General features: G+C 42.5%; 1 protein-coding gene across 5 annotated transcripts; it reads right to left on the bottom strand.

The window, feature by feature from the left end:
• Positions 1–34,188: 34,188 nt before the first annotated feature.
• LOC138779826 (coiled-coil domain-containing protein 34-like) lies at positions 34,189–57,297 on the bottom strand. Of its 5 annotated transcripts, none has more exons than XM_069956645.1 (7): positions 57,134–57,297; positions 55,917–56,161; positions 52,710–52,839; positions 51,767–51,874; positions 40,875–41,033; positions 38,479–38,620; positions 34,189–34,565 (listed from the first exon to the last, which is right to left on the bottom strand). In XM_069956645.1, the coding sequence occupies exons 2-7, from the start codon at positions 56,156–56,158 to the stop codon at positions 34,348–34,350; spliced, it is 999 nt and encodes a 332-aa protein (XP_069812746.1). In that variant the 5' UTR covers positions 56,159–56,161; positions 57,134–57,297; the 3' UTR covers positions 34,189–34,347. The 5 variants fall into 5 exon arrangements, with proteins under 5 accessions (XP_069812746.1, XP_069812747.1, XP_069812745.1 ...); XM_069956646.1 differs by lacking the exon at positions 57,134–57,297 and adding an exon at positions 57,028–57,101; XM_069956644.1 differs by lacking the exon at positions 57,134–57,297 and adding an exon at positions 57,003–57,085.
• Positions 57,298–72,089: the final 14,792 nt, after the last annotated feature.

The raw sequence follows: 72,089 nt of genomic DNA, 5'->3' as shown, positions 1-72,089 counted from the left end.
AGAGGACACATTTATATTATTTCGATACTACTAAAGAAATACACTATCTATGGAGTTATATACTATAGAGGGCTGAATAACTCTATTACACCTGAAACATAAGGTATTTGTATATACAGATAAAACTCCCCAAAGACCATCTCTTTAAGAGGACCACCTCGAATAAAGACCCGAATCGATTTGTTACTACATTATAGCTCAAAGAATGGCCATATTTTGGTTACTGAGTTCTCTTGAACTTAAAGCGACTCTGTACCACAATCTGCCCCCCCCCCACCACTTGTACCGTCGGATAGCCGCTTTTAATCCAAGATCTGTTTTGGGGTCCGTTCGGCAGGTGAGGCAGTTATTGTCCTAAAGAACAACTTTTAAACTTGCAGCCCTGTGTCAAATTGGCCAGACCTAGAGTGTCTGTGCCCTAGACTTGCACCGCCCCTCCACCCTTCTTATTGTTAGGAATGCCCCAGGCAGGATTTCTCCTTTTCATCACTTGTCTAAACACTGCAAATGGGTATTAACGATTCAGCACATGTGCAGTGTTCAGACAAGTGATGAATAGGAGAAATCCTGCCTGTGGGTGTTCCTAATGGTGAAGAGGGCGGGGAGGAAGGACGGAAAGGCAGTGCAGGCCTAGGGTCATTACTGATAGACGACCATCATTTGGCATTAAATACTAGCTGTCCAGAAAGACAGGCGTCATATTTACGTAGTGGGAAACATAGCCTATTATGAGCTGTCCTAATTTTATGAGAAAGTGAAAACTGACATTAAAAGCAATACTACAAGCCCTTAAGAATGTATGCCAATATATAGGGTGCTGATCCCCTATTTTTTAATATCTATACACGTAAGCATACTGTGCATTTACTAACTTGCATTACCCCTATTCAGTCAGGGCCTGTTCTTGTCTATGACATTATACATACCATTATCTTATACTAAGCACTGATGAGGGCAAATAAGGTTGAAGCAGCTGCATGCAAATTGGACATATGGCTCCAGTATTCTGCATATTTGGCTGTTCCTTGGCTATAAACTGGTGGTTCTGGATGCATTACAAGCCTATGGGGACACATAAGAAATGATTTGTATGTCCTTGTCTGTACTTTCCCCAAAGTAAATTTCTCTTTTTTTAGGTTTTATAAAAGTGATGACCGAATAAGCAATTTATTTAACAAGCCATCATTTGTGTAATTCTCCAGTAAAGGTTCTCATCCCCTTTCAGCCAAACCCAAACCTAAAGTGACAGTAAGGCTGAAGTTGCTTTTATATATATAGAGGTTGTACAGTTAAATGCAACCTCATTTTCTCTGTTATCAATTATTTCGGGCTGGGGAGGATCAATGTGAAGTTGTCAGGGGGATTACTTAGTGACAGGAAGTTCGCAAAAAATGTCTACCCCATGATCAGCATTTTATCTCCCAGATCTCCGGTTCTGAGGACTTCCAGAAACAGTTACATAAATATCTGAGAATGATATGAATGGCTCTTTCATAAGCTTCACTTTGAGCATTGTAGTTTAGTACTCCATTAAATGGTTGTCCTGTCTGGAGAACAGTGAAATATACCAGTTGTTCAAAGAAAATAAATGTAATACAGGTTTAATCAATGATTGAAATGCGCATAGCGGTCATAGCACATGTGAGACCCCCAGATTTGCTGATCACAGCCTAGCTTTGGGTGGCCCTGGTTTTCTACCAGAGTGACAACCAAGCAGGGCCCCAATGTTCTGTAACAAATTAGCCATAACAACACTCCAGACCAGAGCTATCGTATGCCCGGTGCAGGGCCAGAGAGACCAGAGCATTACTTATGTCTTTAAAAATACACCCAGTGCTTTAGTTACAGCAAAAAAGGATCTTTTAAACTTGCAGCATTGTGTCATACTGGTCTAGAGTGTCTGTGCCCCAGGTCTGCGACACCTTTTCTTTTCTTCCTCCCCACCCTCCTCATCATTAGGAACGCCCCCAGGCAGGATTTCTATTCATCAACTGTCTAAACAGTGCACAGTGCGACACAGGTGCACTGTTTAGATAAGCAATGAAAAGAAATACTGCCTGGGGGCATTACTTATGATGAGGAGGGTATGGGGGAAGACATAAGAAGCGTTGCAGACCTGGGGCACAGACACTATAGGCCACACCAGTATGACACAGTGTTGCAAGTTTAAAAGACAATCGGTAAGGATTAATGTTATTACTAGTTTGGTGGATAAAGGATCCCTATGTTATGCTCAGTCCCCACAGGCCCTGCACTGGGTAAAACTAAATGTATTTGGTTTACTTAGAATGTTCCTTTAAAATGACTGAATGTCATTTCTCTTCATTTATGGTAACAAAACAATCAGTAATACATCCTATTAGGAAAAAAGTATGCAATTTTGTACCCCTTTGTACTGATGATGGGCAAGAACCCTAAAATAGCTGTCTATAGATGGATGATAATGCCCCTTCCTCCCTCCCTATAATCATCCCTGCTAAGGAGCTGGTATAGATTTCCGCATCAGGCATAAATCATGATAAATTGGGTCTAGACACAGGCCAGGCCTCCTTGTACACTGGCTACGCGGGGCACAGGATTGATAAATTCCCCCCTATAGGGTATAAACATTTTTTTCTGAGAATCTCTCAGCACCACATAAATCCTACTAGCACTAGTAATGAATAGCTTCCATTATTGGAAGCCGTATGATTCTTCTTGGGAGATCCATGCAATTAATTAATAACACATCTATTAACCAGCCCTGGAAGTGAATGAAAAGATGGATGTCACCGCTTTCCCACAGAACAATGTTAACACGCTACTTACAATACCATTAGATTGTAGTATATTTGCATTGTTTAACCACATTCCACATGCACATTTTGAGCACGCTCCAAAAAAGCTGATGCACATTAATATGATGGCTGCACATTGTGAGCCGGGGAAAGGAACACAATGAGGCATTCTTCAGCTGTTCCCTGTCCCCTAAACCAGTGGAAATCTATTGTGTCAGCAGTGAGTTATCACTCTAACCATACAGGAAACAAATGCTTTCTTCACTGGGTTTTATATTGGTTTCAGTGCAGCAGAATAATTTGGACAAGTGTCAAAAAATTCATTTTGTGCTGACACCATTGGAAATGAACGTAATTTACTGTTCTGTCCTCCTCTAACACACAAGACAATGTTCGCTGTGTTTGGGGGGATTAATGGGAATCTTCTCATAGACAGACGTGTCATTTTGCTGGGTGTCTTACAATACATAATTTTTCCACTCTACGAATCATTGCTAAAAGGATATTATTTACCCCACTTACATTGGCCACCAAGCCATTTTATAGATAAGGTATAGAGGTCCCAGTTACACCTTGGTGGGTATGACGGACTAAAATGTCTCTCTGCCCTGACTCAGATTTTGCATGGGGGCCCAGAAGCTTTAAAATAAATATTCTGATAAGGACTACTGCATCTCATAGAACAAAGAAACGGAACTGTGCTCCATAGCACAGGTCAGATGGTAGAATAGGTGCGAGCACAATATTAGAAGCTATCACCTGTGTCAATTGTGCAAAAGGGAGGTACAACACTCACAATGGCTTGTAACAGAACCGCAGCCTCTCCCCCAGTAGATCCAACCAGGATCATGTACGATACAAAGAAACACCTCCTCTCCTAATAGGGGAGTTGCGGGGCGCAGGTCCAAAGAAGATCAATGTCAGGAAAAAAAATAGTTTATTAAAAATTTCCATAAAAATGGCTAAAAAGCGACACAACGCGTTTCTAAACCGGACTGGTTTATTTTCTGATTGACACTTGAGAAAGAAACCAGTCCGGTTTAGAAACGCGTTGTGTCACTTTTTAGCCATTTTTATGGGAATTTTTAATAAACTATTTTTTTTTCCTGACATTGATCTTCTTTGGACCTGCGCCCTGCAACTCCCCTATTAGGAGAGGAGGTGTTTCTTTGTACTGCATCTCATGGCCACTTTTTGCTAAATGGTACAATTTTTACACGTTTTGATCAGTAAAAGGACATTAGAGTGCAGAGAGAGTAAAAAAAAACAACAACTTTAAAGAAACTTAGCCTATAGGCTAACTCAATAATAATTCCCTCTCTTTGACTGAAAGACTAAAGATAACAGTGGATGTAATTTTAAAATTATATACTGTGGATTTACAGGAGGCATTTGTGTTGAGTTTTTTTGCCTAATGTTCAAAAAACAGGGGCCAAAAAACTGAAATAATATAATTTGGCCACAAAATTTGGTGTAAGTAAAACAATTGCCTAAAGGCACTTTTAGACTGTCTGATGGGATCCAGATAGCCAACACTGATCTTGTTGATCGACACTTCTTTCTTGAGCCTTCACAAGACTCGATACTTTAACATTGTTAACTGCACTATTCACTTTTTATGGGACTTCCAAAAATAGCTAAATATGTAACTACCACCAGGCAGGGCAGACACAAGGGTCACTGTGTTCTTGTCGTTCAAAACAATAAGCAGCTGAAATGTCACAGTGGCTGGAGTGGGCTCTCTGGCCAATGGTGTCAGTCACTACAATGTAGAGAGAGGCTTTACTGTAGATGTTAGTCTGGATAACAATGCTATGGTCAGTGACAATTTCGCCAACTATGGTAGTAAGTGTTCAGATAGAAACCACAACATCTGTACTCAAGAATAAGTCACTTTTCGGCAGGGTGCCAACATCTGGCACCCATGGTGATCAGCTGTTTGGCGCCCACACTACACTATGGGCGAGGTTTGTCTCCATTCACTGTGTAGCAGTGGCAATGTGTAACTACAGCTCAGCTCCTATTCATTTGAACAGGACCTAAGCGGCAATTACACCTCACCACCACTACACAGTGAAAAGAGACAAACCTTGTCCAGTGTGTGGGTGCCTAACAGCTGATTGGTGAGGGTGCCAGGTGTCAGAACCCCACAGATCAGTCTATTTTGGCCGGAAACCCTTCAACTCTAGTTGTACTCTACATTAAAGTTCATTAACTTTGTGAATATATTATATTACTCATCGTGTAATGATTATGAATTAAATGCCATGTTTTAATGAAGAGCTGCATTCACAATTCTGCATGCTTCATAGTTGAAGGGATCCCAACTTTCTCTGTTGGCTTAGGCTATGTTCACATGTTGTAAGAGATCGGCCGTTCGGTGACCCAGCCGGGTCACGGAACGTCCAGTCTCTGAAAAGATAATCCCGACCAGTACAGCAGTACCGATGGGATAATCTTTTCGGCCGCAGGGTTCTGATGCGGGCACATCTGTACGCGCCCGCATCAGAACTCCCCACAGCACACCACGGAGCGAGCGGCCGGAGGCGCTCGCTCTACAGTGAGCACTGACATGGTTCTCTACGGCCACTATTCACTGAATAGTGGCCGCAGAAAACTGACATGTCAGTTGTTTGCGGCGCCGCTAGGGATCCCGTCCGGAGTGTATACTATGTGTATATGCTCCGGTCGGGATCCCATAGACAGAAAGGCAACATATATTTTTGTAATAATCACAGCCGTTGTACAATGGCCGTTATTTTATGAAAATATACTGTGTGTACATAGCCTTAATGTGTGCACAAAATTTGCTAAATGTTACCATAATATTCTAGTGATGCAAATCCCAATACATCATGGAAGTTGAGTTATGTTCAATTACAATTTTGTATTTTGTATTTGTATAATCTACCAGTGATGAACTTGATCTGGTGGCAACATTGGTGGCAACTTCTGTTCTCGAACTGTTCCAGAACCAAGCAGATTTCTTTAACTGGTTCCCTAAGGGGAGTCCCAGCTTTAAATGAGTGTTCCCCGCAGCAGAGGCAGAGAGAGAAGCAGGTGCGGGTGGCTGTTTGAACTTGGGACTGGTGTATGCTCTGGCTGGCAGCTGCCGGGACAGTTAGCGGCAGCAGGGCTTGAGGAGGGTGGGCGGTGGCCTGGAGAAGGGTCCAGGGGCTGGAAGAGCTGTTCCATGCAGCAGGGAGAAGCAAGGACGGTGGCACAAGTTCAAATAGCCGCCTGCTCCTGCCTCTCTCTCTGCCTATCCCCGCTCCTGTAACCTTGGGGTTCCTGAACACCTCAATAAGGGCCCGTTCACACTACGGAATCAGCGCCAAAATTCAGTGCGCTCTCTGCGCCTCTCCGCTCAAAGAATTGACTAGTAAATTCTTTGAGCGGAGAGCCGCAGAGAGCGGAGACAAGCAAGCCCTCCCATTCAAACAGATTGAAGGCAGGATTTGGCACCGAGTCTGCACTGGTGGATTCCGCGCTGAATTTTGGGGCCGATTCCATAGTGTGAACAGCCCTTTCTGTCAACTGAACAGCTCTAGAGGGTACAAAGAATGCACAAATACCCCTCTGCCACATAAAAGGACCCCTGTCTTATAATTGGTACATGGTAGTTGGGGACCCTTGCAATGGGCTCAGCTTCCTCTAAATAAGGACTTCAGAAGACAGAATTTTGTGACTTTCGTCCAATTTTTAAAAGACAAGTACAGAGCTATAGGGTAGCAGTTGCTGCTAAGCCCCTGTGCTTGACTGGCCCTAATAAAATAAGTATCATAAATACAACAGGGTAGGTAGGGGGAACTGTTATTGCATATGGCCAATAAGCATACTGTACATGTAACTTGAAGCTCCAAGTCTCAATGTAAAATAAGTATCAGTTTTAGGAGCTTCAAGATACATGTACAGTATGCTTATTGGCCATATGCAATATGCAGTAACATACAGTAACATAACATGTATCTATGACATCATAAGTACATCAGTACTCACAACTGTGTTAATAATTTCATTATTCTACAAAATATTATTATTATTAGTAGTAGTAGTAGTAGTAGTAGTAGTAGTAGTATCATTATTAATGGATGCCTGTGTTGACAACATGGTTTAATATTATTTAATATTATTAATTATTTAATATTATTATTATGGTACTATATGAACATTATATTTTTCTACGTGCACTGGGTATTTGCTTTTTGCTATCATGGTTGGCACAGGCAGAGAAACACCTGAAATAACAGAGTAACCTGTAATTGTGGACTATATAGTTATAGAAACACGTATGAGGCTGAACAGTTGGTCTTGTACCATTCATTCCAGACAGGCAAGAACCTCCAATGTTATTTGTATTTAAGGGCAACTCATCAAGGGTGGTCTCACAGTCGAGGAAGACAGGGACAGAGCAATCTATAACTAAACAGAACGGAAATATTCTATAAAAATAGATGTGAATCATAGGACCCAGAATCCTGTCTGAATAAAAGTTCTGATGGGTAATGTGGCTCTTTGGGGAGACCACCAAGCTGGCACAGGGCAGGAGACGCTCCCTGTGAAAATGTATGCAAAGTAGCTCTAGCTGTCTACAGAAGGAATAGAGCTGACTAATAGTACTACTTACTTAAGGAAGGATAGTGTGTATATTGCTATAGTATCTAGTAGCAGAGTGGTGGTCAGTAACCTAGACAACAATGGGTGGAAAAGAGCGGCATATTAGGAGAAGGAGGCAAGTTTGCTAAATGATTGTTGATTGCTAAATATTTTACTTGACGAGCTCTACAAATTTAATTAAGTTAGTTCAGATGAGATTATCCATTTAAAGAACCTTAAACTATAACTAGAGATCTTTGGCCTAACCAGAATCTCCTCCAAAGGGAAGAGTACCCATCTATACAATTTTTAGGATTCACACATAACAGAATTGAAGCAGATTTCACACTGTGATTCCTGTACTGTTTGAATAGCATTACATACTTGCAGTGGATTTTTCATTCTCCTGCGAGTATGTAAACGCTGCACCCCCCCCCCCCCAACCTGCAGTGGCCTGGTTCTGGGGCTCCCTGGTATCCCGCTCAGCTAATCAGTGTGCTGTCCTGCCACAGGGACATTAGGATGTCCGGAGCCCCAGAAGCAAGCCAGATTGCGAAATGGAAAAGCATGCACCTGGCCATGCTGCGAGTATGTAATCCTATTCAACTGACAGGAATCGCAGCGGATTTTGCTGCAAACTCGTAGCATAAAAGCCAATGTGATTCCATTATGTATGAACCCACCCTAAAAGGGTTTTCTGGGAACTATAATAGTTAACCCTATGATTCTCTGTGTAATAAAACTTAAAAAACGGGGGCTCAGCAGAATTTGTCTACACAGGGAATACATAAGGTTAACAGTTATATTTGCCTGGAAAACCCACTTAAAATAGTTGTATCTAAGCCCTAACATGTCACATATATGTCATAGTGGGAGCACCCTTATTTGGGACCTCCTCTTAGCCATGGACACCCATTAAATTTAATGGGCATCATGAAAATATTGGAATGTTACTTCCATAATTTGAGTTTACTGTCAGGGTAGCTTTGTTGTCTTTATGGGACGTCCCCTTCAAGTGAAGACTGGGTTGGTTTTGGGTACACTTACGGTACAACAGATGGAAAATCCAACAACCACTTTTAAAGTGGAAATGTAATCACTTTTTGTACAAGATTTTAAGTAAATGTCAAAGTAATTCCGAGGTTGCATTCCCAATGTCATAGAGCAGCATTCTCAAGTTGTTATGATAAATAATGCAGGGACATTTCCCGTAGAATTGAGAAGGCAACTTGTCTCTGGTTCAAGAATCAACAGATGTTTTTCCTAAATTTAAACTAGCTTGGTTGCTTTTCCAGCAGCTAAATATGCTCTGGTATAGCATTCAATTTGAATTATTATACTAGGTGGAATTAAATTGATATTTTTACTCGCTTGTCACTAAACCGAAGGGAAAGTCACTGCATGCGACTGGTCATAAAACACACCAGGGACAGCTAAAACACACTGCATTGACTTAATGGAAGAACATTTTAGTCTGTGCATACATTGCTTTTCTTATAACTATGGAAAGAAGGGTTTCATAGCAAGATGTACATTTGGGGTCACATCCTTCTGTTGGTCCATACCATAACCTTGTACCTCGAAAATTAGGGCCTTCTTGCACACACAGCTATACCTTGAAGCTCCTCAGCTCCAATGCAAAAGTCAAACGTCAGTGCCAAAGTCAAACTCACCCTTACCAGAGTCCCCTGCAACTCCTGCTTTGAAGTCATCCAGTCCTCTTCTAGCCACTCCTCTTTCCACTTCTGAAAGAGACGTGTCCTGGCAGTGATGGCATTGAGACTAATTGGTTGAGTAGGCCATCATTACGAAGACGAGTCAATCTCAGAAATAGGAAGCAAACCAGCAAACAAGGGACTGGAAGATGTCATATTGGGAGCTGAAGGGGAACCGGATAAACATGACCTTTTTTATTTTTAGAGTTGCTCCAGCAACATAAAAAAATGTATGAGCCTAGAATACACCTTTTACTTAGCTATGGTCAAAATGCATGTGACATCGGCAGTGCAGTGGTTGCAGTTGATCCAGGTGCTGGAGCCTTGAGGGCTTATTCACATATCCCGTAAAGGCCATAACACTTGATCTATTATTTCTGCTCCCAGTGATCTAATCAACAATAGGGCCATGTAGACTGTTGGCCATGTCTTTATGAGTATACCTAGTAGTCATAGAGAAAAAAGAGAGACATTCAAGGGCAGTTCATTGGTTCAGCAACAGTAGATATCAATGAAACTCTCAGATCTTTCTGGGCAGTTTAAAGCAAATGTACCAGCAGTACATTTGCTTTAGGATTTTCCCATGAACAGACTAGCGTCGACATGGGAAAGCCGGTGCCACAGTCCTTTTTTTTGAACCGCGGCCCAGTTTCGGCGTATGGTGCTGCTGTATTCCCGGGCACCAGCCGGGGCTGAAGCGCTGGAGTCAGGCCGGTCCATCCCCAGTGGGAGGAAACCCCAGACCCTCTATGACGCTGCTCCATTAGAATCAATGGAGGACCACGGCAACGGCTTTTCCGTGCCGGTGCCATTCTATCCATTTGAAACTCTTACTGCTGCTACTTTCCCAAGAAACAATGAAGATTTGAAGAGAAATGTACTTGTTTATGTTGGTCTTAGGGACTGAGTGTCTCCTTGTACTCTGGCATAGGAAGTTTTATTTGCCTTGAAATGTCCCTTATAGAAAACTAGGTATAAAGCCAGCTTTCTAGTGATAACAATACCCTGTACATTGAGCTTTCTTATTAAGAAGAATATACGAAATCTCTTTATAAATACTTCCAAGTTATCTCTGAAATCCCTTTCATGTGCTGTAATGTTTTCATAAAAAAGAGGCTGAAATTTACACAGCATTAAAATAAATAAGCAGTAAAAGTGATGAATATGAGCTGGGCTCTGCTTTGTGTGAACCTATCTACATGGTCTTCTTGAGAATGAGTCCTCTATCAGCTGTTGTTATCACTACCTCTAAAGTAAACTTTTCACAGACTCTGTAAAACCTCATCATTTGATGTGTTGAGATGCAATAGAGCATTCACCAGAGGGCAAAGCGTCTTAATGGTTTTCTTTAGCTCGTGTTTATCTGCCTGGATTTGGTGAGCAGGCAGTGATGTATAGTGGGTCTTGTCTGAAACCGTTGAGAGATTTTGCCTGGCTAGTATCCAAGGCTGCTAACCCTCCCACCCCCAACCCCATTGCAGCCAGCATAAACAGCAATGGGACATGTTCCTCATATTCCATCACAGCAGGAATCCCATCAGCTGTAGAAATACTCCAGCTGCCATAAAGCTTTCCTTCAACATTTCATTTTTTTCAGCAAATACCATCCATACGTGGCTAAACAGAAGCCCCAATTGTGACTTATTTCCCACCACAATTGGTACAGAGGACAATTTCTTATACACAGCATATATAGAATCTTCCACCATTATATTGTCTGTAGAGATGAGTGAACCTCGAGCATGCTCGAGTCCATCCGAACCCGAACTTTTAGCATTTGATTAGCGGTGGCTGCTGAAGTTGGATAAACCCCTAAGGCTATGTGGAAAACATGGATATAGTCATTGGCTGTATCCATGTTTTCCAGACAACCTTAGAGCTTTATCCAAGTTCAGCAGCCCCCGCTAATCAAATGCCGATTGTTCGGGTTCGGATGGACTCGAACCCGGTTCGCTCATCTCTAATTGTCTGGTATCCAGTTTTTGGTGCCAGAGATCAGGACTAGAGGCATGGAGGGGCAGTACGTAAGACCATCTACTTATTTCCAGAGACTTTTTGTTAGAACCACTTTTTCTCTGGAGCTTAAACCGGTACTTAAAAACAAAACTTTTGACATGTCACACAGATATCGACCAAAAAAGAAAAAGGAGCATTATAGAGATGAGCAAATTTACAGTACAAAAGAAGCAAATCGCTTTGTTAGCTTTGCAATCTTCTTATCAGCCTGCTGCTTTTGAAGTCCATGCTGCTCTGTGCTGCTCCACCCCAGTTGCCTGAAAAAGCTGACTCCAGTCCTGGAAAACTTTTGTCAGGACTGGATCCAGCTTTTGCAGCCACCTGGGGCGGAGCAGCATGGACTTAAAAGGCAACCAGCTGATAAGCAGATTATTGAGCTAACAAAGCGATTTGCTTGTTTTGTACTGTAAATTCACTCATCTATGAATTTTATTGAATATAGACAATTAGAAGCAGAGCACGAATAACTGCTCACAATCAACAAAAATAAATGGCAAAAAATGTACATAGATTCCTGGTTTACAGTAGGTACAGAAAAGGACTACAAAATTAGCTAGTATGTATGGGGGAAACAAAAAGGGAACACTGTATAAATAGGTAAAATTTAAGTAACAATACGCAACCAATAAATAGCCCTCTAACAAGTAATCCCCCCCCCTCAAAAAAAAAAAACACACAGACAGATGGTATAAACATAATAATAGTGTAAAACAGAAGAATGGGAATGGCCTGGAGCCCTGTTCCTCAATGTGTGTTTCACTGCCAAGGAGAAGAAGCTGCCCCAGAAGAAGCCCTTCTCCTGGCTCTATCGAGGTGGGGGACTAAACACCCTGACCTCAACCAATCTTGTGACATGTCTGAGTGACGTGTCAATTTTTTTAAAAGTGGCAGTAATGCATTATAAATGTCAGCCTAACCTAGTGATTTTGGTGGGACTGGAAGACCATCTAATGTGTATCGAAGTCTCCAAACTCTCCCCTAACAGATGAAGATGAGGAGAGAAGGACCAGACATAACGAATTTCAATTGTCTAATTATTTTATTTTAGGGGAGAAAAGCCAACACCATAACTGTCTAGCAAAGTTTATTTAGAACATATGTAGTCCTGGTTAAGCCAAGCGTCTATATATATATGGAGGCATCGGGAGAGATGAATTTCAGCCAAGCACTTAGACAAAAGCTATCCTACGTGTTTGTTGCCCCTTGCTCATTATGTTGCCCTATCTATATTCCTGGGATCTAACAGTGATGACTTTAAATGTAAACCCACCACTACGCAAAACTGTTCCTGGACAAATCTTTTTGCCCAAGGGTCTCCAAGAACCTTCATTCGGCCCTGCCAGATATAAATAAGGTAATTTTCATTTAAGGTTTTCCATCAAGTCTGAGAGCCTCAGTATTCAGGAAACATCTGACTCTATGTCTTGTGTCTCCAGCAAGTCTAGTAATTTGCAGAGTTAGCCACCAAACTCCTTCTTTGCTCCTGGCAATACGTATTGAGGATGTCTAACATTTAGAAATGTTCTTTTCAAAGTTCTCCGGACTATGCCACACTGTCTACAGTTGCCCAGAGTTGTATGACTGAGTCTTTGTGAAGGTTTCTAATGTTTCAGTAAATTAATATTATTTACTCTGTAACCAAATGAACAGGATATTCCCTTCCATCTGTTGGAGTATTCATAATTGTTGGTGTATGTGTAGGACACAGTTCTGCTTAGAATGACTAGTCTGTAAATGGAGTTGTAATTTTCTGAGAACTCATTGCTGTCCTGGAAGCAATCTGCTTCTTTCATATGTCTAAACAAAAATTGGATTGTGGTGGAGGCCAAGCTAAGGACCAGCGGAACCGATGGAGTTTACTCAGAGCTGGGTGTTTACAGCTGAACTATGAGTAAACATTTATTACCCTGGAGGAATCTGATGATAATCGGCACTCATATTTAATGGTTTTATTACGGAATGTTAAAATTTATGGCCTTGCTGGCCCACAAGTTGGACACCCAAATGTGCTTAACAAATTATATCAATTCAGTAGATCTGGATATCTGCCGCATGCTGTATAAACTTACAATTAGCAGTCCATCTGTGTTTTTATGAGTTTCAATGGGTTAAAGGTATTGTAGAATTAGGTTCTGCAGCAAAGGAATAGAGCTGAGCTACAATACTAGGACAGCCTATAGACAACATGTCAGAAAACAGTAACGCATATCTTAAGATTTATCTATATATTTATGTGCATCACTTCCTCCTTGGATGCCATTGTGCAAAACATATTTTTTTAAAAAAGTCTGAAATAATACATCAGACTAAAACTGAGATGAATTTCGAGTACATTTGGGTTCATCCAAATCCAAGCATGTGGCCTTTTTATTAATGGTGCATCGAACTGCTTTAGCCACCAATAATCAAATGCCAGGTGAACCCGAATATACTTGAAGTTCACTCATCTAGCTAAAACCAAGCCTACTTCAGCCAATGGAGAGAATGGAGAGGAGCCATCTAGCAGAATATATAAGAAGCCTCTGTCGCAGTTGCCAATGGTTTTGACAGAAGAATGATGGACACCCCATAGACCCTATTGGCATCAGTTGACTACCGCCATTGTCCACTTGTGCAACAAGTATATTGTGATTAACAGCTCTGCTCTAAAGCTACCCAGTACTGTGCTGGGAGATCACTGCACACAGACATATATGATTTATGAAATGGTGACATGTAATAGGGCTCTTATAAGGCAATAAATGATCGAGTTGCCCATAAGAACCAAGCCAATTCAGAGACCTCTAAAAGTTGTAATTTGGTCCAGGGAAGCAGCACATTTCAATGGTTTTACTACCCTCAATGTAGGGTTTTATTATAGAAAAACAAAAATAAATGACCAATAACCCTATGTGTGTTTTGTACTTAATGAATTCAAAGCAGCTCTTTTCCAGAAGGAAAACAACCAGCTCTTATTGGAGATAGCTACCATGTAAGTGAATGATTTTAGGTGATTTTAAAGTAAATCTAGCACCAATCTTGAACATATGTTATTTTGGGTATGGCAAGTTCAGCAGGGGGATTCATTTTAAAATCTGTTGTATGATTCCCAATGTATGCCCACTTTTTCAAATATGCTAATTAGCTAGTCTGGTGCACAGGAGGTGGGCCCAGCATCCAACTTTCCCTTCCCACCCATGACACCATCAAATAAATATGCAACAGGATGAAGTGGGCTCAATCTCAGGGCCCTTAAAAGTCTGCCCAGCTGTCTCTTCCGAGTGCATAGACAACATTGCCCCAACTAGCCAGAATCCTGCTCCACACTGATGAGGGGCAAACACCCCGAAACAGTTGTCTGTGGAAGGATGCCTACCTTGGCAAGCCCTTGTCATGTCGTAATACTCGCACCTAGAGTTAGACTTTGACACAAAAGGGGCCACGCTGTTGTTTCCCTATTTATGTTTCAATACTTGCAACAGAGTGGGATTTAAGGGGCTACCTATCAGTGTGGTGTGGTGCTCACCATCTGTAGGCATCCCGTGGCAAGAGGCTAGGGATATCTGGCTATTCCAGTGTTTTGAGACTTGCAACCGAGGCTCCACAGACTCCTTGTTTGCATCTTCTGATTGCATAGAATGATGTGCATCTACAATCTACATAGTAGGGCGCATACCCCGCTCTGGCACTATTCCAACTACGACTGCGTGGAATTTTAAGAGGTTGGGATTGAGCGCATCCTATGACATAATTATTAGGAAAACTGAAAATGCAGAAAACTGTATGCATTGCACCCAATGTATTCCCTCCATAAGCTGAAATAGATCACTGTACTGCAATGCACTGTACCTATGGCTACTGCTCTTGGCCTGCCATATTAATGGATTGATAATACTGTGTGCATTATTTTTTTGATTGGCTAGATGGGCATGTGTGAGTATATTCCCTAAGTGAGTATATTCAATCTAAGTATAAAAGTAGTCACACCATGTCAGCAGAGTGGGTTAGATGCGTGCCATAACCATGCATGATGCAGTATGAGTGGTTAGGGCACCAAGAATAGGCAAGACAGCCCTACTGCCAGGACTGTGGGCTTTTCTGAAGACCCCACCAACTGGTCCTGTGGGAGGGAAATAGAGGGTCAAATCTCCAGCCAAAACTGAGCTTTTTGGGTTTTGGCTCAAGATTAACTTTAATATTCCATTTTAGCAGAGGATAAATAGACGCTGTATATTTAGAAAGTTTTCCTTTTTCCTTTCAAGACACTTGTCTGTAGGACTCTGTTCTTGTGGTTTACATATCCTGAAGGCACTCCCTTTGATTTTTATAGTATGTGTGCTTTTTATATGGATTTAGACGTCTGCGTTTGCTAGCAGCACTTTTCCATATGTACTTTGGTGTGGATTAGATCCATGCCGTGTTCCACTAAAGGTTTGATCTATAATTTTGGATGTAGCGCCTCTGCCCATTTTTATTCTGCGATTTATGACATGTTTTCAGAGATTTAGAGCTTTACATGGAACTTTCGTCCTCATGTAAGTCACGGTCATCTCTCGTCTGATCTACAGACAGGGGCTGTAAATTAGTCCTGTTAATGCAACGAAGACCAAACGTTATTGAAAACGAGGTGCACTGGACTTATTTATTATTCTTTCAGCTGTCCACATTTTGGCTTGGCTAAACTACTGTATAAAACAGTTAATCTGTACTTTTCAAGGGACTTCACCAAATGAGGAGCAGATGAGCTCAGTAGCTTAGGACTTGGCAGGCGCATCCAGGACATGTTCCAAAACACATTTTTCCATATTTGTATTTGCAGAATGATCTGTGAATATGTCCCTTCTGAAAAAATGAGCCACCACATTTATTTTTTATGAATTAGATGTATATTTGCAACAACATGTCATTATTATTAACGCTTTCTAGTCACTTTAAAGGGGGTTTAGAGGGATCCCTAGTTTAGGAAGCTCATCTATTAAGCAGGCTTGAGAACAGTTACTAGATATATTTTACTCTGGCTACAGTGCAATATATCTTTTTGCCTGTGGTGGTGCTGTAGGGAAATAAAGGTTCTTCACAGACTTCTGGCTGTAGGGTTTACTCTGGTCAGCTTATCCTTAGGCCTTATGCACACATTCCATATTTTCACGTTCAGTACATTCCTCTCGCTATCCACCTGTACAATCCGCAAAAATTACGGATGTAGTGTAGTGCATCCGTATATCTGTAAATCCTTTTTATTTATTTTTTTCATCGTCAATTTTAACTCATCTGTTCTTTTTTGTGTTTTTTTACGGAAATACGGATGCCAAACAGGTTACAATCTGTAAAAAATATAACAGGATCCATAAAAAAAAAACTAGGTCCGCACTAGGACATGTCCTTTTTTTCAGCATTAGTTTCCGTCCTTGTAATCTACTGATCATGTGAATAGCCCAATAGACAACAATGTGCACTAACTAGAATCTAGAAATATGTATCAGTAGATTACGGGACATCAAATATAATGTAGAAGCATTGTACACAATGAAACATCCTTTTAAAGTGGCATTCCCAATTTGAGAAGTTATCCCCTATCCACCAGTAGCCCCATAAATTAATGGAACATTTCATTCATTGGTGGGGCAATTTTTCTCTTCTTTACTCCAGCAGTTGTGCCTTCACCAATCAACTTGTTATCTCCTATCCTGGGATATCTTTTAAAACTAGGGATACCCCCTCTAAGTACATATGAAAGAGATTTATTAACACTTGCAGTCACTGTGTTCATTTGTCATAAAGTGTCATGCTGGAAAATTGTATGAAGCTCGCCAACTTTTTCAGACATATTTGTATGGATGCGAAAAGGAGGAAAGATTTGGGGGCTTTGTTAAGATGCAGATACATTGGTAAATGGGCTACATTTACAGTAAAGACCCTACAGAAGAGGTCCACTACCTATGATGTCTGGTAGCAATCCCTGTTTACCCCTTGTATGACTAATATAACACGGGGCTGGGATTCTAATTCATAAGAGTATCACTTCATTGACTGTGAGTCCAGTAAGTGTGCTTTATGTATATGACACTTAGTTAACTCTTTACCAAGTGTCACTGGTCCAGACAAGCAGCCATAAAGCCGTTATATTGTAAGCATGATGAAGTATTTATGATGTACAGGATCAGAGTTCATTGGAAGCTGCTACAGCTCTATTAATCTTGTTGTACACAGGTTACCCTCCAGCATGCAATGATTGGCTCGCTGCACTCTGCAAAACCAATGCTCCCAATGAAGGGATTCCAGATGCAAGCTGGGTAACAAAGGATATTTACTTTATCATTTACAAAAGCCCCCTGTAATGCCCCTATTCCACGAGTCGTTTGGAGGAGCAAACGAGCGCTCTCAGCGCTCGTTTGCTCCTTGTTCCCCTCTCACTGCCGCCGCTATTCAACGCGGCTGCAGCGAGCGGGTGAGTGCGGGAGGGGGCGGCGGGGAGCTGCAGGGGGGCTGCCCGGGGGATCGCTGATCGTCCGGGCAGCCCATAGGATATAGCAGTGTCTGCTGCCGATGCTCCTATTCAACGGAGCGACGGCAGCAGATCGCTGCTATATCAGTCGCTTGTTTTTCAACATGTTGGAAAACAAGCGACTGCAACGATCAGCCGACATGAACGATGTCGGCTGATCGTTGCACTCTATTCCACGGGACGAATATCGTTCGTAGCGGCCGATATCGGCCGAATACGAACGATATTGCTCCTCTAAACGACCCGTGGAATAGGGCCTTCAGTGTGTCATCCAGATGTCATTGTATCACCATGTCAGCTACAGATATCACTATAGCACTGTCAGCCACCAATGTCCCCGTAACAGTCAGCAAACGATAGCTCTGCAACATTATGTCAGCCACAGGTATCCCCATAAAAGTGTGTATTCCAACAGTATCCCCATAAAAGTGTGTATTTCACAGGTATCCCCATAACACTGTGTGTATTTCACAGTTATCCCCATAAGGCCGAGTTCACACACAGTAAGTGTCAGGGAAGTTCATCCCAGCTGGTACTGCAGTACCGGCTGGATGCACTTAATTTCTCTAGAATTAGGAGCTCACCATTATAGTGCCGGATACCAATGCCCCCCTCTTAAAACCTCTTTTACAGCAGGGTCCTCTTCACAACTAGTTGTACTTCCTATCATTGCCATGATATAAAGATTTAAAGCGACTCTGTACCCACAATCTGTCCCCCCTAAACCACTTGTACCTTCGGATAGCTGCTTTTAATCCAAGATCTGTCCTGGGGTCCGTTCGGCAGGGGATGCAGTTATTGTCCTAAAAACAACTTTTAATCCGGCAGCACTGTGTCTAACGGCCGGGGCTTACATTTGTATATGCATTAGGCTGGCACCACCTCTCTGTCCCTCCTCCCCACCTTCCTCATCATTAGGAATGCTCCAGGCAGATTGCTTCCTATTCCCCACCTGTGTGTATAATGAAAATGGTCTGGAACGTTAATACACCTGTGCAAAGCTCAAACTGCAGTAAATGTTCCTGGATCATTCCTAATGATGAGGAGGGTGGGGAGGAAGGACAGCCTAATGCATATATAAATGTAAGCCTTGGCCGTTAGACACAGCGCTGTAGGATTAAAAGTTGTTTTTATGACAATAACTGCATCACCTGCCGAATGGACCCCAGGACAGATCTTGGATTAAAAGCAGCTACTGTATCTGAAGGTGCAAGTGGTTTGGGGGGTCAGATTGTGGGTACAGAGTCGCATTAAGGAGGAGTTTTGCCAACCGGTCATTATAATAGACTCTTCAACTCTTTGCCAACAGCCGATAGACATCAACTACTGTATATGACACCCCTGTATTACAGGTTGTACAGAATAAGCCAGTGTAGGATTCTATACAATATCTTAACATTCTAGAGAAAACAACAATATTACTTTAATATTTTTTCTGCAAAATCTGAACAAAGCAGCAGTTTACATTAGAGCAATATCATGCTAATAATATGTCATGACGCTCTCCACGCTGTGTATATAACCTTTCACCACTACAAAGACAAAGATTATGGGCAAATTTACCAAATGTGCAATTTTGTAGTTTCCTACTCTGGCTTGGATTGCCATGTAACAAAGCCAGAGTGTATGATGAATGTGTACACCGAGCACATTGTCCGCTGTAATGACTCTTACATCATCTTTATGTATTTACTAATGTGAATGTAATTGTTCAGATGTCATGTGAATGAAGTTAACAAATGCTTAGAATAAACTAAAATGTCAGCCCCCCAAAAAAATCAGCATACTACATAAAATAACTATAAGAAATGACTTATGTGTTGTCATCAGCTCAGTTGTTCCTACAGTAACCCACTAATATAGCCAAACTTCCACTATGACCTCAGACATTTCACACTTTATATTTACTGCAGGCAATGACTAACACATCTATTGAATGGAGTCTGTGTTTTTTCTAGTCCATCTATTGTACCATTGTAATAGCAGACCATCCTCCTCATCATTGAGTATTGTCTGTAGCAGGGCCGCCATCAGGAATTTCGGGGCCCCATACAACCAAAGTGTCTGGGCCCCCCACATTAATAAAAAAAAAAAAATTGTGTGTTCGCCCCACGCCTTGCTGGGAGGTATAATTTGGTTCAGATCAATTCTAGAGAACTGGCTCATATACCCCATTTTCCCCAGTGGCTTAAAATGTAACCTCTGTTATACAGTTATAAAATTGTAGAAACTAAATGTGAACAAGGTGCAATGTAAATGTCACCATACAGACACTTACTTGTATAGCTGCCTCTTGTGCTCTGTATGCAGTGCGTTATACTCACCCCTGCAACGTACAATTTATAGCGTGTCTACAAGCCCAGAGGGGCTCATTATGATGGAGACTAAAACTTATACAAGAGTGGGGTAGGGGTTCCCCTGTATTCAGAATGCTGTTGAGTACTAGGCAATGCCCCGTTTGGGGTTATTGAATTTCGAGGGTCTGGGGGGCTGTTTGATTTGTATATGTTCACCAATATCCCCCCCCCCCCCCCCCCCCCCCCGGTATGCTCACTAACATAGAATATGTTGATAAGGCTAATATAATGAGGCTGTTCCATGTTAGTGAGCATATACAAATCATCCCCCCCCCAGGCAGACTAGTTTAGCTCACCCAAGCCAGTGATAGCGAATACATGGCAGTGAGAACGCTTTCTAGGAGATACTGTTTGTGCAGCAGAGGTGTCTTTATCCTGCTCTGCATAGACCCTCGAAATTCAATAATCCCAGACGGGGCATTGCCTAGCACTCAACAGCATTCTGAATACAGGGGAACCCCTACCCCACTCTTGTATAAGTTTTAGTCTCCATCATAATGAGCCCCGCTGGGCTTGTAGACACGCTATAAATTGTACGTTGCAAGGGTGAATATAATGCACTGCATACAGAGCACAAGAGACAGCTATACAAGTAAGTGTCTCTTTGAATTGCACCTTGTTCACCTTTAGGTTCTACAATTTTATAACTGTATAACAGAGGTTACATTTTAAGCCACTGGGGAAAATGGGATATATGAGCCAGTTCTCTAGAATTGATCTCACACACAGACACCAGCACACATGTATACAGACACCAGCACACATGTATACAGACATACAGACACCAGCACACCAGGGCACGATGAAGTTTGAACTTCTGCAACCTGGAGAAATCACCTGATATCACCTGCAGTCCTATGTAACACCACATAACACAGTGGTATCTCTGAGTACAGATAATGTAGTAGATTTCACCTGCAGTCCTATGTAACAGCACAGATAACACAGTGATATCTCAGAGTATAGATCATGTAGTAGATGTCACCTGCAGTCCTATGTAACAGCACAGATAACACAGTGATATCCCTCTGAGTACAGATAATGTAGATGTCACCTGCAGTCCTATGTAACACCACAGATAACACAGTGATATCTCTGAGTACAGATAATGTAGTAGCTGTCACCTGCAGTCCTATGTAACACCACAGATAACACAGCGATATCTCTGAGTACAGATAATGTAGTAGTTACCTACAGTCCTATGTAACACAACAGATAACACAGTGATATCTCTGAGTACAGATAATGTAGTAGTCACCTGCAGTCCTATGTAACACAACAGATAACACAGTGATATCTCTGAGTACAGATAATGTAGTAGCTGTCACCTCGGGGCGCCCCTACTAAATGATGTTCTACAAAATAAGAAAAGTGTCATACAGTGACTCACAGGTGATGTCTTCTTTGATCTGAGGCGTCACTTTCCCTTTTCCTCTCCATCCGGCCCAGACCTCCATGATGAGTCCTTCCAGATACGTTTCATCCCCTTAGAACCTGCGAGACAAACAATTTAGGCTCCGCACATTTCTAGCAACTTCCTTTCCTTTCTCCCCCCTGTAGGCTCCCATAGTAACTGCGCTGTGTGGGATGCCCCCTGTATGTAGGATTCCCTGCTGTGCCCCCATGAGCTAATAATGCCCCTAGAGGTACCCCCATGAGCTAATAATGCCCCCAGAGGTGCCCCCATGAGCTAATAATGCCCCTAGAGGTGCCCCCATGAGCTAATAATGCCCCTAGAGGTGGCCCCCATAAACTAATAATGCCCCCAGAGGTACCCCCATGCACTAATAATGCCCCCAGAGATGCCCCCATGAACTAATAATGCCCCCAGAGGTGCCCCCATATACTAATAATGCCCCCAGAGGTGTCCCCATATACTAATAATGCCCCCAGAGGTGCCCCCATATACTAATAATGCCCCCAGAGGTGTCCCCATATACTAATAATGCCCCCAGAGGTGTCCCCATATACTAATAATGCCCCCAGAGGTGCCCCCATATACTAATAATGCCCCCAGAGGTGTCCCCATATACTAATAATGCCCCCAGAGGTGCCCCCATATACTAATAATGCCCCCAGAGGTGCTCCCATATACTAATAATGCCCCCAGAGATGCCCCCATGAGTTAATAATGCCCCCAGAGGTACCCCCATATACTAATAATGCCCCCAGAGGTTCCCCCCATGAGCTAATAATGCCCCCAGAGGTGCCCCCATACACTACTAATGCCCCCAGAGGTGCCCCCATACACTACTAATGCCCCCATACACTAATAATGCCCCCAGAGGTGCCCCCCATACACTAATAATGCCCCCAGAGGTGCCCCCATATACTAATAATGCCCCCAGAGGTGCCCCCATATACTAATAATGCCCCCAGAGGTGCCCCCATATACTAATAATGCCCCCAGAGGTGCCCCTAAAAAAACAAACATCCTACTCACCTAATCCGGGCTGTGTAGCTGCAGGCAGCAGCTCTCTTCCTCCTCTTCTGGCTCCATCTTGCGAGCCGCAGGGACGGGACTTCCGGCAGGCGTGATGACGTCACATGATCACGCCTGCCGGAGAGGTCACGTCCCGGCCTCCCATAGGCTGCTGGTATGAAGTGCCGGCAGCCTATGGGAGAGAATACAGGAGGAGGACACTGACAGGTCCTTCTCCTGTATTCTGATCGCTTCAATGTTCCGCCCGCTCAATGTGCGGGCGGAACATCAAAGCGATCAATGCATCCGGAGAAGCTGCGCGGCCGCAGCTTCTCAGGATGCTCAGAAACAGGTGGCAAGGGGGGCCGTGCGGGCCCCCTTAGCGTAGCGGTGGGGGGCGGCGGCCGGCGGGCCCGCCGGGCCCCCCCCGTGTCTCTTAGGGTCCGGGCCCCATACGGCAGTACCACTTGTACTGCCCTATCGGCGGCCCTGGTCTGTAGACAGATGGAGTGCACTGACTGTTTATAAGAGATGTCAGGAATTCTATTTTCCTTAGGTATCTGTCAGGTAGTGTTATGATTGTGCTTATTTGATCTCAAGTTTTTTTTATACTTATCAGCTGCTGTATGTCCTCCAGGAAGTGGTGTATTCTTTCCAGTCTGACACAGTGCTCTCTGCTGCCACCTCTGTCCGAGACAGGAACTGTCCAGAGCAGGAAAGGTTTTCTATGATGATTTGCTACTGTTCTGGACAGTTCCTGTTTCAGACAGATGTGGCAGCAGAGAGCACTGTGTCAGACTGGGAAGAAAACATTTCCTGCAAGACATAAAGCAGCTAAGTATGGAAAGACTTGAGATTTTTAAATAGGAGTAAATAACAAATCTATATAACTTTCTAAAACCTGTTGATATGAAAGAAAGAAAAAAAAAGTAAAAAAAAAAAAAAAATCGCTGGATAACCCATACAGCGCATGCTCACCTTCCGGCGCCAATATCTCAGTCCTGGGACCGGGTCCAGGAGCGGCACTTGCAGAAAAAGGTAAGTATCTGGGGCTGCACCGGAGGGTCGGGCGGCCTCTGTGTCGGAATCCCGGGTGACAGGTTCCCTTTAAGGTTAATGCAGCTACTAGACTAAAATGACAATGTTTATAAAGACTTTGAAAGCTAAGTGTAATATATATTGTTCACCCAGCAAGCTCATCATATAAAGATCAATTGTTTGGCTATCTTTAATAGTCCTACAGAGTTTTAAAGGGAACCTGTGGCCATGAAAATGCTACCTAAGCCATCAGCGTTATATTATAGAGCAGGAGGCACTGAGCAGATTAATATATATCTTTATGGAAAAGATTCAGTATAACTCCATGCTAAAGAGTCCAGTCCATTGAGTGACGCCGTCCACTGGACTCCTAAAAGGGGAACTCCGGATAAGAAAAACTTGTTTTCTATTAAAAGTACATTAGAAGTTATATAGATGTGTCTATACAATGTATTACTGTATCTGTACGGTTCTGCCACACTGGTAGCTGATAGAAATCCAGGAAGTGAAGAAAAATGGCCCTTGTGCGGATCCACATTGTCTCCAGTTCCTTCTGCTATCCCCCCCTTAGGAGACAAATATTTAATGTTTCTGTCTCACACTGTGTGTGTTTGCTAAGGACAGGCTGATGATGCAGACAGGGGGCAGGACGTGATTCACCATCTCAGACTGGCCAGAAGCAGGTGTTTCAGCTGCGCTGATTGTGCAAAAGTCAACGGAGAAATTAGGGCTGTGTTTACACATGTTGGAGTGTCATTGCAGTACTGCAGCATCTGCACAAAAATGATGCAGTAACACAAATAGATAATGCAGACACTGCCAATCCCACCTGCACAAAAAACAAGGCATAAACAGTATATCTCATGTAAGATAATATCGAATAAAGTCCTTATTGTGGGAATCAACTTCAAAGATAAAAGATGCTTGATCATAATATGTGCGTGGAAAGAAAAAGAAAAAAAAAAAATGTTAAAAGTTCTTTGCTTTATTCCAATATCAGCATTACAGGTAGAGAATACAGTGTGCTGTGCGGGTGGGTGGGACCACAATGAAATGATAAAGTACTGCAAATAATTCAGTAACACAAAACAACTGCAATGTGTGAACACAGCCTAGATGTTCTGCAACAGCTTTGGGCACGGAATAGGCAGGGTGGGGGGCTGTGATGAAACAGCTGAGGGAAAGCAATGCATTCTGAAACCTGTAGTACTGAGTACATCTGCTCAACCAGGAAATACAGAAACAAAAAACAGAACAAAACCCCCCCAAAACAAATGGATTTTAGGTAGTTTCAAAACTGGGATAGATAGGTAAGTATTGTTATATGCTTCTACAGAAGTTTCTACCCGGAGTTCCCCTTTAACATAGAATGATCAGGGATTTTCATCAACATGTTATAAGTTAGGCCCCGCTCACACAGAGCAAGAGAGGCGGAATTGTCCGCCAGTCTCCGTGTCATAATGACAGTCTATGGAAGGCGCGCGGCTCCTCTCCTAGTGCTGAATAATGAACATGTTCATTCTTCAGCGCTGAGATGCAGCATGCAGGCCTCCCTTAGAGTGTCATTATGACACGGAGGATGGCGGGATTCCGCCGTGGAAATTCCGTCTCTCTTGCTCTGCGTGAATGGGGCCTTATACTAAAAGTTTCCCCACAAAAGATATATATCAATGTCTTGGTAACAGGTTTAAATGAACTGCAGTCTGCATACTTGACCACCACTCAAGACTAGAAATGAGCGAACCTGCCGGATTTCTGGCATAGGCTGTATCCCAGTTTTCCAGGCGTTCCTTAGGCTGTATCCACCCGCTGCACTGAGCAGTCAGACAGCAGGAGTCAGATGCCGAGATTTCTGGTTCGTGCGAACCAAAAATCCAGCAGGTTCGCTCATCTCTACTCAAGACCCCATTCATGATCAGTTTGTTTCCCAGAAGTCACACCGCCTGCCACTGATCAGACACATGAAGAGGTCAAATTAATGTTAAATTTTGGTATAGGATTTTAATCATATCTGGAACAAGGAGTAACTCTATCAGTCATAAATTTAGCTAGCTCAGAGTTCTGTGGAAGAATATGTTAAGCTAAATGCTTTGTAGATTTCTAAATACCAAATAAACCTATGCGAGGGATAAGGGTTGGTCTCTGTATTAGATAGAACTAGTTATAAGAATATAAGGGCAGATTTATCAAACATGGTGTAAAGTAAAACTGGCCCAGTTGCCCCTAGCAACCAATCAGATTCCACTTTTCAATTCTCACAGACTCTTTGGAAAATAAAAGGTGGGATCTGATTGGTTGCTAGGGGCAACTGGGCCAGTTTCACTTTACACCATGTTTGATAAATCTCCCCCATAGTGTCTTCAGAACTGATTCTAGTTTCTCTTGGTCACCGGACCATTCACTAGTTAAAGAAATATTTTTTCTAATGTTATAATGACCTATATTTATTGACCCTGCGATTGAGCTTCATATGGCTGCACACTCCTTGTATCTCCCATACGCCTCAGATAGACCTGCCAAGTAATTCATAGTATAAAGTAAGGGCAGTAAGAACCATCTAGGACATGCACCAGGAGAAATGCATGATAGGTCTTAATCTGTTTAAATATTTTAATCCCAAAACATGCTGTCTTTGAAGAGGCCTTAGAGAAGGTATATCAGGCTTATATAAGATGGAAACACACCCAGGCACCTGAAAAAACAACATAGAATGAGTCTTAAGATGGGCTTATTTACTTTGGATGGTCATGAAAGCACATAAGACCTTAATGCAAGAGAAAATAAGAATCACTTTAAAACATGTTGTTTTGACCACTATAGAAAATGTTTTTTTCAGCAGCAATTAAGTTATGTTAGGGTTTTCCAAGATCCATGTATAGATACCTTATCCATGTCCTGCCACTGCATTCCCAGATGTCTTCAGGTGATGTGGATAGTGGTGGCTTTGCTAGAATAATATAGACCATTCAAGGTATATAGCTGTTAGGGGGGGGAAGGATTTCTGCTGTTTGCATTACGAAAAGTGGGTCAGTGTTCTATTTTGTTAATCTCAGGAATTTGGTTGCGGATAGTAATCTTCATAGATATAACTAGATGCAGCTGGGTCCAGGAGAACAGCTATATGTAGGTCATTTACCCAGGGCTATAAGGAGTAGTCACACCTGGGACAAGTGGCCTCCCTTGGGTATGCCAACTCTGGACATGTCATATAGTTGGGGGGCACTGTTGCAAATTTTATTTAAAGGTCCAGGTGCTTATACCTAGCCAATAAAGGGGTATTCCAATCTCAACTAAAATAGACTTGTAGAATTCGTCAAGTTGAATATTTTTTCAAATAAATTAATTTAGCAATTTTTCCCTCCCACGGTTGTCAGCTCGATGTCTAGGTTGATAATCACCATTCTGCTCTAAAACAGTGGTTTAGCTCATTGCTTCTCAATTTCAGTCCTCAGGCCTCACCAACAGGTCATGTTTTGAGGATTTCCTTAGAATTGCACAGGTGATATAATTATAGTGTATCTGGTATTATTACAGGTGATCTTTGTATGGGATAGCCTCAAAACATGACCTGTTGGTGAGACCTGAGGACTGGAATTGAGAAGCACTGGTTTATACTGTAATACATACATATATATATATATATATATACATATATATATATATATATATATACACACACATACACACTTAAGCTATATATACACCAGCCAGACCACTGCTTTCAGAACAAAGAGTTGGTCGATAACCTAAAGCTGACAACAATGGGAGGAAAAGAGCAGCATATCAGGGGAAGGACGTAAGTTTGTTAAATTAATGTATTCACAAAAATATTTAACTTGATGAGTTCTACAAGTATAACTATGATAATTAAGATGGTAATAACCCTTTATTCAGATGAAGAGGCACCATGGTATATTAAGTGAATATACAGTAAAGAACACTGAAGGGGTACTGTGGTTACAGTTAAAAACAACTTATATATAAATTCTCTCAAGAACTCTGCAACTCAGGAAGACTATAGTTGAAGGAAGTGTGGAAAATGCAGCCCAATTCTAAGTTTCAATATGGAGCCCCAGGGTCACCCTTTCACATCCTATGCCTATGGCTGTATCCATGTTTTTCCTGGACTCCCTGGAGCTGCATCCAATGTCTTCAGCCACCGTTATTCAGATGCGTATTTCTAGTAGCAAGGGAAAAACTGTATCCCATAACTTGGGGCCTATACATTTTACACTTTATAAAAAAATGGATACAGTGTGAAACGTACAGCGTGTGTCCACAGTGCAATGTGACTTCTAAAGCAATGCTTTGATATCATTGTATTCCTTTCTTTCGCTTACAGTGTTATCAGTTACAGAAATGGTTTAGAAATGCCACATCATTTTACCCTGAGATATTCCGTTTAAACCCCCCCAGGGTGTTCTTATAAAACTGACAAGTTACGATACACAGGCATCAGCTTTTATAGTGCGGCACCCCTTTTTTTATTGCCTAATACAATACCTGTAATTATAAATCAGTATTTTCTAGCCTTATGTGATCGGTTTACTCTTTCATTGTGTGCCCTAGATTTACCAGGTTCCACATAGGCTCTATGAAGCAGCTTACCATGTTCTTTAATTACATTTTTAACTTTATACCTAGTTAAAGGGAACCTGTCAGCAGCTTAAAGAGGTCCTCCAAATAAACCTTTATACCTACATGTGCTCAAGGTTTAGGTATAAAATAAATACACATATACTCATCTTCTGCCAATCCCCCACTGTCGGTGCTTCCTGGCCTCCATTCTGACATTATGGAAACGCCCACATCACCATAACTGGCTGAGGCGGGTCACTGCTTTGGCCTGTGATTGGTTGAGCAGGCATTTCCTATGTGCATCTCTGCTCCTCCTTAATAATTGAGTTCTGAGCATGATATAAGGCTGACAGATTCTCTTTTATATGTCAACCTCCATCACATGACAAGTGGTCATTTGCATAAAAAAATCCTCACATCCCCAAGGTAATAAAAAATTTCTGAAAATAAGTCTCTAAGTATGACTAATAAAAACTAATATGGTGACCATAGAGTCTGAAACATGGTGGGCACTCATCTCACATTGTCTTCTAAGTAAAAAAAAAATCTGAATAATAATTCAAGACATTTTTTCCCCACAACTGACAGATCAGTCAAGATGCTAGATTTAGTGGTGGACATCTTATTTTATAGGTAACTTTTATAGATGACCTTGAGAAGACCTCTAGAGATTCGTTACAGAAGTTGGCACTGCTTTAATCAGAGCAAGCACCATGACTACATTATCATTAAAGGGTTTATATAGCTTCTGTACTTGTCAGGGTGAGATGCAGCCCATGTACCATGCCAGCGCTCTGTTACCTTGAATAAAGCACAGCAGCCTCCAGGCTATTACATGCACTAGCTTGATCCATGATAAACTGCCGCTGTACAGAAACATGGAACAAGTAGTCGTTCCATTGTTAGGAACAGACCTTGATCAGTGCTCCTACGTGACTGATCAGTCACATCGAGGAATTCACTACACGATAATTTCCTAGAACTCTTAGCTACCTACCTATGGGTGGCACTGGAGGAGAGCTTTACTAAAATTTTATTTGAATTCAACCCCTTTAAGGGGTACTCTAGATACTAAAATTGTATGTTAAACAAAGTCCATCAACAAAGTTATGTTGCCTTATATCAAAACATTATTTTAAAAATATTTTTAAAGTACATACACTTCTGTTTAGTAAGGAGCGACAGGGCCCCCGCAGCTGCCACCAACGCTTGTGTCTAAAACTGCAGTTCCCAATCTACTGCTCTTATCATGCACTACTGAAAAAAGATATACAGACCAGGATCCCTAACCCCCCCCCCCCCTTTTTAGCCAAGTACCATTTCAGCAGTTCTGTGTCAGTAAAGACTTTAGAAAAGAAAGATTTAGGGGTAGTGATTTCTGCCTTAAAATGAGTCACCGATGCAACCAGGCAGTAAGGAAAGCCAATTGTATGCTGGGCTGTATAGCTAGAGGTATAACCAGTAGGAAGAGGGAGATTGTGATCCTGCTGTATAGAGCTCTAGAGACCACATTTGGAATACTGTGACCAGTTCTGGAGACTTCATCTACAAAAAGATATTGATAAAATAGAAAGGTTCCAGAGACGGGCTACAGAATTTGTGGATGGTCTGAAGCATAAAACATACCAGGAAAGAGTTAAATACTTGAATCTGTATATTCTGGGGGAAAGAAGGGATTAAATAGGTTAATGGACTAAATAAGGTTCAGGAAGGAAGTGTTTTTAAAAAAAAATTAAAAACATTGAACGAAAGAATAAGAGGACACAGTCCGAGGTTAGTTGGGGGAAAGATCAGAAGCAACATGAGAATTTTTTTTTTTTTAGTACCCCTTTAATCAGACATTTTTAACTATTTAGGATTTTTAGTTTTTTTACTTTTGAGGCCAAAAATACATAGCATAAATATAAGTGTTAACATTGCCACACTCTCTCTGTTAGCTACTAAAAGGTAAAGTCACATTTACATAAGAAAATTATCAGACAAATGAGCATTTCTAACCATGTCCATTCCCAATAATCAGCCTGTGTAAGGCTATGTTCACATCAGCGTTTGACCATCCGGCACCATTCAGTCTACCTTTTCCGATTTGTAATAAGCAAAAACGGAAACTGGCGGATCCGTTAAAATCCCCATAGATTCCCATGATATATTAGTGTGCTCCGTTTGCCCTAATCGTGCTCAGTTTGCATGCAATCCGTTCAAGATCCATTTTTTTTGAACGGAGAAAAGAAAATAGTGTTTGCAGTATTTTCTTTAAGTTTAAAAAAAACGGATCACAAACAGAAAGTGCACTTCCTTTTTTTTACATTGTAGTCAATGAGGACGGATCTAAACGGAAGGTATTTCCATTCACATCCGTTTGTTTTTCTCCGTTTTTGCACTGAGCATGTGCAGAAGCAGCAAGAATCCAAAAAGAAGAAAAATAAACTGATAGAAAAACGGATGCTGACTGATGCAAACGGATGCAAACTGATGTACAAAAGTCAGTTTTTTTAAGCCAAAATACAAACATATTAAAAAAAATGAACATTTTGCAATCAGTTTGCATCACTCTGCTCATCAGTTTATGCTCATCCGTTAAATTAATATGGACGGATCAGTTATAAACAAAGAAAAACGCTAAGTGAGGTCGAGCCCATAAAGAGCCAGAGATCATCCAAAGAACAAACACTCATTGGCCGGTTGATTTGAGCTTTTGTGGGGCCACTTAAATTATCTTTCACACATCGCCCTGTGTAAATTGGAAATGTAAGGCCAATAGTGTTAAATATAAATAGCCACATAAGCGTGCCTTGTGAAAGCTCAGCAAACAAGCGCAGATCAGTGGGATCAGTCTTTTGTGGGCCTATCTGAATGGGCCCTAAGTTATTACAGGATGAAAACCATGGACAACTATGGATGTTTACCAACCTGTGTGCCCACATTCCCTACTCAGCTGAGAGTAGGGATGAGCAAATTAACAGTACTAGCAAAGTGAAGCACTTCGCTAGGCTTGGCTGTCAGCCGACTGCCTTTGAACTCCGTGCTGCTTCTCTCTGGGTCCCTGGAAAAGCTGGATACAGTCCTGGGAAACTGGGAGGAATTTCCAAGGACTGGATCCAGCTTTTCCAGGCACCCGCAGCAGCACAGAGTTTAAAGGGCAGCCGGCCTAGCGAAGTGCTTTGCTAGTACTGTAAATTCACTCATATCTAGCTGAGACCTATAGTAATGCAGCACATCAGAAATTTCCATCTGGCAGTGAAAATTATAACTGGAATGGCACCCAATCATGCATTAGGACGTATGTCACCGTGTGACCCAAAATGATCCAGAATTAAATGAATTCCCTTGAAATTGACATAATCCTGTATTTCAAGAACTGCAAGTACCATGCATACCAAGCTGCACAGAAAGAACATTTGGGGCACGCCATGCCTGAGGGAAGACACTGTCAGTCACTAATGCAGATGACAGTATATGTGACACTCTTATAGGATCACCAGTCTGTGACACTAACAAATTGCAGTACAAGCATTCTTTAGGTCAGTTATCTGCAACCTGTCATGATGAAACTACAACTTTAAGCATGCTGGGAGTTGTAGGTTCATAACAGTTGGAGCGCAGGTATCAGACAGCACAATCAGCAATTTTATCTCAGCTTTGGTTATTGGATACCATATGTCTTAAAGAGACATTTCCGTAAATTATAGCATATTCATTAAAAGGGATTACTCTACACAAAGTGTAGTGTAATCTCAGCTTAAAGGAATGGTAACAGTCGCTTTCCTGGAACCTTTCACACATAACTGAACAGACGGCATTTAAAAAGTCAGACATCTTCATTTGTCTACTTTATCATCAAGATTAATATTAAGGTATTAAAGGGGCTTTATTTGTTCTCTGGGAGCAGGAAGCGGCCGCTAGTTAAATTCGCATTACCAGGGCATTTAAATATTTGACTTGTCCCTGCTGCATATACAAATTTCAGTCTGATGCCCGAGGCGTGCAAATCATTTCCTCTGTGCTCCGGCAAATACACAAACCATATAAATCTGTACTGTAAAAAGGAACGTTCAGCCGACACAGGTCCTACAATGTCACTTAGAGCATAAAAAACTAAAGCTATAAAACAATCTAGTACAAAAGTTAATAAAGTTAGTAAAATATGTAAATGTAAATTTTATCAGGAATTTTTTTGTCTTATTTTTTAATTAAATTTAAAAAATTATCAGATCATAAAAATACAACCTAACGAATATACAAAATTTATGAAACTGATAATCCACAAACATACTGTAGGCGACGGCGGTCTAGCCCACATTTGAGGTTCTGATGAGAAGAAAATACGATAGAGCACACATGGCTGGGGCAGCCTCAAATCTCAGGCCATGTCGTGTCACTTATCACAGATGGATAACAGATGAGAAATTACATAACAAAAGAAATTACTTAAATATTTATACATTTTTAGTTTAAAAAAAAAACTGTTTTAGTAATCTTGCGATTATCCACGTTAGGAAAGACATGGCAGCTTTCTTCCATAAACAGTGTCACACCCGTCTACAGGTTGCGTGCGGTATTGCTGCTCAGCACCAATTATTTCAATTTAGGTGTTATGTTGCTCCTATGTCTATGGACAACAGGCGGAAATAAATGACATGAACGTTATTTTGACGGCTATGACCAAACAACTGCCATTGTTTAATACACTGAAATGGCTGTTGTAATTGAAAACAACGGCCATTGTTTAAAAAAAACATGGGTTTTATTACAAAATGTGAAAATAATATCAAAACAGTTAAGGTGCATAGTTATGTAGAAAAATACTTCCCTTGAAAATGCAAATAAATTAATTTCACTAACATTAAAAAGAAAAATAAGAAATGCAATGTTTTTCATAAAATTCTATAAAAATACATTTCTATACAAAGTGTGTCATTAAGAAATAACAAAAAAGTGGGGTCTTAAACGTTTGCTACACTAACTGCATCTTCCTATGGGCGATGGAAGTGCCATTAGATATGCTTGGCACCATCCCAGTGTATGAAAGGTTTCTGGTATGGCAGCACTGCTTCATTGCTCTTAATCGGACACCCGTTAGTTTTTTAGTTTATCCCTATATCACAGTACTGTGCACTGACCAGAATTTTCTTCCAATATTCCTACAACTTGGGAGACACCTCAGAATATATGACTTGCTTTACATAATGTTACCTTCGCTGACAGACAATAAATGTCACATGAAATCCTAAAAGCGGTGTAATCCCTCTCATAAAATGGTATTTAAAAAGGAATCTCCGGCAACCAGCATTTTTAGAGAGATACAATTGTAGTTAAAGGCCAAGAGTCGGAAGCCAGATGTCCACTGCAGCTACCTCCAGTATCCAGACTGCCCATAACATTACTGAATCAGCACCAAAACAACTTAGTGTTGCAAAGTTAAATTTAGTTCTGTAGAACAGGGGTGTCTGGGTGGTACATCAGGGTACCTTCCTTCTTGAGAAGAGTTAAAGGGGTTATCCAGAATAAGAAAAACACACAGATAAAGCACCACTCCTATCCCCTCAGGTGATATGTGGTATTACAATTCAGCTTTCAATTTAATTGACCTAAGCTGCAAAACAGTGGTGCTGTTTGTGCAAGATATTGGCCAAGACAGTGGGAAGAGTCAGAGGAGATGACCACTGCAGCAGGTAAATAGCTTTTTTTCCTCTCCATTTTTATGGTCAGGAAACACTGATATTTTTTTTTTCCCTGAAGATTCCTGATCAGTATTTCCTGACCATAAAAACTGATGTGTCATGGATGTGTGCAGAAGGCCTTAGGGCCCTATTACCCAACCTGATATTTAGAAGGAAGCAATCGCCAACCTTCTTGTTCCCCGCTCACTGTCTGTGCCATTATATGCACAGAAATCAAGTGGGGAGGAGCTGCCTAGACGGTCTTTAGATCATTCGGGTGCCCATAGGAGAGAGTGGCTGTCTTCTGCCGCCGCTCACGTTATGCGGAGCAACGGGAAACAGACCATCACCATCGTTGTCGGAATTATAAAACATGCAAAAAGACAACGATCAGCTGACTTTATGCATGTCGGCTGACCGTTGCCTTTCAGCATGAGCTATTACACAAAATGTAATCGGCAAAGTACGTATAATAATCGTTTCATGTAATAGGATCCTTAGACACATATAAGACAGTTAAACAGATGTACAATACACCATCTGACTAAGGCTTGAAATCTTTATCTTAAGAATAAAGCATGTTACTATTATAATAAATTAAAGATACCTTCCTAAATATATTCTGTAAATATATAGCGAATGTAACGCTTAACAAATAATAAGGCTAAATGGTTTGTTCGTCATAGCCTTCATCTGTATTCCGGTTATCTCCTAAACATCCCTCCACCAACTTGGAGATTGTCCTTTGGTTTATAACCAATGGTTGTGCTGGGTCTGTACAACTGATGTGATACGGGTCGCTTTTTCTTCTTTCCAGACAGAGTTTTGATAGTCTCTTTCGGTGGTGGTGGCATAGGGATAGGTTTCCAAGGAATGGGGTTATAAAACCCTGGAGCAGGATAGGAGCTAGCATCATAATAGCCTAAAAACAAACACATAAGAATAAAATGACAAGAATGGCAACGGCAACAAGTGTAAAGTAGCTGCGCTGTTCTTCCAAAGGCTGAGATATCAGGCTCAGGGGACGTTAAAGTCAAACCTATTTTACCCTTGGTGGATAAAAAAAAAAAAAAAAAAAAAAGAAGGAGGCTGCATTCATAAATAGTTGATTGATGACGGATCCTGTCAAAATCAGTGGAACGTATCTCATGTGTATGACCAAGGATCAATAAAGAAAAATATTCAGATGTTCCTTACCATCTAGAAGGTGTACAAAACTGTATTTACAGTTTAGGAATTTGAAAGTAATAGTGTGGAGTGCCCATTCAGGGCCCCCATCTATTAGCTGGAGTAGAGACTGGCTACTCTGGAGTCCTTGGCAACAAGAATGGTGTAATGCTTCATTTTCCCTTTGGGGGTGCTGCATGGAAACTGCCACAAAGTTTCCTAACAGTACAGCTAATCACTAATGATCGCAGCTATACCACGTGACCAGCTTAAATGTACAAAACCAGCTTATTTTTTAGGAAATTCTAAACTAATTAGATTAGCGATTTGTTAATCTCTTGTTAGTCCCCACCAATCATGAAGTCATATCATACCCTAGCTATAGCTGGGAGAACTATACAAGTATCAGGGAATGTCAGGGATATACAATACTAATCTGCAAACACACACAAGAGGAACCATGTGTATACCTCATCAGTTCACTCTTCTTAAACACAAGCTATTATTTGGCAAGGAATCATTGTTAAGCCTAGTCCTCATGATTTATTTATATTGTCTCTCTACGCCTTTCACTAAACCATGAAGGTTATCTATCTGCCAACCACGAGTACAAGTGTGACAAATATACACGCAGTGGCAAGAGCCAAACTCTGAGAGACCCTGAAGGCCGAGTAGCTGACCTCTGATGGACTATCAGCCATCCTGAGTACAGATGCCTAGACAGAGGTTGACAGCAGGAATGTGTGAAGCTCACAATGTCAGTATGTTTCTCCCATGAGGACACGGCACCAAACACTTCACAGCAGACCTGAATGTAAGCTCTGGCATACGTTATACACAGGATTGGGGGGGGGGGTGTTTGAGACGCCAATGGAAACTGTCAGCACTTTATGAGCTTCCAACAAAGGTATGAAAAGCATGCCTGGCCTGTCTCCACTCCAGAGAGGCAGTAAATGTATTTACCATGCATAAAACGCTACAGCTTGTAAAACTTTAAATGGAAAAAAAAAATCTATGTAAACTTGTAAAAAAAGTAAATAAAAAAAACAAGAATAAAAAATGGAAACATTTTGGGAACAAAAGTAAACTTAAAATGTATCAATTTACAGCAGCACAAAAATTTTGTATTTTCGTAAAGTTTCGGTTTAATAATGGTTGGGCACTGTTAAAGGAGTTATCCAGCATTAGAAAATTCTAGAAAATAATAAAGATGTTATGCTTGCTTCTCGGCTTTCCCCCCAATGTCTCTGGGCCCCCGGTTAACCACAGCCGCCACTTCTGAGACAGACTCGTCATGGGTGTAACAGCCTGGTCATCCAATCACTGACTGAGGTGGGACAGTGCCGCGGCCAGTGATTGGCTCAGTGGGCTGTCACTCCCAAGACCATTTGATCTTGAAAGTGGTTAGCAAAGGTTCTTTATTATTTTCAATTTAACCGCAGGTATATATCAAAAGTTTTCTAAAGCTGGATAACCACTTTAGGCCTTTTTTAAACAGGATTATCATCAAGCCAAGTGAATTGCCAATGACCAAGCAAAAGTCTCATTTGTTCATTGATCATAACTTTTATACTGCACAAAAGAAAAAAAGCCTATAGCCATAACTGTGTTTTCCAGGACTCCCTAGAGCTGCATCCAACTTCTTCATCCACCTGTATTCAAATGCCGAATGATCAGACTCGGGCATGCTCAAGTTGCTATCATCTCTGCTCCCCATGTAAAAAAAGGGAATGTGCTGCTGACAATAGTAGAGATGAATGACCACATGAAAGATCAAGCAATCCTAAGTGCAGTTGTTTCATTCCAACAGTTGAGCTGTGTAAATGTTCCTTCTTACTTATACATAGTCAGTCGATCAGTATTGAGCTGCACATCTAAAATGCTGCAAGAGTGGCTGTAGTGTCCTGACTTGGATTGACCAGTTCAGTTTTAGGCTGGGTTCACACTACGTATATTTCAGTCAGTATTGTGGTCCTCATATTGCAACCAAAACCTGGAGTAGATTAAAAACACAGAAAGGCTCTGTTCACACAATAGTGAAATTGAGTGGATGGCCGCCATATAACAGTAAATAACGGCCATTATTTCAATACAACAGCCGTTGTTTTAAAATAACAGCAAATATTTGCCATTAAATTAAATTTCAACATTTTGTGAACAGATCCTTTCTGTGTTTTTAATCCACTCCTGGTTTTGGTTGCAATATGAGGACCACAATACTGAAATATACCTAGTGTGAACGCAGCCTACAACAGTACTACTGGATAGAATATAAAATTCCTGAAGGGGCTGCTACATATGAAGATTCAGCAAAACTGATAGAAAAAAGGAACATGGGATAGTCACTCATAGCAAACAGATTGCAGCTCTTATATTTGTAGAGATCCTTTCAAGTGTCACTGTCGTTTAATTTTTTTTGCAGTGATCAATAGTACAGTCGATTTAAAAAAAAAAACTTTGTAGTTAGGTTTATTAGCCGAAAAATGCATTTTTATCATGAAAAAGCAGTTTGAAGCTCTCCCCCTTCTTCATTGTTAAAAGGGGAGGGGTGGAGGGAGATGAGGCACCAAAACAGGACAACAAAGAGTTAATTTATAGCTACATCACCGGGCTATTTCCTCTGAAGTCAGCACTGACCTCTCTGACCTCTGAATAGCGGCTTTCACACAGGTCACACTGTGTAATCCTTTGTTCTCTGCTCTCTGCTGCCTCCTACCCCCTCTTCTCTCCATAGGTTACACAGGGCTCGACAGATGTAAAAGAGTCGAGATTTCCTGATAATGAGCAATGGATGAGAGAGAGAGAAAGGAAGGGGGTGGGGGAGACCTGGGAAAAGTTTTTTTGAATGCAGATAATGGCATATTTGCCTAATAAACCCAAATTACAAAGTTTCTTAAAATCGTCTGGACTATTAAAGGACAACTCCGGCGGGACCCCCCCCCAAAAAAAAAAAAAAAAAAAAAAAACACAGACACACACAGACACCATACTCACCATCCCTCCGTTGACGATCGCCACTCCATTCGCCCGCCGTCCGCCTCACCGTCACCTGCGTCCGCCGTCCAGCGATGTCTCTTGCTTCCGGGTCCATGAGAGAGAAAAGGCTGCCAGTGCGCTTGCGCACCGGCAGCCTTTTCATTGGCTGGAGCGCATCACATGGCTTCCAGCAAGCTCAGCCAATCAGGGCTGAGCAAGCTGGAAGCCATGTGATGCGCTCCAGCCAATGAAAAGGCAGCTGGTGCGCATGTGCACCAGCAGCCTTTTCTCTCCCATTCACTCTCAATGAAGACGCCGAAGAGGAAGAAGACCCGGACCGCCCCCCAGCTCTGACGTCACCCGACACCAGAGAAGAGGACCGTGACGACCGTAATAGGTAATGTATACATTCTTTAACTTCCGGGGTGGGGGGTCGGGGGTCGGAAAGTGGGGGAAGGGGGCCAGACCGGGTATTTAACCACATTACAAAGTTATATAACTTTGTAATGTGTGTTAAATAAGCCAAAAAAAATTTTCGCCGGAGTTGTCCTTTAATTTCTGCAAAATTAAAAAATAAAAATACGACAGTGACACTTTAAAAAAAAAACTGAACAGTACAGCACACACAGGGTAAGAACATAGTGTTATAATAGGACTGGTTAAGGTTACTAGAAGACCACACTAGTACCCACCTGTTAATTTCCCATTGACATAGCCATAGCTGTTTAGCGTAGGCCGTGGTTTGTTCTTTGCCTGTTCCAACCACTCCTCGAACATGTATTCTGCCTTTTCCTTCTTCTCTCTCTGCTCAGCTATACGTTTTTCCTCTTCTTCCTGCACAGAAACACATCAGATACCAATTACCTCATTACATCTGCCCCCTGTCCCCTCTGCACAATAACCTTCCCAACGGGGTATGATGAATAATGCATGGTGTAAAATAAAGCAGCCGACATGTTCTAGATCTCTTTCATCTAGAATGTAGGTTCCAGCGAAATGTAGCATGTAATAGCTGTAGTGCACGCGTCCCATAGCAGCCAGTGTGATGTCTATTCACTGCTGCTCTGCAAACTGCAAGGTCAGGTCTGTTTCTGATCACCGCACAGTTCATTAAAAAATCTGTAGGCTGCTCTGCAATCTCCCTCCAGGCCTTATACCTCAGTGCGGTTACTTGTTTGCCATTTTACAAATGCTCCATAAATGTATTCATGAAACTTATTAATATCCTCTCCATTTCCAGGAGGGATTGTAATTCATGGTTACTGGAATGTGCTGCACCCACACAACGGTTAAAGTCAGAATAAGAATGGGTACTGGGGAAGGGCCAGTGCTGTCACCACAAAGAAAACTTACACGTTCATCAGCGTTCCAGGGCCTTCCCTCCTGGGACATCTCTACCTGCTCTGCCAGAAATCCATTTATACTCACAGTACAACAATTTATAGAGAAAGGGATTAAAGCTAAATATGCACAAGCCAAAATGCTCTCCTGTATAATCATGGTATTCTACCCAACCAACATCATCTCTATAATGCCTCCTACCATAGGCTGGTATGCCGCATCTCTAAACAGACCAAATTAATCCAAGGAAAAAAAAAAAAAAAAATATATATATATATATATATATATATATATATATATATATATATATATATATATATATATATATATATATAATAATAATAATAATAATAATAATAATAATAATATATATTTTATTTATTTTTTGTAGATGTGGGGCACATAGCAATAGTGCTAGGGAGACAAACTAATGGTGGTTAATCATTTAAGTGGATTATGGATGATCTTTAAAGTGTCACGGTCGTTTAAAAAAAAATTTCAGTACAGGCAATTTTAAAAAACTTTGTAATTGGGTTTATTAGCTGAAAAAATGCATTTTTATCATGAAAAAGCAGTTTGAAGCTCTCCCCCCTGTCTCCATGGTTTTCTATGGAGAAGGGAGGGGTGGAGGGAGATGAGGCACCAAAACAGGAAAACAAAGAGTTAATTTACAGCTACATCACCGGGCTCTCTCTTCTGAAGTCAGCACTGACCTGACCTCTGAATACTGTCTTTCATACAGCTCCTACTGTGTAATGCTTTGTTCTCTGCTGCCAACTAATCTCCCTCCTCCCCCCTCCCCCCTCCATAGGTCACTCCGGGCTCGACTGATGTAAAAGAGTTGAGATTTCCTAAAAATGAGCAGTGAATAAGAGAAAGTAGGGGGGGGGGGGGGGGGGGGCTGGGAGCAGGGAAAAGTCTTTTTACATGCCGATAATGGCATATTTGCCTAATAAACCCAGTTACAATCACCTCAAAATCACCTGTACTATTGATTTCTGCAAAAAAAAACAAAAAAAAAACACGACAGTGAAATTTTAAACCACAGTTACATGGGTGATGCGTCCAGGTCCAAGGGGATGGTCCCTAGAGGTGCAAATGAGTTGTGTTGTGGAGGGACAAAATGTTATTTTTATATATTTATTACTATTTAGTCTTTGAATTTACTTTTCTGTTGCTCAAGGACGCTGGGGCCATGGTCATTGAAATCCATCAACTCAAAAGTGTCAGATACGGGATAGAAAGGATGCTGGGAGGACACCCTCCCAGCATTAGTCTGTCATCAGAATACAAATAACTGTGATCTAATGGCCACTAGATCACTATTATTAGTGACATGCTTCCAGAGGAATGTTGGACACACTTCATGCCCTTTCAGATTCTTCCTCTCCTTAATGTGACAGCCCATTCTCTTAATTTTTTTTTAGCTTACAATGTCATACAATAATAAAATAAGTCATATCTTACAAATTCCCAATAAGTCTCTACCTCCTGGAACTTCTCAACCAGCTCCAAGAAGCAGAGAACAGCAGGGGATCCGGGGCACATAGAAGATCGATAAGGTCGGTATGACTTATTATTTTACAATGCTTTAAGAAAAAAGGTAAACAGCTAGACAACACCTTTACAGGAAAGAATTTTAGGTTCAAGTGTTGAACGCATTGCTCTTCAAAGTGCAATGCACCGGTAGATGGGTACCCTGAGGCCTAACACCCAAGTTTTCTATGCACCATGACATGATACAGACCTTTTGTCTCCTCTTCCTCTCCTGCTCCTCTTCTCTCTTCTTACAGAGCCATTCTTGGTATCTTGCTTTACTCTTTTCTTTTATTAAACATTTCTGTTGTTCTTTCAACTCCTTTTCCTGCTGTTCTTTCAGGAGTTTTTCTTCCTTCTCTTTTTTTTCCTGTATGAGATAGGGTGATATCAGCATTATCCTATGTAGAGTTCATAGCTTTCAGCACCAAATATAAAACGTATTTCAGCAATAGATTGTATATGTTTTGAATGTTAACAATATGAACTCCTAAATGTTGCTGCCATTTCATTCTGGATGCTGGTGGGGTATAAAATCATGGTTGGCATCTTTAGCTTATTTTTAATATACAGTATAGTGCAATGCCCCATATGCATTATGTATATGAAAGGAAATGCGTAATCAGAAAATCATAATCGCTTATCATAAAGCATAAATGGCGTTAACAGCGACTCGGGGAGAAGGTGTCTGTTTCCAAGGTGTTGTCAGAAGAAAAAAGGATTATAAGAAATAAAGAACATGTTTCAGTAACCATATCTAAAATTAAATGTCTTAAGAGAAACAGATTGCTGATCTCAGGGGGACCAGCCAAACGATAACACTGCCGGCTGCTAATGAAAGCGCTTTTCTCCCACCTAGCCAGAGTTCTGCTCCACACTGATGAGGGGTAAGACCCTGAAACAGCTGTCTGTGGATGGATACCAGGCCTTGGTTTTTCCCTTGTCATTACAGTGACTTATAGGACCACTTAATATAGTGGTTTTCCTTACAGGAGCCACCCCATGGCTGGGCCCTTCCCAGAGGGATATCTGGCTAGTCCTGTGTTCTGAGACTCTTTAATGAGGCTCCACGGGCTCTTCATTTACACATTAAAACTATATTATATATATATATATATATATATGGCCTTATTCCCACATTCAATGTTTTGCACGGAACAAGGACATGGAAGGATTCCTTAGTGTGAACCCACCCTTAGGGGGGCATTTATTAAGTCCGGCGTTTTTTACGCCGGACTTAAAAATGCCCCCGCAGCTCCGGCGCTACGGAGATTTATGTAGAGGCGGACTGCCTCTACATAAATCCCGTGCGCGCCGGTGCGCACCGCCGAAAACCTACGCCAGCTGAGGACTGGAGTAGGTTTTCGGCGTATATTTGGGCGGAACGGATGGTAAATCGTGCGGACTCCCGCCCACTACACGCCCCCTTTCCGCCCCCCTGGCGTACTCGGCGGAAAGTGCTGATTTGCGAATATTTTATTCGCAAATCGGCCATTTGCGTATAAAATACGCAAATCGGCACTTTCCGCCGAAAATCATCCGTTCGCCGGATGATACATGTGGCCCTTAGGGTCCATTTATACCTTTTTATCCGTAGCTGCAAACAATTGCTGATCAGCAAGATAATAGCTTGCTTGCAGTGCTTTTACAAGGCACAACTAATCGAGCAGCTGGGATGCACGAATAATCCCTGTATCGTTTATGCAGTGATTTAAATACATTGTCATTGACTGCATATCCGCTGTTTACACAGGGAGATATGCAGCCGGAAAAAAAACTTATAGGGCTGCACAAAAAAAAAAATGCGGACAAGCAGGTGTTTTCCTGCTCCTTGGCTGATCACTGACACTGCTGATTCATCTAAATGCGAATTACCACCTGTTTTTTCACAGAGTTCAATCAAACGTAATCAAGGCTTCTGCTTTCTAGTGCCGTAAGAGAGATTTCACAGCTCAAAAATAAATATATATATATTTTATATGGCCAAAAATCTTAAACCAATTGTCCAGTAAATATAATTACATAGTCTTTGCTTGAACCTACAGTAAAGCACTGCGAACTCTATACAGGGTAAATCATAGAGAATATTTTTCCCAAACAGCAAAAGGAAATTAGGTTTTCCTCTTTGCAATTCAAGTTCCAAAGGGCATATTTAAATAATTGTCTTTGGATGCCCTGCATGCTACTTTACACTTCCTTCTTGTCCCCAGACGGAAAAAGTGAACGAAAATACTTTTTTTTTTTCTTTTTCTTTTAAAGCAATTCATTCAGCTCTATTCATTTAGAGCTCTTGCATGTCTCTGTGTAATCCCTTGCTTCCTATTTTATTTGTTCTGCTGCTTTACATTCGGTGCAGCCAGGACTATTTCATGACACTGAGTGACGCTTGTGATTTGCTAATTACACCCTGGGCGAGGGGCCCCACCAGCATCTTGGAGCCACATTAACTAATAGCTGTAATAGCAGACGGGCTGTTTGCCAGCAGAGATAATTGCATCTCTTATTGTCACATAGCTCTGCGAGTCTCTCTGCTTCAGACCTCATCCTCTGCTATGTGGAAACACCTGGTAGACTTTATATGCGATCCCAATACATATAAAACAATCTTTCACATACTTTATAAAAATTTATAGGCAACGCTGTTTCCAAGATGGTTTTCTAGATAAATCACCATAATCCTTTAATCATAGGGTTTTAGAACAATGCCCAACCATTACTCATGTAGTCAGCTCTGGTATATGATCCCACTCCAGGCTCATGGGGAGAAAAGCGTAAAAATGCGAGGACGGGTGGGATTTTTAATTCAATCGTAAGAAAGCTATGCTGCTTTATGGGTGACTAAATGCAATAAAATGGCCCCGGAGAAAACTTTTGGACTAGCAGATCAGGTAGACGACCATAAGACCTTCTTAGTCATGCATAGACTTCTACATCTAAAAGTGCCCATACCCATTCCATGAAAGTCTGCCAACATGTGATAATTTTTCTTGGGATTGGTGGAGGTCCCCAGTTATTATCACCTATCCTTTGTGGGTTCCACTCCCCAGTCGCTTGATAATTCAGACAATGTAGCTTCATAGACTTACATTGTCGGAGACACAGCCAGGGAGATGGGGGGGGGGGGGTAAATCGCATGGCTGCCACACTCTCTCCCCAACTACTGTACCTTCTGATCGGCGCAGGTCTCAGCAGTGAGTCTTGCCACGATTAATAATTGTTGACATGTTAAGTTATTTTTAATGACAGGCACTCTTTAAGGTTTTTCTTCACATTTCAGTAAACCTATACAAGAATATTGGCTCCTTCACAGTAACTTCATTCCCTTTCTACTCTAAAGAAGGCTATACACTTTGACAGCCATTCCTCCCAACACCCCCATACACTTGCACACTCAGCTCAGAGTTCCAAACGGAAAGTAATCTATGGATGACCAGGTTAAAAAAAAAAAATTAAGAAATGCCCATAATAAATAGTGAAGCAAATGCATGTAAACAGGGGACTATAGAAGACATACGGGTATATATTATTTTTTTAAGAACATGTGTTGACAGGAAACTTAACCCTCTATTGTCGTACAACGGCCGTGATTATTATGAGAATATATGTTGCATTGTTGTCTATGGGATCCCGGCCGGAGCGTATACACATAGTATATGCTCCGGCTGGGATCCCTAGCGGCGACGCAAACAACTGACATTTCAGTGTTCTGCGGCTGCTATTCAGTGAATAGCGCCTGTAGAAAACCATGTCAGTGCACACTGTGGAGCGAGCGGCTCCGGACACTCACTCCATAGTGTGCTGTGGGGAGTTCTGATGCGGGCACGCACGGATGCACCCGTATCAGAACTCTGTGGGTACTGCAGTACCGGCCGGGATGATCTTTTCAGAGACCGGCTGTTCCATGACCCAGGCGGGTCACGGAACGGCCGGTCTCTTACAACGTGTGAACATGGCTTTAGGGTGGACAGATTCCGCCGCACTCCTGAAGGATTAGTGGGTTCATTTTTCAGGCGGACGGCGGAATCTGCCAAACCACAGAATGAAGCCTATGGGACCAGCGGAGATGTGCGCGGCCAGGAGCTGGGGGGCGAGCTGCGGAATCTGCAGGGGGTGATCCGACGGGATTCTGTAGTGTGGATATATAACAAGTAGTGTAAATAATGGTACAGCCGCCAATTAATTGACAATATCCTTGCGTCTATAAACTAACAATAAGAAAGGATGCGCATCCTTTCTTATTGTTAGTAGTGTGGATATACCTAGGAACAGGACATATGACACAAAACACTTTTTGGGACATACTATCTGTAAAGATAGTAATGTGGATCAAAATGCTTCCTTCAGCAAAATGCAAATCAAATACATTGAGGATTCAGCGTCCTGATCTAGGAAACATCCACGTCTCCAGGTTTACCTTTTAACAACATCTGCCGACAAGTCCTCCACAAGCACATGATTGTAAGAAAATCACTACATTTCTGCCATTTTCCGGGCTAGCTCTGAAAGGTAACATGTCTGCAGAAATCCGCAGTACGTGCATAAAACAGGCTCTCCAGACTTTTACAGAAAATCAACTGTGTTTAACAGTCCACAGAAATCGCAGCACTTACATGGGAAAATGACAGCACATAAATCTAGTGGAGCAATAGGCAGATATTTACCAGCTTAATTCAATAGCCGCATGGCTGAATCATGAAAAAAACAGACAGAAATTCCTTTCAGACAGGTCATTTGTAACACGGAGACGGTTTCGTGTTTGCCCGACCTGTTTGTTCTATGAAACTGCTCATTGTTCTTGTATAATATATATATACTTGTATAATATATATATATACACACTTGTATCAGTCAAATAGTGTACATCATATGAGGTGAGCATGGACTCCCGATGACGGAACCACCAGCAAGTTGCTGCACGCTGACCATAATTTGGGAGTGTGATATCCATGGATGGTCTCACCATAGTCGGTGCTTTAGAATAAAACACATGATGTTCAAAGATCTGGTTTATTTCCCCTTACAAAGCCAGCTACATCAAAGAACTGGGACTTGTATACTTCAAGGATTTGCGTTCTCACTTTTGCATGCAATTCCTTTTGTTAGGGAAGTTAGTCAACCATTATAATAATAATAATAACCATGAGCATAAATAGGAAAACCTATCATCAAAGAGGAAATAAGAAGAAACATCAGGAGCCAGGAAGCCAATGTGCCGACAAAAATGACTGCTGTAGTCTAAGCTTTAGGGATTTTCAAATAGGCCAATGGAGAAGCACAATACGGTATACAACCTGATGGCTCCTGAATCTACATTATTGTGTCTACATCTGCATTCAGGTCTTTGGTTTTCACTGTGTTTGGGTTCTCATCTGAGACATTTTGCTGCTGGAACAGTCGTTGGTCTGGCAAAAATCTAACACATTTGGAGGTTGATATACCAAAAAGAGAAGCCTAACGTTCGACTATGGAGTCCACTATACGAAAATACCACAGTGCAACAGAAATCTAAGACCTTTTTACACAGGGTTGCACAACGATGAATGCCGATCTTGGTGCACCATTAATGAGCCTTTACACAGCTCCATAAATTGAGGGCCAGGCCGGACAATCCAGGTGCAGCCCTTTAATTTAATCATTGTTGGCCGCACATGCCACATTTACACAGGGTGATGAGCAGCTGATAATGAGAATTTAAATGGTCCTGTGTTTTACTGTTTATTAATTGATCGCTGGTCTCTTATGCTGCGTTTACACGAAACCATAATTGACCCGATCGTACGATTAACGATGTCGGAGTGGCGATTTTTTTTTCAGAACGATCAGCGTTTAGACGGTACGATATATCATACGGAAAAATCATTTTGCGATCGCGCACCCACAGCCCGGCCCGGCCCTCCGCTCGCAGCCCGGTCCCCCGCTCGTCCGCAGCCCGGCCCCACGGTCAACCGCAGTCTCCTGCGCCGCCCCGATCGCCAACCCCGCCGCCGCCCCGATCGCCACCCGCCGCAAGCATACGTTACCTGCTCCGCGTAGCAGGTCTTTGACATTCACGACTCCGCTCTTCGGTGCACTGATTGGCTGAAGAGGGGAGCCAGGAATTTCAAACGGCTCCTCTTCAGCCAATCAGTGCTCCTCTTCAGCACTGATTGGCTGAAGAGGAGCCGTTTGAAATTCCCGGCTCCCCTTTTCAGCCAATCAATGCAAGGCAGCACTGATTGGCTAAAGAGGAGCCGTTTGAAATTCCTGGCTCCCTTCTTCAGCCAATCAATGCAAGGCAGCACTGATTGGCTAAAGAGGGGAGCCGGGAAATTTCAAACGGCGGCGGGGGTGGCGATCAGAGCGGAGGGGGTGGCGATCGAGCCAGCGCAGGGGCTGCGGATGAGCGGGGGGCCGGGCTGCAAGCGGGAGGCCGGGCAGCGGACGGACTATAGCGCGACGACTGTTTACACGGAACGGTCGTTTGATCGTTCGCTGCGTTTACACGTACAATTATCATTCGAATTAAATCGTTATCGCGCAAATTTGCACGATAATTGTTACGTGTAAACGAAGAATTACATGGACAATTATCAGGGATGAACATTCCAATAAACACTTATGTGCATTGATAATGGGTCTATGCAAAAGAACCTTTTGAGCAGTCTAGAGCCATTTAGACATTGGTTAAATCATTTGAAAGCCATACACTACACGACTACCACACTCCCCCCCACCCCCCCAAATAACGCCCCTTGCTGTACCAAATAAAATAAACAGCCGACAACAAGTGTTTACATATATATCAGTTGATCGCCGACCCCATAATGGTGCGATGGTGCGTGGACACAGAGATTTATCTGACAGATTTTTGAAGCCAAAGCCAGGAATGGATTTGAAAATAGGCAAAATCTCAGTCTTTCCTTTATGAACTGTTCTCTGTTTATATTCTGTTCCTGGCTTTGGCTTCAAAGATCTGTCATATAAATCTCTGTGTGTAAACGCACCATGAGGCTGGGTTCACACTACGTATATTTCAGTCAGTATTGTGGTCCTCATATTGCAACCAAAACCAGGAGTGGATTAAAAACACAGAAAGGCTCTGTTCCCACAATGTTGAAATTGAGTGGATGGCCGCCATTTAATGGCAAATATTTGCTGGTATTTTAAAACAACGGCTGTTATATTGAAATAATAGCCGTTATTTACTGTTATATGGCGGCCATCCACTCAATTTCACCATTGTGTGAACAGATCCTTTCTGTGTTTTCAATCCACTCCTGGTTTTGGTTGCAATATGAGGACCACAATAAAGACTGAAATATACGTAGTGTGAACCCAGCCTTATGGTGCGTTTACACACAGAGATTTATATGACTCTTTTCAAATCCATTCCTGGCTTTGGCTTCAAAACTCTGGCCCTCCCTCTTCAGGCTTTTTCCCTGCCTGAAGACCTGGCCCTCCCTCTTCAGGCAGGGAAAAGGCTGGGGTCGTGTTGGAAAGTAAGATGTAATATTTTAAATGCCAGGACAACCCCTTTAAATATTTGCCTTGGATTAGAAAAACATGTCTGCTTTCTTCTTTAAGACTGTGTTTAGTAATTTAAATCTGACCCACTGAAGACAATGGGACGGAGCTGCAATGCCAAATACAATCAATGGAGAGGTGGAGCTGTATTTGGCACCGAGTCTGGAAGAAAGCAGCCATGGATTTTCTACTCCTAATCAATTTTTTTTTTGTCTTAACGTAATAATTATAAATAAGGCATTAATATTTCAGAGACTGCATCTAAATTTACAGCACTTCATGCAAGATCAGAAGATCTCCTGGCAGGATCCATGCACAGCATGGTATAAATTATTGTAATAATTTACTGTGCATCATGGAGGCTACGCTAGTTAACAATGGCTGGAGTTAATGTATAACCTGCTTACTATTTTGAGCCTCCATCTGGCACACACATCAATACTATTGTTTCCACAAGCACATGACAGGTTGGGCCTGACTTATAATGCAGTCACACCTTTACATACCAATGCTGTTTGAACACGCACGGCTCTCTACATACGGGATAAATGCTTTTCCTACAGTTGTGTATACACGGCTATATGACACATCTCACTCTGTAAAGGACTCAAGTGATGCACTAAATGGGTCGAAAATGGACATTTAGTAGGATATATGGTGAAGGTGAGATAGCGTCTCACCCCTTACAGACATCATGAAAAATGAACATACACGCTGCAACAGGCACAGGTCTGCACATCAGAACAGACCATCATGCTTTCTAAAAAAAAAATACCAAGACGTTAAAGGGGTTGTTCACCCAAAAATGTTTTCTTTCAAATCCGCTAGTGCCAGAGATTTGTTGTTTACTTTAAAAAATAAAAATCTCAAGTCTTTCAGTACTTATCAGCTGCTGTATGTCCTGCAGGAAGTGGTGTATTCTTTCCAGTCTGGAGAGAAGGAGATTTTTTTCTCTGGGGACTTGCTTCTGCTCTGGACAGTTCCTGACATGAACATGAAGTCACATTGAAGACCACTGTGTAAGACTGGAGAGAATATGCCACTTCCTGCAAGACATACAGTAGCTAATAAGCACTGAAAGACTTGAGATGTTTTGATAGAAGTAAATTACCCATCTACTGCAGGATGGAAGAGCTGTGAGCTTTGGCGTGAAGCACTCACCCACTTCAGGCTGTATTAGATTACCAGAGCTTTGCTGTAAATGAGCTAAATTAACATTAAAGGGGTTGTATAGGAATGGAAAAACAGTGTCACACCTGTCCAAATGTTTAGAATTGTATTACAGCTTTGGCCATGTAACCTATGGACTGGTGTGGCACTGTTTCTGAATCGAGATGAGCAGAGTATATCGCTGTTTTCCAGGCGGCCTTAGGGCTGCATCCAACGTCTCCAGCCACCGATAATAATCAAATGCCGCTCTCTTATAAAAATAAAGAAAATTAGCAGCTGGTCTTTCCTACCATTTTGTTTCTACAGCTCCTGTGCAAATTATGTCTCCATGGTAACAGACAGCAAACTAACTGTGTAGTCTGATCCTAACATTATTCCATTGTATATGTGCTAATATACAGTACATTTCTTTGACTAACCAGAATATAGAGAATAAACTGAATAAAGTATGAGGTTGCAAGGTTTTTCAGTGGTCTCCAACTTTTGTCTCTGCTGCTGTTGTAAAAATATAACTTCCATAATGCCCAGACAGCCAACAGCTATCCAAGCATGCTGGGATTTGTAGTTTTGCCACAGTTCCTATACTAAAGCTGATGGCTGTGAGTTGGTCTGCATAGGAGCTGTAGGAGATCTAGATATGTTGCATGTGAACTCATCCTTTGAGAAAACGTAGTTACGGAGATGACAGACGATGGACAAAGCCTTAAAGGCATATTCTGGCATATTCAAGCATAATAAACTCCTATTAAGTAAACTTGTAGGAAACAGTCATGACCGGACGATCAGTTTCCCTCCAGGGTATGTATAAGATGAGAACAATAGTATCTGCTAGAATCTACAGTCACGGATGATTAATGGGAAATGTACTTTTTCAGTGCTATCACTGTGCGGACTTTGACTGCTGAACTTACATATTCTGCATACTTCTCATGACTGTAAACAATGCCGATCACACCATCTGCACTTTATTTATTGCTGACATAGCATTCTTCTATATTACTGGAAAATTAAAGTGATGTCATATTACATTTCTCCTTTTGATTTTATCATCTCATACTTTATCCCTTCGCCAGCCGTCACCTGAGAGCGAAGATCCAAAAGGCATTGACACGGACAGCGGTTACTGTGACCTCTAAACGAAGACTCAATAATATAATATATCAGAGGATATCGGAAGTCTAACACATTTGAGCATTGGTAGGATGACAGCGGTTTCACAACCACTGCAGCCTTGCCTGGGCAACCATCAGTACTTTGTTGCGATCTGTACCAGGTCAGGGCACTCCTTGTTTCCTCCTACACACAGATACAAGATACAACAACAGGAGAGATAAAGAGTACATGTCTGGGTACTTAGCATCTGAAAACCCTTGAGTCTCCTAGTGTACTGACAAGGACTACATGGCTGAACATTTTAACCCTTTATCTTTTTGCAGATTACAAAAAAAAATTCAAAAAGGGCATCTTCCCCTTTGTATTTCTATGCAAGAAATATAGAGTGACACCAGGTGACAATTGAAAAAAAAAAAAAAAAAGTATTATCCTTTAAGGGCATGTCCACACTACGGAATCCCAGCGGATTCCGCAGCTTGCCCCCGCTCTCGGCCACTCGAATCTCCGTTGGTCCCATAGACTTCATTCTTTGGTTTGGCAAATTCCGCCGTCTGCCCAAAGAATGAGCGGGTGATTATTATTATTATTTGTTTATAAAGAGCCCTTAATTCCAGAGCGCTGTACAATAGATGGTGGTAACAAGCAGGAACAGTACAAGATCAGGACACATTACATGAAGGCAAAAGACACGCTGGTACATGGGGGAAGAGGACACTGCCCGCGAGGGCTTACAATCTATAAATCCGCCGGGATTCCGTAGTGTAGACCCTTATAGTGGAAAGGGTTACTGAGTTACTGGGGCTCCTTATTTCATACTCACAGAGAAGCTTTGTGATGCTGTTTGGTGCCACCTCCCTTCTAGTGCAGAAGTGTGATGGAACATGTTGCATTGTATTTTTGACAAACTCCTTACGGATCCAAGAGAAGGAAAAAAATAAAAATGATTGCATGCCTCTGTATAAAGGATGCATCGGCAGACTTTACTCTTGATCCGTACCAATACAGAACCACAAAAAAAGCGCATGGCTTCTCTCAGCTTTACGTGCAGGGCAGGGTAGATACATAAACAGCAAAGTAATCTGCAGCCCTTTGCTGTCATCAGCGCTTCCCCTACTGCGCTCCATGATTTTTTTAACCCATCAAAGCAACCAAATGAATGAGCATTTGAGAATTGTAACGTAAGAACACTGCGGGTGGGTTTAATTAGAAAACTATGTGCCCAAGGTGCCGACACTCCACGAGACATCTGCTATGTAATCAGTAGGTGAATATTAATTCAGGAATGATGTAGAGATATAGAGAGATTTACAGCTTCACCTGCTCTTGTTTTTTTCTGACCCATTCCTTGTGTTGTTCTTCAGCCAAAAGTTTTTTCTGCTCTTTCTTCAGCTCCTGTTTTCTTCTTTCTTCCTCTTGCTTTAATTCCTAAGTGAAAAGACATACACCGAAACGTGAAATGATTGTTGCATTACTTAGTATTAATTGTGTATATTGCCATATAAAACCAAAGCCTGTATGAGCAACAGCATGAACACTATCCACCCCACTCCCCCCTTCAGGGTATTACAGATGAGTGTGCAATGTAAAACTGCATGTCCATCTTGGCTGGCTGGAGGAGGTGGGGGAATCAAGAACACTCATGCAGAGTTGATTTGAAAATCTATAAAAAGATAAGTGACCTGTCATGTATAGATGCCGAAGTAAAAATCAACAGACAGTGACTAGCTGCTCTACACATATTTAGCCACATGACCAGTAGATTTATAAGGGCATCTGACACCCAAGAAAACCTCCTCTAAGAAGGTTTTCCTTTAAAGGTAGCATCTAGCCTGCTGTTATGTCCTGGTAGCTCTGGGGCTCTGAGGATGAAGGCAGGTTTCTTGCTTGCATCTTCTGCAACATTTTCCTGATATCAGGAGTTTATTTCCTATGTTAAAGAGGTGTTGTGGTGCAGAGGTAGACAGGCAGGCATTAACATAGAATATAAACTGCTAATATCAAGAAAAGAGCACAGAGAATCAAGGTGAGAAACTTTCCTTAATCCACTGCGCCCAGTGCGCTGATAGTTTCCCTTTAATCAACAGAAAAAAATGTACATCACGTTTCCCACTAATTTCTTATTCAGCGGGTACAAGTCTGCGGATTAGTTAGCGCCCTGCTTCCACATCTTAGGTAGCTCTGGACTAACTACTTTTCTACTATTAATGTAGGACTCTCAAACTTAGACCAGAGACTAGGTAAAGCAGAAATGTACACTTACCTCAGCTATTCTGCTTTGTAGCTCTATTCGGCCTTGTCTTTCCTTGCTAAGCAGCCAGGTTTCCCAAGGAGAAAGCTTCAGATCTGCTAAAGATTGCTCTATAGCACTGACCCCACCTTGGTTCTGATTACTGAAAAAGAAGATACATATACAAAGAATTATAGAGTGTTATTCAACATTACATAATATAAATACTGTAGATGAGACCACAAAGTTAGCCAGGCATGGGGCAGCCCCCAACTCTACACAAGGACTGAGTGGTGGTCTGTAACCTAGACAATGAGCTGTCAACAAAGGAAGGAAAAGAGCAGCATATCAGAAGTTTGATGAATCAATGTATTTGATGAGTCCTACAAGTAATAACTATGTTGGTTAAGATGGGAATATCCCTTTAAGGATTTTTTTTTTAAAATAATTTACATTCAGATACTTAATTTAATGATAAGAATGCATTTCATGATAAGAATTATCATCCTGGAGCTTGTCCAGCACACATGTATGAAAGCGCCGCTCAGTCTGTAGCAAATTCAGAATATATGTATGCAAGTCTAAACAGGGTGCATGAAGCATGATGGCTGTATTATGGGATTTCTTATAATACAAAATGCCAATAAACATGAGGCCGTACTTAGCTGCTCTTCACTCTTTAGTACGCTGCACTTACAGTAAAGCCATGCAGGCTACTGTTAACTCATATAGAAAAGCTTTATATCAGCATTATGCGAATCATTCCCATTTCATATTGTTAAAAAGGATGGAGTGAAAAAAATTACCATAGACTTTAGAAGACTGTCTTCATTTACGAGTAGCCGGGGAATAATAACTTCCAAGGTACTTGTTGCCAGTTTTTACATACATTGGCTACACGGCTTTTGGCGCTTGTCCTGCCATGCTCTAAGAAAACCGTCAGCAGAAGACAATGCAGGCCGCCGACTGTGACCCAGCAGCTTGTAAACGTAAGGACACCAAAACGGAATGTCATCTGGCAGCTTTTCAGACTGTTTAAATGGTATTCTAGATGCTTTGGTTTTTGGCATTTCAACCACAAAAGACAATGTAGACTGCTGACTGCGATATATAGCAGCTTGTAAACTTGGGGAAGCCAAATGTTAACACTGCCTGGCAGCTTTCCAGACTCCTTTAATGGTAAATAAAGTAGGTTTAACCCTATGGTCTTGCAATATGGAACTGTTATATAGCCACTTTTCTAATACAAGTAGGACTAAAAGTGAACTCTTAGGGGGAAATTTAACAGGACTTTGCACTTATTTTTAAGTGAATAATTGGATTTTTCGCCCAATTTTGGTTGAAGTTTTATTTATGAACCAGTATTCAACGAGCGAATATTTTTAGATGCAACTTTTTTTTTTTAATCTCCCTGTTTTGAGTTTTCACCCAAATATTTGGATAATCCAGGATTAGCGCCCAATTTATCATTTGCGACTTTTTAAAAAGTCGCACAAACAGGTGTAGGCTTACGTCTGGTCAATACCAGGTGAATATGCTTGCGCAATTTTTACATTTTTGCACTTTTTTCTGAGACTTTTTACTTAGATACATCCACTAAGGCAGTGCTACATGTTAATAAATTAGTCAAAAAATATTGGACCAAAATATACACTGATCCTCATTAGAATAGTTGCACACATTAGACTCCTTAGTAAATGTCCCCCTTAGTGCTACTGAAGTGAAGTCCCCAAGTATCTAATGAATACTTTTAGAAGAGATCAAGCAATACTGCCATGACAAAGGATGGAGAGAAAATGTAATGCTACCTCATTTTTTACCACTGCAACCTGTATGGCTGAGAAAAACATTCATTTAGCGTCCAGTCACATGTACAGGATCTGCAGCAGATTAATGCTGCAGATATCAATGTAACTAAATAATCTGCAGCTTTACATCTGAGACATCAAATCTGTTGAAAATCCTGTATGTGTGAATAGTCTCTTGAAGAATTATTGTCATTTATAAAAACTTTTTCCATGTCATAAGTTGTGATGGGATGCGTTGGAGAGCCCAACCAATGTCTAGATATAGCTAGGAGAAGCATGCAGCAGCGCACTTCACGTCCCGGGATGCAATCTGTCTCGCTGCAGGAGGAGGGGCTCTATAGACTTATAATAAAGCCCCTCTCCTGCGATGAGCTAGAATAAATGCTGAGCTGTGGCGTGTCAGCTGTACCTAGAGATTGGGGCAGGTCATGGCACTGAAACCCTGACCAATCAAAACATTTGTCCCATGTCAAAAGTTTTAATAAATTACAGTAATGATTCAATGTTCTGGGCACCCCCACAGCAAATACCCTCAAGGCTGGCCCTTTGTATGTAGTGGCCAGACCTCTGTGTACTGATTGGACATTAAAGTGTCACTGTCGTGAATTTTTTTTTTTTACTCCAGGCGATTTTAAGAAACTTTGTAATTGGGTTTATTAGCCGAAAAATAAATTTTTATCATGAAAAAGCAGTTTGAAGCTCCCCTCCCCCTGTTTTCATTGTTCTCCTATGGAGAGAGCTAAATAAAACACCAAAACAGGACAACAAAGAGTTAATCAACAAATACATCACCCTCTCTCTCCTCTGACAGTCAGCACTGACCTCTCTGACCTCTGAATACAGCTGTCACCCAGCTCGGTGCCTCTTATCCTTTGTTCTCAGCTCTCTGCTGTCGGCTAACTCCCTCCTTCCTCCTCCCCCCTCCCCTCTCTATAGAACAGACTGGGTACGTCTGATGCAACAAGTCACAATTTCCAGATTTTTTGCAGTGAATGGAAAAGAGGAAGGAGGGGGGGGGGCTGGGAAAAGGCTTTTTGAATGCAGATAATGGCATATTTGGCTAATAAACCCAATTACAAAGTTTCTTAAAATCGCCTGGACTATTGATTTCTGCAAAAAAAAAAAAAAAAAAAAAACACATAAAACATGTGCCACTAGCTCTTTACTTTTATGGCAGACAACAAGATGATCTCAATGTGTCACCCACTCCCTTAGGCTATGCTGGTCTATGCATCTAAGGTATACACAGGGGCAACATATGCCACTGTATATCCATACATGCTGTGTATACTGCAGTGGAGAAAGCTATTTGCACTTTCCTATACAGTACATGGCTAGGATTGTGTATGCCCCAGGAACTTTTCAGTACACAGCTGGTGGTTATAAGAGAACATTATGTTTAATGCACAAACGCTAAGGCCTATAACATTACCTAGGCTTCTTTGTTTCATTTTCCTCAGCCAAAATGTCTGCATGGAAAGAATGATCTTCAATGTCGCTTTCAAAGCTGTCGTGGTAGATTGGCGATAATAAAGAATATGTGGATTCCCCGGCGCTGCTGATGTCACAGCTCTTGGAACGCCCCATTACAGGCTGACTGGTGCTTGGTTTCTGAGGGGTGGAATGAGAGAGTCTCACTTCTGCAGATCGAACGTCACTGGTGGTGGAAGACATTGCCTACAGCACAAGCAAAACAAGGAAAAAGGAATGACTGCCTGGACAAGATCATTCTACTAGGTTTATCAAAACTGGTGCAAAGGTAAAGTGAAGCATTTGCCCACAACAACCAATAAAAACGCTGCTTTTACGTTCCAATGGGCTTTAGAAAAAAAACAGCTGGTATTTAATTGGTTGCTATAAGCAGCTTCACCATGGAAAGTGTACATCCTGTCTCCTATAGCCATTTCTCCACTGTAAATCTACTTTGAAATCAGTGTCCATCCTTGTCCAAGGTCTGTGGTCACTCGGGGGTCCCGCACCTGCTCCGCAGACACTCGGGGGTCCCGCACCTGCTCCGCAGACACTCGGGGGTCCCGCACCTGCTCCGCAGACACTCGGGCGTCCCGCACCTGCTCCGCAGACACTCGGGGGTCCCGCACCTGCTCCGCAGACACTCGGGGGTCCCGCACCTGCTCCGCAGACACTCGGGGGTCCCGCACCTGCTCCGCAGACACTCGGGGGTCCCGCACCCGCTCCGCAGACACTCGGGGGTCCCGCACCCGCTCCGCAGACACTCGGGGGTCCCGCACCCGCGCCGCAGACACTCGGGGGTCCCGCACCTGCTCCGCAGCCACTCGGGGTCCCGCACCTGCTCCGCAGCCACTCGGGGGTCCCATAGGGAGTTTCTATTATTCAGGGATCCAGGGTCTGCATTGATTCATGATGTCATTTCTAAGATGGTAACACCCCCATATCCCCAGCCCACTGTCTAGGATGTACTGCTAACATTACAACAGTCATACTGTATACATATTGAATACATTGTATACATAGGATCTCCAGCTGACACTACAACTACCAGCATGCTTTAATAACAGCCATACAGTCACATGCTGAATCTACACGATTCCATCAGGTAAAGAGGAAAGGCCAGCTACCACCAACAGAACTAACGCATCGTATAACCTGTTCACACGAGTCTCTACCTACCTACTGCCTCACACATCAGCCTCCGGTATCACCGGAGAAGCATCGCCGGCAGATTACAGTTCTCTACAGATTGCAGCCAGTTTTCAAAATGGCGACGATCCCATCAGCCGCTGCGAGACGTGTCCAATGACAGAGCACGTTTCCTCACGCCGAGAAAACCCCGCCCCCTGTTGTCATGGGAGCGCGAAACCGTCCTCAGGTGGCTTCCTGGTTACGCGTGACGCGTTACTGCCTGAACCATAGCAACCGCTGAAAGCTGTGTATATAACAGAAGCAAATAGCACTGCTGTATATGCAGCTCTCCCAGCATGCCGTGCGCTGTGTGCGGCTACAGTGATATCTTCATGTGCCAATAAAACACACGCGTCCTAAATAAACATAGGAAATACCACAAAACAATGCACATCTATCTATCTATCTATCTATCTATCTATCTATCTATCTATCTACTCTATCTATCTCCTCTATCTATCTATCTATCTATCTATCTGCAGATATAGAATCAGCATTGTATACTGTACTGATGTATAATCTACTGATAACTAAGTTTAACTGTATGGACAGAGTCCCTTTAACTAAAGCCCCTATTACACGGGGTGAAACAAAGGAGCAAGCCCCTCGTTCCCCGCTCGCTGCTGGCGCTATTACATGTGTCGGCAGCGAGCGGATAAGAGTGAAGGGGGCCTCGGAGAGCTGCGGGGGGCGGGGGGGGCGGGGAGATAGTGGCAGTCTGCTGCAGCGGCTCCTATTCCACGGTGCAGATCGTTACTGTCTTAGTAGTTTGTCTTTCAACAAGTTAAAAGACAACCATCAGCCAACATCGTTCTTGTCGGCTGATCGTTGTCTTCAATTACACAAGACGATTATCGGCCATAACGGCCAAATATGGCCAATAATCATTTTGTGTAAAAGGGCCTTAAGTGTGCGTTCACACAAATTTATCTGACAGAAGTTTTTAAGCCAAAGGGTGGGTTCATACTACGGAATTCTCACGGATAATGTCCGTGGAATTCCACAGTATGTCCGCGCACACGGGCCCGCGCCTTTCCGCCGCCTCCATAGACACCATTCTATGGGCTGACGTTAGGGCTGGGCGATTAATCGAATTAATTCGATTAATCGTCCAGAACGTTGAAATCGATTTGATTTTTTGTGAAAATCGTAAATTCGATTTTCACAAAAAATCATTTCGGGCTGCTGTGCCGGAGAGGAGCTGAGAGGAAGGTGGGTTGCGGTGCGGGCCGGCGGGAGAGCCGTAGAGGGGCGGTGTGGGTGAGCGGGGAGAAGATGCTGGGTGGCCAGGCTGGAGAGGGGCGGTGCGGTGCGGGCCGGCGGGAGAGCCGTAGAGGGGCGGTGTGGGTGAGTGGGGAGAAGACGCTGGGTGGCCAGGCTTTAGAGGGGCGGTGCCGGCGGCCTCCAGCCACTGACAGCGCCGCCGCTGACCTGCCCCCGCCCCCTCCACTGAGCGTCCCGCTCTCCTCCCGGCCAGACATGGAGGTCCCGGGTCTGTGGAGGAGGAGGCCGCAGGGACTACAGTAGGTGGTGATCGCAGCGCTGCAGGTCCTGGAGCTATACAGCGGGATGGGGGGGGGGCTCAGTGCAGATCCCCATTCCCGCTGTATAGCTCCGTGACCCGCAGCGCCGCGATCACCACCTACTGTAGTCCCTGCGGCCTCATCCTCCACAGACCCGGGACCTCCATGTCTGGCTGGGAGGAGAGCATGTGTGCGGAGGTGAGAGGAGGAGGAGATGTATGTGCCCTCCTGCTCCAATCACCCCCCGCTGCACCCGTCACCCCTCAGTGTCCCCCCCCCCAGTCCCCTCAGTGTCCCCCCAATCACCTCAGTGTCCCCCAGTCCCCAAATGCCCTCAGTGTCCCCTCCCAGTCCCCTCAGTGTCCCCCCACCAGTCCCCAAATCCCCTCAGTGTCCCCCCCAGTCCCGTCAGTGTCACCCCAATCCCCTCAGTGTCCCCCCCAGTTCCCCAATCCCCTCAGTGTCCCCCCATCCCCTCAGTGTCCCCCCAGTCCCCTCAGTGTCCCCCCAGTCCCCTTCAGTGTCCCCCCAGTCCCCCAATCCCCTCAGTGTCCCCCCCATCCCCTCAGTGTCCCCCCCAGTCCCCTCAGTGTCCCCCCCAGTCCCCTTCAGTGTCCCCCCCAGTCCCCTTCAGTGTCACCCCAGTCGCCTTCAGTGTCCCCCAGTGTCACCCCATTCCCCCTCAGTCTCCCCAGTCACCCCTCATCTATACCTCCACTACTACACCCCTTATCCACTAGACCTCCACTACTACACCCTACGTAGATGAAGGCACAAACATGATTTCCTATACTATATGGGGGCTCTGTTACACTGGAAAGCAATACAATTGTTGTCTGAAATATCATTAAAATAGTATCTGATGCTGCAGGGAGAAAATGTTCTGTTTATTTAGCAAAAAAAGAAAAAAATCGAGATTTAAATCGAGGATCGTCCAAATTTTTTTAAAAATCGAGATTTTATTTTTTGCCCATATCGCCCAGCCCTAGCTGACGTATTCCGCTATCCGCCGAAAGAAGTGACAAGTGGGGCATCCTCTTGTAGCTAGAGGCAAATACTGCCTGAAACTGCAAGTGGGATTGGCACGGTGGGAGACAAAAGTTCCTCGCTGTGTCAATCTTTACAGGCAACAGCCCTGCCCTTTCAAATCATGTTTGGGGGCTAAGTTGCAATCATTGTGCATCTAATAGCTGCGCAACGCCCTCAATTGTGAGAGAACGGTGCAGCTATTGCATATTGTGAGCGAATGTGGCATGCGATGATCCCAACTTAGCCACTCCCTGCATGTCGCAGAATGCTTACCTCCAAGAAGTGGCTTGCCCCAAGACTTCTTTTATTGTTTATGTTTTTAACAAACCCCTTTTAACCTCATCATGACTAAGCCCAAAATGGCCGAAATGACCGCGCCAATTTTCATTTTTCGTTTTTTCCTCCTCCCCTTCTAAGAGCTCTAGCACTTTTATTTCTTCATCTACAGGGCCATGTAAGGGCTTCTTTTTTTTTTTTTTTTTTTTTTTAGGAAGGGGAGTACTTTGTAATGGTGCTTTTCAATCTACCATAACATGTATGACAAAATCCCAAAAATATTATTTATAGGGTGTAATTGAAAAAAAAAAAATCAATTTTGTAACTCCTGTGTCTACGTAATGCACTTTACAGTAAAACAATATGTATAAAATGTAACTATTCTATACGTCAGTCTGAACACAGCGATATGCACGTTTTCATTGCTTATCTTATGTTTAACTTTTTTTTTCCACAGGATAGCTTTTTTTTGCTAATAATTATGATTAAAATGACCCTATTGTGACTCTTATAACAATTTTATCATTTCACCTATAGGGCTATATGAAATAACATTTTTTGTGCCATGATCCCTAGTTTTTACTAGTATCATATTTGTGTACATCACACATTTTGATCACTTTTAATTCGTATATATATATATATATATATATATATATATATACATATACACACAGTGTATATATATATATATATATATATATATATACACACACAGTATATATATATATACACACAAAAACAAAAAAAAATCAGCAAGGTTTCTAGGTTGCTGGGATCCTAAGCCACTGGGTCCCAACAGGAGATGCAGAGTGGTGGGGCGTCGAGTCCCCGCAGTTGGCAGCGGTGGATGTAGATGAAACCTTGACAGGCACTGGCCAACAGCAGATATAGGACTAAGTCCAAAGCAGGTATTACTAAAAACACATTTATTTGTCTCAAGGGACAGCGCGTTTCGGGGTACAGGGGACCACTTTCTCAAGTCAGGGAGACAACCCCTGTCTCCCTGACTTGGACTTACTACTCTACTGTCGGCCAGCACCTGTCAAGGTTTCATCTACATCCACCACTGCCAACTGCGGTGAATCGACGCCCCAAAGAATGTTTTTTTTTCACATTTTAAGTCCCTTTAGGAGACTATTACACGCACTTATTAGACTGCATACACTGATCAATGCTATGCCATTGCATAGCATTGATCAGTGTAATCAGCCATCTTAAAGGACAACTCCCGCGGGACCCCAAAAAAAAAAAAAAACACAGACACACACAGACACCATACTCACCATCTCTCCGGTGACGATCGCCACTCGATTCGCCCGCCGTCCGCCTCTCCGTCGCCGCCTTCCGCCATCCAGCGATGTCTCCAACTTCCGGGTCCAGGGGATGGAAAAGGCTGCCAGTGCGCTTGCGCACCGGCAGCCTTTTCATTGGCTGGAGCGCATCACATGGCTTCCAGCAAGCTCAGCCAATCAGGGCTGAGCAAGCTGGAAGCCATGTGATGCGCTCCAGCCAATGAAAAGGCTGCTGGTGCGCATGTGCACCAGCAGCCTTTTCATCCCCATTCACTTTGCATGAAGACGCCGAGGAGGAAGAAGACCCGGACCGCCCCTCGGCTCTGACGTCGTCGTCACCAGATGCCGCCCCGGAGAAGAGGACCGTGACGATCGTAATAGGTAATGTATACATTCCTTAACTTCCGGGGTGGGGGGTCGGGGGTCCGAAAGTGGGGGAAGGGGGCCAGGCCGGGTATTTAACCACATTACAAAGTTATATAACTTTGTAATGTGTGTTAAATGAGCAAAAAAAAATTTTTGTGGGAGTTGTCCTTTAACATAAAGCCTGCCTGTGACTGCACAGAGGTAAGCAATATACCTCAAGTAAGTGACAGGAGCTGCTCAGGTTAATGAAAGGTCACTGCACGATTGCTGCTGCCTGTCATTGAGGGTGAGGGCCCAGCTGCTATGAAGCAAACTTATCTCTTGAGCTCACTCATAGTGCCATAGGAGATAATGGCGTACAGGTATGTCATGGGTCATCTGGTGACATGCGTCCATGCTGTACCCGTATTCCAAAGTTGGTCTAGGGGTAAGTGCTATGACATAAGAATTGCCTTTATTATGAAAATATACTGTAAGAACATGCAAAATGCATTAGGTCTGCTTGAAGGGGTGTGCTATTTTAAGACTATTTCACATATTAGAAAGGGCATTGTGTACCATGCATAAATAAATAGCTGCTGTCGCTGTTGTTTTTAACTGAAAACTTAAACTTTTATCACTGATTTAACTTAAAAGGAATCTGTCAGCACCTGGGCTGGTCTGAGGTGCTGACAGTGTAGTGAAGGTGCATGTTCCTTAAAGGGGTTATCCAGCGCTACAAAAACATGGCCACTTTCCCCCTACTGTTGTCTCCAGATTGGGTGGGGTTTTGAAACTCAGTTCCATTGAAGTAAATGGAGCTTAATTGCAAACTGCACCTGAACTGGAGACAACAGTAGGGGGAAAAGTGGTCATGTTTTTGTAGCCCTGGATAACCCCTTTAATGTATGCGGTACCTTTCTTTTAGCCATCGGTGCAGTAGTTTTTTTTTTATTCTTGCCTGTAACTTGTAGTGGTGAGGTGTTCGTGCCCCACTTAGGCACGCCTCCTGATGACTTTGCTGGCAAGGGCCGCGCGCCGACTTGCCAGTATGCCCACAGTTGCGCTGCTCATCTGCGCTACGGCGAATGCACGATTCGGGACGCAGGAGTGCACAATACATGAGAGATCCAGGGAGCATGTGCATACTGGCAAGTCGGCGCGTGGCCCTTGCTAGCAACGTCATCAGGAAGCAGGAGGCCGGGTCGGGCAGCAAAGAGGGAGGAGGAAGCGATGGTGAGGCGTGCCTAACCGCGGCATGAACGCCTCACCACTACAAGTTACAGGTAAGAATAAAAAAAAACAAACAACTACTGCACCGATGGCTAAAAGAAAGGTACCGCATACATTAAGGAACAGGAAGGCACCTTCACTACACTGCCAGCACCTCAGGACCAGCCCCGGTGCTGACAGATTCCCTTTAAACATAAAAAAAAACATCATAGACAATAAGTTTTTCTATATGTAGCCTCTTATAATCCTCCCCCCCCCCCCTTTCCCCTGCTGGTGGAACAAAACGCACAATTTATTTTTACTTTCACCTTCTTCCACGTATTTTATTCAAATCGTACCATATTAAAGAGATCTTAGGGTGCTTTTACACAGAGAGATTTATCTGGCAGGTCTGTGAAGCCCAAGCCAGGAATGGATTTAAAAAGAGAAGAAATCTCAATCTTTCCTGTATAACCTGTCTCCTGATTATAGTCTGTTCCTGGCTTTGGCTTCAAAGATCTGTCCTCTGTTTAAAGGCACCTTTAGACTGAACTGGTCTGATTTGGCTTCCCAATATCTCAACAGAGGAAGTGCTTTTAATCACGGCTGTCGATATTTTGGATAATGTAGAATTAGTATCTTGAGATCTTAGAGGAGAGGTCCGGCAAAATTTTTTCTATTAAAGTATTGTATTGCCCCCCAAAAGTTATACAAATCCCCAATATACTTTTATTACGGAAAATGCACATAAAGAGCTTTTTCTCCCTGCACTTACTACTGCATCAAGGCTTCACTTCCAGGATAAAATGGTGATGTCACGACCCGCCTCCCAGAGCTGTGTGGGCTGTGGCTGCTGGAGAGGATGATGGTAGAGGGATGCTCAGTGTCCCTCCAGTGCCCTGTGTCCCTCAGTGTCACTCTGCCATCATCCTCTCCAGCAGCCACAGCCCGCACAGCTCTGGGAGTCGGGTCGTGACATCACCATTTATCCAGGAAGTGAAGCCTTGATGCAGTAGTAAGTGCAGGGAAAAAAGCACTTTATAGCATTTCCCCTAATAAGTGTATATTGGTGATTTGAGTAACTTTTGGGGGAGCAATACAATACTTTAATAACAAATTTCACCGGATTTCTCCTTTAATTTTCAAATCTTTAATTCTTCTCCCAACCCCCAGTGAGCATAGAAATGTATCAATTTTTGCACTTGTTTGCACCTCCTTACTGGGGCTATTTGACCTACAGCCTTTGGTGGCATATCAGATTTTAAAAGTGCCAAATTTTCCCCAGGGAAATGGTATATCACTTGTAGAGTAACCCATTTTCTGATTAAGGCCCCTTCACACGTCCATGATAGTTTTTAAGGTCAGGAAATCCTGATCAGGAGGCCATCAGGTAGCTGGAGGTCCTCTTTCTGGATCAGTGGAGGTGCCAGAGGTCAGAACCTACTGTTAGACAATAGCATATCGTATTTATATAGAGGTGGGGAAAATTGGGGACAATGGGTAGGGAAAATTGTGTTTCTGAATACGAGTTTATCTTCCACCATTGCAGACTAGAGCGTGTCTGTCATTTCAGGTAACCCTTAAGGATGAGCTGTCTTGTGTTTGTAAATGAGGACTAACACTATTTCTGGCTATTACATACCTTGTATTTGACATTTTTTTTACCAGTTTTTCCCTCTGTAGGCCCCATCTTTCATGCACAGAGCCTATGCTCTGAAGAAGTTGATCCTATTCTCCTATCTCTCTATACACACCCTAAGAAGCAGCAGCAGCATGGAGAACATTACACAGCAGTACTGAATAGTCTTAAGTCTTGAACCAAGCCCTGGGTGAGAGCAGTATACATACTAAGCTCTTGTATAGGCTTTTTGTAGTAAAGAAGAACTCCTTATTCAGGACCCTTATTTATTGCCCACAAGGAGAGTGGCTAAAGAGAGCATTATGGGCCCAGCCTGTCTACACCTTACACAAATAGCCTGTTGATTCTGACACAAACTGTGTAGTACCTAATTTCCTATGTGGTGGCACTGTAAAAAATTGAATGCTTGTTGCTGAGCTTCTCCGCAGCTGATCACTATGACCTCTAGCAGTAAGATATATCTGCTTATTATCAGGATAAAGAGCCCTTGTCCACAATGGACATCTCGGATTGCTCAGAATAAAAGCCCATGTTATATAAACAGCTCTACTCCTGAGAGCAGGACTGACATAATTATATTGCTAAGGAAAGCGTGTATACAATATGACAAAACTGAAAAATGACATTCCAGAAAATAGACGTGCATTACCTAAGGCTCTACATACTATAACCTGGTATGATGACAGATTTCCTTCTATAAATTCTGTATGCAAGGAGAAAGCAATAAAACTTAGGTATTGCAGGTTGGATCACAATGTTCCGGTGGTGAACATGTTAAAACGATAGCTGACAAACCCATAGGCTTTCCGGGGATAACGTGAAGGAATCGTTCCTTAAGCCCCTGTTATGCTTCTCATTAAAACTGATAATCTTTTAAGAAATGTTCCCACAAACTGCGTATACTAAACTGTCTTAAGACAATTAGTTCAGCTGTCAAACATTGTTAACTTTTATTTCTGAAAACACTAAACAATAAATAGTAAATCACCCTGGCGCCATTGGATGAATGCTTGTGTTTGGGTGTGTCGTTTCTGTGGTGTATCCTGTGCACACAGGTACATCCAGTGCTAAGTGGATGCAGAAGATGAAGCCTGATTCTTCACTTTTCTGAATTAAGAGTATCATAGGGGTCCCTGGGGGTCAACAGGTCATCACATAGAACATAAATGTCTCAGATGGGTAAGTTTACAGTGATAGCGAAGAGCTTTGCTGAACTCGCGGTCACCTTGTCAGTCAACATCTAGTTGAATTCTGTGCTGCTCCAGTGCCTGAAAAAGCGGGATCCAGTCCTGGGAAACTGGAAGAAGTTTCCTAGGGCTCGATCCAGCTTTTCCTTGAACCCAGAGCGGTACAGAGTTCAAAGGCAGCCTAGCCAATCACTTTGTTAGTAATATATAGTTGCTCATCCATGAGCACTACTCCTTTAAGTTCCATTTTGGCCTCCGGGAGTGGTATAATCTGACAATATAGCCCCAGATCAGAAAAGGCAAGCTCCATGGCCCCTTCCCACTGATAATTGGAGGTCCTGGTGGTCATTCCACCAATCATATGATGATGGATAATGATTAGAGATGAGCGAACTGGGTTCGGGTTCTAGTCCATCCGAACCCGAACGTTCGGTATTTGATTAGCTGGGGTTGTCTGGAAAACATGGATACAGCCAATGACTATATCCATGTTTTCCGCATAGCCTTAGGGCTTTATCCAACTTCAGCAGCCCCAGCTAATCAAATGCAGAACGATCGGGTTCGGATGGACTCGAGCATGCTTGAGGTTCGCTCATCTCTAATAATGATGGATGCCTATCCAGAGGACAGCAAATTCATGATGCCTCAGTCACAAACAACAATTGGTGGTTATAGCCCCACAACTGTGTAATGTACATAGTAAAGTTATGCAGAATCATATAACATTGCAGTTTCATAATATCACATGCCATTTACAATTAACACATAAAATCCAACCCTTTGTTCCAGTACTGCAGTGTGGTATGATCCCCAAACATTTTATACCCATGGCGGCCACCTAAGTCTCCGCCGACAGTAGAGACAGGTTTCATAACATTGATCCAGTTTTAGCAGCCACCACAAATCAAAGCCGCACTCTCAGGTTCAGAAGAACCAGAGTCTGCTCAAAGTCTGCTTAACTCTAATAGGCACTTTTCACAAAAAGCAAACAGATTCAGTGGTCACCGTTAGCACTTACTTTTCACTCTGGGGGCACTGATCCTGGCACTCATTTCCCGTCTTAGAGGTAAGCCTTCCGAGACATGGAGGGGCAGGTTCTAAGTTGTGATCAACATGTGCAGGCAAAAACCATACCCACATGCTATGTGAAATAGCTGCACAGTGTCTCCAATATTTCAAAGACACAATGTAGCTATTGGATATTACATGCAGGCACGTTTGCCTGCGTGTGATGATCATGGCCAAGCGTTCTTGTGCTCTCTATGGGGAAGGGTAAGCTCTGGATAGGGCTTATCTCTCCCAGAACAAAGGGGTCTTGTAGTGATTTTTCCATTACGATCAACCCCTATCACCACCGACATCATCTGTTGGTGTCATTCAGGAGAGTCCCATACACCTTACACTGTTAGACAGACGCACCGCTTGCGGCGGGTATGGCCAACAAATGTATAAGGTGTATAGGGACCTTTAGCCATTTAATGCTTCTCAAAAAACGGTTTATACACTTCTGCCCAACAGATTGCAGCCAATAACTGCAAACAACTCACTTAACATTTGCATTAGTATTTTATCTTCTTCCCTTTATTAAAGTAATCTGGTTCTCCAGGTAAAAAGGGGGTCTCTTTTGGCCATGTGGTCAGGTTCTGACTGCTTGAGCAGGCTCTAACAATCCCAGTTTGATGTGAATAAATTTGGACAATGATATTGTCCCTCTAAACACCGTTGACATGTTAGAACACTGAATATTTTATAATATATGGGACATGCAAGAATTGCTATGCTTTTATTTTGTTCTCACCAATGCTCTAGTAGAGCATGAAATAAACCTTGAAAGCGTCAAGAGTCATGTTTACTTGCTATTATACGCACCTGAAGTGTTCATTGTTAATGTATGACAAATAGGTTTGTTGGTTTGTTCATTGACAACATGGAGTGAAGCCAGGGTCAGTATGACTGCAAACACACGGATGGGGGATCTATCAAAATATGTGATGCAAATGTGAGCAGGTATATTATGAGATACATCTCCTACTGCAGTGCCCTAAATATTACTGAAGAGAATCTACATCAAATCACCATCAGTTCCTCTAGGTTCTTGCAAACAGGTTCTGAAGAAACTCAGCAGGGAGGTTGTACCAGACGTCGCTGATCAAATCCTCCTGTCCTTCATGTAATCCCAGACAGACTCCTTGATGTTAAGATCTCCCGATCGCTACGAGTCTGGACACTCAGAACCGGAAACAACCAAAACTTTTGACGTATTCATGACATTTTATAACGATAGGTACACTTAAAGGGGTCATTCTCATTATGTTTGTGTATTCTGCTGCAGCAACATAATGAACGACATTGCCTGTATGTTTAGGGTCAATGCCCTGCCGTAGAATAAATTTCAAATCAAACATGCTCGAGTCTGATCCTTTGGCTTTTTATTACCGGTGGCTGAAGATGTTGGATACATCCCTAGGGAGTCCTGGAAAATATGGATACAGCCATTGGCTGACCTAACTGCTCTGCTGGACAAGTTTCATTTTCCTTGGCCAAGCACAGCAGCTACAGTCCTCAATATTGGCCATTTCTTTGTGCTTCTACAGAGATTTTAAAAGTTCAGGACTTTGACATCTTTGCCTGGGAGAAACCTAGCAGATTCATTATAACTACTTAGTATCTTGTCGCTGTGCTCTGACTTGATGGTATATGACCTGTGACAGCCTGTATATGTGACCTGGTGCAATGGGGGAGGGACTACAACTCTCAGCTCACCTACCTGCCCCTTCATGAATAAAGAGGTGGAGCTATACCTGACTACACAATCTCTTACACCTTTCTGAGTACCTAAAAAAATGTTTTTCTCTCTTTTTTTTTTTTTTTTGTATTTGTATTTTAAGGTGCCATGCAGCATTACTGCCTCCAAAATGTCTCACCACTGTACGTACGTCGGGGCTATTTATGTCTTTTTATGTGTCTCACACATGATGTAAGATTCCACTGGACACTACTTTTTAATTTTAGAGTTGGTGGTGCTTTTACATAGCCCATTAAATCCTATGTGTGCATTCATACCATTCTTGCCGTGAAAAATAGGACAGGTCATAGCGCTGATGGCGGCACGGATGCCTCTCACCGCTCCTGTCTCTCCCCTGCTCCTGTCAATGCTCCCATCTCCCCGTGCTCCTGTCACCACTCCAATCTCCCCCGCTCCTGTCTCTCCCCCTACCCCCAACCCAGATGCAATCAACAGACTGTTTTTCACAGAGTGGACAAAATCATGCTCCGTGAAAAACACTGGACAAGTGAATGAGGCCTAAAAGGCTATGTTCACACTATGAAAAAACAATGGCCATTTTTATAATAACCGTTGTTTTTACATAGTGTGAACATAGCCTAAGAATGGAAGATCCTTCCAGATCCTCTAGAATATAGTTATTGGAGCAGTGTACTTGTCTAGAACACTTATGGCATATCCAGATTAAACTGTGTAGATTCCTGACCACCTCTGTCTTCCACAAACAGACCAGAGGATGCCCAATCTAAAGATAGATGAGAAATATAGTTCTGTCTAGAAATTAAGATTGGTATGTGCATTTTTTGTTTGTTTGTTTGTAGGTTTCAGGCCAGGGGGAGGGGAGGGTGAATACAGTTCGGTGGCAGAATGTTAGAAGAAAGTATAAGAAGATGGATTAACGGTTGGTCGGCCGCTCCACCGCCCGGGCGAATAGTTTGTGTAGCTAGGGATGGGAAGAGGTGAGTTGGGTGGGGAGGGCTGGAGGAAAGGTGATGACCACCCAGTGTGGGATGTACGGAAAAGGGTGAACAAAGAGCTAGTAAGTGGGAAAGATGGAATGACTGTGTGGAAAGATCATGGTAAAATCTTGTGTTAAGACATTAGCTCTGCAGTGGATGGTCTAAGGTGCCTGGAAGAAACTGGTGCACATTGGCCGGCTTATGTGAGTTGGGCCACCGGTATAGATGGTGTTAAAATTTCACCTCCAGGGGAAACCTGGTGCATGAGCATCAGAGCCTCTGGAGAGGTATGGGTTATTAGAAGAGGATAGGGAAGGAAGGAACGAGAGAAAGAGAAAGAAGAAAGAAAAAAGAGGAGGAAAAAAGGAGAAGAAAGAAAAAGATGGAAAGCATAAATTGGTCCCCAAACGTCTGTCCTTCCGCACTAGGTGGGGGGGTCCCTGGAGTACCAGTCCTAGTTTTGGAAGGGTATTAGAATATTGGGAAGAACGGGGTGTGAGGGGTAAGGAAGGTGTAGCCGTGCAGATTAAAAGCGCCCCGGGGGTGGAGGTGAGACGACCCGCTGAGCAGGAGTAGCCTATGTGAAATGATATGTAATATGGGAATATCAATTGCTGTATTCACCACTGAAGGGGGAATGGGTTTATTAGCGACAGAATATGTTGAACAGCTATTTGTGGGATTCACATCAAGGGAACACTAATGAAATATCCCAGATGGGTGTACTCTGTTAACCCCTAGACAACCTCTGTGCAGTCTGATCCCAGATTTTCTCATAGAACATGCCTCACACATAGTCTATGAGAAGAGCGTCAAAAACACTGATCAATGCTATGTAGCATTGCATTCAACAGTATATGCAATGACTTAAAAAGTGTAAAAGAAAAAAATTATATTTTAAAAAATATGACTCAGCCGCTCCCCCAATAAGAGCTTAACTCATCCCCTTTCCTGTTTTATAAATAAAATTAGTAAAAATAAATACAAATATTGTTAACGTAGCATGCAAAATTGCCCAATCTATTAAGATATAAGATTGTTGTTTCTGCACGGTAATTAGCATAAATGAAAAGAGGTGAACAAAAAAAAATACTAGGGGCGTCGGGGGTCACATTTGGTGGGGTAATACTTTGTCTATATTCACATTATAAGTGTCCTAATTAAATGATGCAATATGCACTAAACTCCCTCCATAGCCCCGCACCACCAGGCCATGGAAATGGTCTTGCCTGAAGCTGGTTCCCGATGCAAAAAAGGTTGGGGACTGCTCCTCTAGAATATATATTTGAATGCTCCGGAAGAAAGGTGATGGGGAATCACCTTCCTCATCTAAATTGCACCAAGGAGACCATATGGTTAAATATTTGTCATGAATAGCAGTGCCCCAGTTAATTAGATGGAACACAGCCTATTTGTATTTTTATTGTGTTGAAGCCGGAGTTTGTGAGCTCTGCTATCAGCATTATCAAGATCAGATCAAATACAATTAAAAAAAAAAAAAAAAACACCCAGTGATGAAACTGTGGTAATGCTAATCACATTGTAAATCCCAGTTAATTTGAAAAAAAAAAATTTGCAAGAGCCCACATAATCAAACCAAGCCATAATTATGTATACAAAATAACAATAAAATTCTGCTTCAGGCTGCTTTCACACACAAGTTTTTTGTTTTTTAAACTGCCACTGTAGTTCTTGAGCCAAAACTAGGAATGGATTTAAAAGGAATGGCAAATATAAAAAGCTACCTATACATCTACCTATACTTTTGGCTCAAAACTGAAGTGTCAGTTTAAAAAAAAAAAAATGCCGTGTGTGAAAGCAACCTAAGGCTGTAATTTCACACGCGTTAAGAATGCGTTCGGAGCGCTACGGAAGCCACAACCCCAGTTCCTCAAATAGTGTTGCTTTGTTGCAGAGAATCCTGGTAAAATTGCACAGGTATTGGCACAGACCAGGGGGCGTGGTTTCCATAACGTTTAGACCACATACGTGGAAACACAGCCTTATTTCTCTAATCCTCCTAAATGCGAGTGTAGCCTGGATGACTAGCTTAGCTGCTGTGAGATGAGCATTGGTCATAAGACAAAAAGCAGTTGCGGAGGATCCATAATAAAATAAGTCACACTGCGTTTTTGCAATCCATTTCAACATATCAGTTTTTAATCGGTTACTTTTAACGGACAGAAAAATGTAGTCAAAACTATCTTTTGTGTGTGTTTAAAAAAAAGCATGCGTTTTCGATCATTTTTTATTTTTTAATAATGGAAGTTAATGGAAAAATGGATCCAATTAATGACATACAATTGCATCCGTTTTTCCCCCATAAAACGCATACGTTAAATGGATTGCAAAAACGCAGTATGAACCCAGCCTTATACAGAAATCTTGCACAGGGAACTACTCTTTTTAAACGGTTTGCAATCATTTGTCACAGGACCACCATAAATGCAAGATAGGCCAGATGAGATGGGAAAACCTGCAAAACATGCTGTAGCCCTCCTACACAGCCTGAGGTTATGTTCCCACTATGCATAGGCGCAGAGACTTCAAGCGAAATTCCACCGTACAGCCTCTGCTTGAAGTCCCGCCCGTCCCAGGGTGATATTTGCCGGCATATTCCTGCAGTCTGCCCAAAGAATTGACATGTCCCAAAGAAACACTGTCCCTACTGTCAAACATGGAGGTGGAAACATT

The sequence above is a fragment of the Dendropsophus ebraccatus genome, unplaced genomic scaffold (assembly GCF_027789765.1).
Source record: "Dendropsophus ebraccatus isolate aDenEbr1 unplaced genomic scaffold, aDenEbr1.pat pat_scaffold_780_ctg1, whole genome shotgun sequence".
Classification (NCBI taxonomy): domain Eukaryota; kingdom Metazoa; phylum Chordata; class Amphibia; order Anura; family Hylidae; genus Dendropsophus; species Dendropsophus ebraccatus.
The sequence above is the reverse complement of the archived record's forward strand: the minus strand, read 5'-3'. Positions and strand labels throughout refer to the sequence as shown.

Excerpts from the sequence above, each read along its gene's own strand:
- LOC138779826 (XM_069956643.1), bottom strand. The coding sequence starts at position 56,820 with ATGGGACCCCCGAGTGGCTGCGGAGCAGGTGCGGGACCCCGAGTGGCT. Across the intron at positions 41,034-51,766 it reads TCAGAAAAAAACAAGAGCAG|GAAAAAAAAGAGAAGGAAGA; the intron begins GTGAAGCTGTAA and ends TATCTCATACAG. Across the intron at positions 38,621-40,874 it reads AGAGGAAGAGGAGACAAAAG|GAAGAAGAGGAAAAACGTAT; the intron begins GTCTGTATCATG and ends GTTTCTGTGCAG.